Genomic DNA, 72089 nt, shown 5'->3' on the forward strand with positions numbered 1-72089 from the left:
AATACCACCACTGTTGTAATTTCTAACATGTTTTTATTGTGTGAGTTTTCTCCTGACTGTGGGTTATATTTTCCTGCTGCTTTGCATGGCTGATGTATTTTTTTCTCCTTAATAAACTTTATTTTTTAGAATACTTTTAGATTTATAGAAGAATTGAAAATATAGTAGAGAGTTTTCATATACCTCATCCCTAGTTTATATTATCTTATATTTAGTGTGATACATTATTTACAATTAATGAACCATTACAAATACATTACTAGTAGCTAAAATCAATAGTTCATTTGAATTTCCTTCAGTTCAGTTCAGTCGCTCAGTTGTGTCCGACTCTTTGCGACCCACGCCAGGCCCCCCATCCATCACCAACTCCCGGAGTGAATTTCCTTAGTTTTTACTTAATGTCATTTTCCCATTCCATGATCCCATTGAAGGTGCAACATTACATTGAGTTTTAAGCTCTTCTTGGCTGTGACAATTTCTCAGGCTTTCCTTGCTTTTTGATGATTTTGACAGTTTTGAGGACTGCTGGTTCTGTATGTTGTAGGATGCCACGTTAGTGCAATTTGTCTGATGTTTTTCTCACAATAATGCTAGGGTTGTGAGTTACTGTGAGGGAGACCATGGAGTTAAAGTGTCATTTTCATCATATCAAGCATACATTCTGTCAGCATAGTCTATGACTGTTGATGTTGGCTTTAATCACCTGGCTGAGGTAGTGTAAGTTATTTCCCTTCTCTTTTCCATACTTTGGAAAGCAATTTACTTTGTGCAGCTCACACTTAAGGAATGGATAGTTATGTAATTTGTCTCTTCTGGCTGTCAAACACGATCAGTTTTACATTGCTATTTGCTAACTTTGTTGTAATCCTTTAAGCTCTATTGATTTAAATTTGGCATTTAGTGAAGTTATTTGAAATAACTTTGCTCCTTTTGACACTTTAAGCTTTGTTGAGCCTTTAAGCTTTGTTAGTGTGTTTCAATAGAAGCCTTTAATTTTGGGCTAACTCTGCCAATTTTCTAAGATATTACCCTTCTGAGTACTCTGTCTGATGTTCCACATATTATAACATTTTTCCTGACTGGCAGGATTGAAAACTATTCCCAGTCTTGTGTGAGCTCTGCTTTCTGGAGATTCACTATCTAGATTTAATGAATTTCACTGTAGTCATGTGGCAATACTCAGTCACATCCTTGAGGGAATCCCTTTGTAGATGTTTTGATGTCTCTGTGCAGCTTCCTCCTCTGTTACTCCACCCTGAAAATTTTAGCTCTTTCAGGATCACAGTATTTTTCTTCTTGTACTCTTTGCCCCCAAACTTCACTTCTAGCATCATTTAAAGCACAAACTGACTTTTTCCTTACTTTTGGTATAATTTTACATTTAAGAAAATCAAATGGGATTTTTTTAATATATGGCTATTTTAATAATAATGTAACTATGGTCAAACCTTGGTAAAATATACTTTATACTTCTTATTTCTAGGCCTTTGCTTATTCTTATCCTGCAGATTCTTATTTTCTTCTTTCCTGCCTTATAAATGAGGCTGTTGCTTTAAGACAGGGGCTCATACTTTTTCTGTAAAGAGTTAGACAGTAAATATTTTAGGTTTTGGGGGTTGTTTGGTCTTGTCAAAACTACTTAACTATACCACTGTAGTGAAAAAGCAACCATGGACAATATGGCCATTCATGTATTTCAGTGCAGGGAACTGTTTTTATCTTAAAATATTTTAATATATTTTCTTTAGTTTTGTGTGTATCAATAAAATATCACCAAAATTCACTCCTTCATTTGACATACTCAGAGAGGGCATACTACATGCCGAGCATTAAGTTGGGCTCCAAGGATACAGAAATAAAAGACATAGTTTCCGCTCCCCAGGAGAGTCTCGAAGACCAAGTTAGAGTCTGCCGCAACCTTCTAGGTGAAAAATTATTAAGATGTAAGCCAGAGGCATGGTAATGGAACATAAAGAATAGATTCCAGAGACAGAATTCTGAGAGCTGAAATATACAGGACAGTAATTAGCGGTAAGGCATAGAGAAAGGTGATGTCAAGGATGGAAATACAGGGGATGCAGATTTTGGAGGGGGCTGATGAGTTCAATTTTGGCCATGTTGTGTTGACCTACAGAACAATTAAATGTATATATTCAAATGGATAATTATTCTAACTGGAGCTTAGGAAAGAGGCCAGAGCTGGAACAAATAATATTGAGTGAGGGTAGCTGAGCTATTGATATAAATGAGATTGCCTAAGGAGAATGAGAACATACAGTCAAGGAGAGAGCGTGTTATAGAGAATAACAACAGATGAAGGTCAATTAAGCCTCAGAAGGGACTGAGGAATTATCTGGCCAGAGAAATAAGAGAAAAAACAGGAAATAAAGTCCCCATGGAATCTAAAGCAAAGAGAGTGTCAAGGAGAAGGGAATGGTCACTCATACCAAATGCAAAGATAAATTTAGAAAATAACTGGAAGAGAGATGCTTTTAAAAATTGGTGGCTTTGATAGGGGTGATTTCAAAAGAGTGGAATGAGTATAAATTATTATATATTGTATAGGGTTCAGGAACAATTTGGAATGAGGCAGTAATGAAGTGAATAGATCACTCATTTGAGAAGTTTCAATAAGAAGGGAAGATGTATATGTAGAAGCAAAGACAAAAGAGGACTTCTAAAAACATACTGAAGGGAAGCAGCCTGTAGAAGGGCAGAAATCAATAGTATAAGAAAGGGAATAATTGGTGAATGTTGGGAAGACTGAGAGCTACAGAAAAGAGAGGTACTGACTTTACTTAGCTTTCTCCAAAACTGGAGAGGAGATAAAGACGGTAGAAGCAAATAATTTTGTAAGACAGGGTTTGCAGTGGGAGTAGGAAGAATTGAGGGATTCATCTCTTCATTCATCTATTCATTTATAAAATGTACTGTAGTTTCTCTGTGAAAGAGGAGATGAAACCTTCTGCCTGGAAGTAAGGACGAAGTGGTGGAACAGGGATTTGAGGAGGAGTTGAAGGTTTGAAATTGCTGTTGTGAGGAAGTGGAGAGGCTTTGATTTGGGAAATATAAGAGTTTGGGGCAGTGCTGATGGCCAAGCATAGAGTAGAAATAATGAATTTGTAGAAGTATCTGTATGCATGATTTTGTGATTTTCATCCTGCAATGGTGAGGAATTAGGATGTGAATTTGAATAGCTGAATAGATCCAAGGTTGGAGAGTTGCATGGCAGATGCTGCAGAAACAGAAACGTAAGAGGACAAAAGTGTTGAGGTTATTGGCAACGAAGCTATCAATGCTAAACTGTTTAGGGAAGAATTTTAAGCCAGGAAGCAAAGAGATTAGGATAATGAAGAGAAATAGGAGACTAGAGATGTTAATGAAGTCAAGTCATGGTTGTAGGAAGAGATGGGAGTGAGAAAGCTCAAAAAATAAAAGAGTATGGCATACCTAAATTGAAGATTTTAGAGAATGAACAGTTCCTGATGACTACAAGTTCCAGAATATAGTCATTGATATGGACACCTTAAATGTAAAGGAGTCAAAAGTCATTAGCAGTAAAGTCAAACACATGCAAGAAGAGAAGGGCAGCTATATCCAAAAGACAGTAAAATCCCTTGAAATGATGGGCTAGATTTGATGTAGGAAGGTAAGGCCAACCCAAAATGCAGGGGGTATAACCAGGAAAAGTTTGTAGATGATAGCATTAAATACAGCCAGAGGGAAATGTGAAAAGGAATGACAGGAGCCTCAAATGAAGAATGATTTTTTAACATGAGATTGAGGAATAGAGCACAGGTCTGGAAGTGGTGGTGGTGGCTACCTGATCTCTAGCATCTGAATTTAGAAAATGAACAGTCTCTTGAACTTCTGGAAGCTGTTATTCAGTTAGCTTCTTTTTTTTTTGGAAGAATCAGTCTGGATTATGTTAAATTAAGGAGGTGATAAGGGAATTTTGTAAACTGAAGATGTATGAGAGTTAAATGGGAAGGTAGATCCAAAGGGCAGAGTGGAAATGGTTGGGTGGGAACAGATGGAGGATGGGTGAAGGCAGAGGAAGTAAAGAACAGAATAATGAGGATAAAAGTACAGTAGACATTAAATCATTAGAGAGATCTACAATCTGGGTATTTATGCGAAGGATAACAGGAATACAAAGCGTGGTGAAATTAGTTGGTGTCAAAGATTCATATGGAACTCTAATTGCAGTTCATTTAATTGTTTAACAAACAGTTACTTGAATACCTAGGAACAGTTTCAAATTTTGAAGATAGATGAGGAAACAAAACAAAGTCCCTGCCTTTCCAGAGATTACACTCTAGTGAAAGAGACAATCAAGTAATTTCACATACTGATAACTACTGTGAAGAAAACAAAGCATGATATACTCAACAAATAATTATTTATGAGAGAAAAGAAAGCAGGATAAGAGTATAAACCATGATAGATGGATGAACATGCTACTTTAGATAGAATGCCCAGAGAAAATCTCTTTGAGCAGGGTCTCCCTGTGTTTTATTGTAGACATTTCTAAACATACTGAAAAGTTTAAAGAATTTTACAGTAAATACTTCTATACCTAGCTAGATTCTATCAATAACATTCTATTGCACTTGCACGAATAAAGGTCTGAATGATGTTAAGGAGTAAACAATGTGGTGAAATAGTGTCCAGGGACAGAAATAGAAAGTGTAAAGTCCCTGTAGTAGGAATGAACTTAGTATGTTCAAAGAATAGCCAAAAAGCGAGGGTGGTTGGACCAAACTGAATGGGGGGAGGGAGGTGGTAAGCGGCTGGAGATGAGGTCAGAGAAGTGGGTAAATCATGCAGGCCTTGTCTCTTCGGTAAGGACTCTGGATTTTACCTTGGATGACAGGAAGCATAAGAGTATTTTGAGTAGGAGAACTAGATGATCTCATTCTTCTTCTTGGCAGAATAGGCTGCAGACAGGCAAGAGTGGAAACAGAGCAATTAAAAAGCTACTGCAGTAGTTTCAGGACACTGGTATTTGTGGAAGTTATGTCTATACATTCTGAGTAGGCTCAGAATATATTCTGAAGGTGGAGCTGACAGAACTTACTGTTGGACTGACTATGGCATAAGAAGAAAAGCTGGGATGCAAAGCTGACTCCTAGGAATCCTCAAAGCAAGGGCAGGCTGAGCTAGCTGGAGATGTCAGAGGCTTGGTTGATGAGAGCAGACGGGGGTTCTAAAAAGGTTAGCAGGAATTCTTTATGATACCTTCAAAGAAATTATAGTCCTCATATCCTAAAAAATAACAACCCTACATGAATGAGGATCGATCTGTGAGAGTGAGAAGATTTGGCCTACATGGAAAATCTTCAGGATTCTTCAAAGTCTCTTTGTTAGAAAGAAAAAGTCTCTGGGATGATGGAAAAGACTCAAGCTTTTCTGAGAAGAGAGAGATAGGCTGGATTGTTCTTGCTTCGGAGGATAAATAAATCCACTAACAATAAATGTGTTACAAATACAAATGCATATTTGTATCTTTGTCCATGATTTGAATAGTTTTTGTGTTTCCTTTATCAAATTTTGTGCCAAGGCTCAATTATCTCACATTTAGAATTTGTGTCACCTTCTTGCTAATATGCTTCCAACCTCTCTTCATTTAGAAATTCCTTTTTTATACTGCTGTCCATTGATCTGTCTAAACCACTTGTCAAATTACCTGTGATGAAGGACCAGTTTTAAAAACTAATGTTTGTAGAATATAAACGTTATTTGAAAAAATGGAGTTAAAAAAATTACAAAGTGCAAGCCCAGTTTTTTAACTAAATTGATTGAGATAAAATTACTTTCAGATTTCTATGACAGTTTCTAAGAGCTTACTCTTAATTTCTCTACCATCCTGTCCCAGACTGGCAATTACACAGTTTGTGAGTCACAGTCAGATCATCAGTGGCATTAACCATTCCAGACCTCAAAAGTTCCAGTGTCTATTAAACCAAATGCAAACTTACCACCACTGTCCTCTAAATTCTGTATCAGTTAGTTCAGTCTCATCTGCTCCTAACAGGCAAGCCCTTATCTTCTCTATCATGCAAGCTACTGTTTTTAACCCATTCTGTTTTTGCCATTGTTTACCCAAACACCTCATACATGTTACATCAAACTAAAATACTTATTGCCTTAGAGATCTTTTTTGGGCACACTTACTAAATCTTTATCCTTTCAGCATTTCTTATTAGAGTATAAATTGCTTCAGAGTAAAGTCTGATTTTTTACCACAAATATAAAAAATGTCTAGAATGTAGCCACATGGATATCAGAACAATATATATATATATATATATATATATATATATATATATATATATATATATAGTATATAAGTTATTACCTGCCCATCTAAGCATATATGGCATGGGGAGATAAAGCACATAAATACTGTCCATGGGAACTTGCATTCATCCCTTTTTCCCCATGCCCTGCTTTCTCTTATTTTCTTACTAGGCCTATCTCCATTAACTCTGGACCCTAAAACTGCTCACCCAAATCTAGTGCTCTCCAAAAACCGAACCAGTGTGTGGCATGGTGACATTAAGCAGCTAATGCCTGATGATCCAGAGAGGTTTGACTCAAGTGTGGCTGTGCTGGGCTCAAAAGGCTTCACATCTGGAAAGTGGTACTGGGAAGTGGAAGTAGCAAAGAAGACAAAATGGACAGTTGGAGTTGTCAGAGAATCCATCCTTCGAAAGGGCAGCTGTCCTCTAACTCCTGAGCAAGGATTCTGGCTTTTAAGACTAAGGAACCAAACCGATCTAAAGGCTCTGGATTTTCCTTCTTGCAGTCTGAAACTGACTAACAACCTCAACAAGGTGGGCATATATCTAGATTACGAGGGCGGACAAGTGTCCTTCTACAATGCTAAAACTATGACCCACATTTACACCTTCAGCAGCGTGTTCATGGAGAAACTTTACCCCTACTTCTGCCCTTGCCTTAATGATGGCGGAGAGAATAAAGAACCATTGCATATCTTACATCCACAGTAATCTGTCATACTATTGTGTAAATTCATAAAGTTATTAAAGAGGTACTGAAACAGTTTACCAGTCTCACTGGTTTCTCTTCCCAATGTATGGGGAACTCTGGAAAATGTAAAGAGGATTCACAAATTGAATTCCATTCTCAGTATTCTAAATGGATTTCACTGGAGCTTTTTGAGATGTTATTCTAATTCTCTGGGGTCTACTATGACACAGGAGCCACTTTCATGAGCATGCTCATCCATCCTTTTTTACCAGAGCAAAATGCAACTGGAGTTTGTGATGTTCAGGAACCCTTTTCAAACATGATCAGAAATTCTATCATGCAGTCCTTATTCTCCAACACAATGACTCTTAACAGATTATTTTTAGACATGCACTCTTCTTCCTATTTAATTATGCTCTTATGTAAATTTTACAAAACATTTATTTCCTGGAACCTGTTACTTTAATTAAAAGAAAACTGTTCCTGAGATTTAGAAAATAAGATGGACTGGGCTAGTTTATAATCTGGTCTTGAATTCTCTCAAGATACTTTTTTAGTCCAGCTAATCTCTGACTCTTTCTCGGTCTCTTTTTCTTGCTTTACCTATCTGTGGAGCATTTGTTTTTCTGTATTCAAATATATTTAAGTATATCCATTTACTTTTGACTATGTCCTTGCAGACATTCCTGCCTATAATTTAAACAGCAGTGTATTTCATCTTGTACTCCCCAATATATTCATTCTCTAGCTTGTTGCTTCTTTCTAAGCATTACTAACCTCAGCAGTACCCTTGGGGAACCATCCCTGTCTCCTTTCCACGGAACTCCCATCTAACTGGGCTTCATTCTCTATATCTGACAGTTTTTTTGGGAGGGATGGAGGGCAAGGAAGCAGTGCTTAGGATCTGCAGCATGGCCCTCTCAAATTACAATCAGCACAGCTCTTTTGGCAAGGTAAAAGCCCCCTATCCTATCTGTCATAGTGGAAGGATACCTACACTACAGGTAATATTTATGTAGTGCTGGAATACACAATATACATACATTTGTAACTGCTGATTTGGGCAAACAGCCATGACATGTTATGGCTACATTTAAGAAATGTTTTTTTAAAAAAAATGAATTCATTTAAACCAGAATGTAATAAAGACCTATTCTGTACCTGGAACCTTGCTAGATGTTTTGAAGGATATAAAAGTATAAAAAGAAAAAAAAAAAAAAAAAGGTTCACCTAGGAGGACTTAAAAGAAGTTCAGGTACCTGGACCCCATTTAAGACCAATTAAATAAGAATCTCTAGCAGTTGGGGCCCAGGCATGTGTAGTTTCTAAAAGCTTACTAATGTGTCCAGGGCAGAGAACCACTGAACTAAAGGAACATGATTTCTCTCTTTTTTAAATCATAAAAAAAACCCAAAAACTTTAAACATAGAGAAAAATTACATACTTGTATGATAAACTCCCATATACTCTCCACCTACATTACCAATCATTAACATTTTGCCATATTTTCTTAGTCTCTCTTCCTGACATCCACCCCATATGATTTTGTGTGTGTCTATAATTATAACTAATGTAATTTTTGCTGAGCTACTTTAGAAGAACCTGAGGCATTAGGATTCTTATTCCTAAATACATCAGCAAATATCTTCTAAGAACCAAGATATTCTCTTACGTAATCACAGTACTAAATTATCAAATTCAGAAAACTTAACATCAACACAATACTACTTATTAGCTAATATACAGTCCATATAAATAAGTAAATATTTCTAATGGTGGGATTTTAGGCACTGTGGTTAAAAAAAACCCTCAAGTAATATGACAAAGAATTTGGGGGAAAGATGAGGGTCTAATTAAGTCATATACAGGCAAAGTTTTAGATAATTGACATGTAAAGTCTGTCCTTTGGGACAGACAAGTGCTACAGAGTTCAGAGAAAGGGGAGGTCAATATTCACCAGTAGAGGAGGAGAAAATTCAAAGGAAAAGATGTGATTAAGTTGGACAAAATGAAAGATAAGTAGGAATGAATGTAAATTCTAATCTAGACTTGGAAAATGTATTTCTTAAAAATCAATGTTTTGTGGTAATGGTTGCATAGCCACACAAATATACTATAAATAGTGTTAGTTGCTCAGTCATGTCTGACTCTTTACAACCCCATGGACTGTAGTCCGCTGGGCTCCTCTGAATTCTCCAGGCAAGAATATTGAAGTGGGTAGTCATTTCCTTCTCCAGGGAATCTTCCTGACCCCGGGAGCAAACCCACATCTCCCGTACTGCAGGCAGATTCTTTACCTGCTGAGCCATCAGGGAAGCCCATACTATAAATAAGCTAACTGTAAACATAATGGGGAATTTTTATGAGAAGTATATTATACCACAGTAAAGTGTTTTTTAAAAAGGGAAAGAAAATAGTGAATGTTTTATTCAGATCACCAGGGGAATTACAACAGGCCACAGGTGTATACATATTTTCCACTATCTATAGGAATCAACCTTTAATACTTTTTCAGATATGCTACTTCAGCTTTCCAGTATTTGTCTTAACATAGATGACACAAATTTTCCCCCAGTTTCCCTAGATAATTGGTTATTCTATATTGAATAATTTGAAGAACCCAGTTACTGAGAACTCAGATTACAATTAAAAGTAGGAATTTTTTTTAAGGAGTATGAATTATAAAACACCAATATAGGACTGCCCTGTTAGACTCTGAATGCATGCATGCTAAATCATTTCAGTTGTGTGCAACTCTTTTGTGACCCCATGGACTAAAACCTGCCAGGATGCTCTGTCCATGGGATTACCCAGGCAAGAATACTGGAGTGGTTGTCATTTCCTCCTCCAGGGGATATTCCTGGCCCAAGGATCAAACCTGCGTATCTTATGTCTCCTGCATTGGCAGGTGGGTTTTACCACTAGTGCCACCTGGGAAGCCCAGACTCAGAATAGTTTTCACTAAGAAGCATGACTGGGGCCATCTTATATACTGTTTTCTCTCATGCCACAGGAGATGAGGCCAATAATAACCAAAAAATGAAGTAGAGGATAAAGAGTCTCCAGTCAGTGTGTTGGGATTCACTGAGGTGAGAACCTCAAAAGGAAAATGCCTTGTAAAATACATTCTGAAGAGTACATGTAATGCAATGTACAGTCTGGAGAATAATACAAAAAATCCCACTCATTAATTCACTATCTAGCTTTGGAAATACAACAGTATTGAAAACTTTTGAGGGCCCCTGTGTATCTCTCCCAGCCCTGAGTTAATCACTATTCTATGTTTTGTGTCTGTTTTTTCATTTGTAAATAATTCATAAATACATTTTTCCAACAAACGTTATTGTTTAGTTTTCCCATTCTACATGTATGTTTAGTTTTCCCATGTATGTATTCCTAGAAAGTATAGTTTCATTATGCCTGTTCTTTGAACTTTAAATAAATGGAATCATGCTGCATGTCTTCCTTAGCTTTTTTAAATTCAAACTTTTGTTGTATTCCAGTGTATGAAAATTAAACAATTTAAATAATCCAAACTACTGTTAATAAGTAAGTAGTTGTTTTTAGTTGTTTTATTTTTTAAATGATCTCTGTTGCTATCCTTATTAGCAACAATGCTGCCATACACATTATTGGATATGTGTACCAGTAAGTGGGGGCAAGAATTTGTCTAGGTTTATACCTAATAAGCAGTGGCACATAGGGCATGCACATCTTCAAGTAAGTAATGCTCAACAGTTGGTCAAATTGTGCCAATTTACACCATCACTAGCAGTGGGAGTCCCCATTAATCTAGGGCTTCCCTTGTGGCTCAGCCGGTAAAGAATCCGCCTGTAAAGCGGCAGACCTGGGTTCCATCACTTGGTTGGGAAGATCCCCTGGAAAAGGGAAAGGCTACCTACTCCAGTATTCTGGCCTGGAGAACTCCGGGTCGCAAAGAGTTGGACACGACTGAGCAACTTTCACTTTCACTGTCATTTTTATTAGTAGGAGGGTACATATGTAAGGTGGATACATAATGGTATCTCACGGTTTTAGCTTGTATTTCCCTAATTACCACTATGGTTGAGCATCTTTTGAAAAGTTTATTATCCATTTAAGTTTCCTCTTCTGTGAAATGCCTATACAAATGTTTGTCCAATTTTTGCATAAGATTGTCTCTCATTGATTCACAAGATTACTTACATGTTCTGGATACCAATCCTGTTGGTTGTTTGCACTGCAAATACTTTCTCCGACAGCTTAATACTTTTGTCTCATTTTTAAAAATTTCTTCTCACAGGTCAGAGATAGTCTCCTGTGTTTTATTCTACATATTATAAAGTTTTGCCTTTTATATTTAAGTGCTTAATTAGTCAATCAGCTAGAAAGTAACAAGTATACATGTGCATGCACCTGAAAACATAATTTCAACATATAAAACAAAAATTAACAATATATTAATAAATCTGCAAATAATGGGAGACTTTAACATGTCTCTCTCAGTAACTGATAGAAGAATCAGACAATATGATTAACAAATTTGACTCAATGAACATAGGTTAGATAGAACACTGTACCCAACATCTGAGAACATCCAACAGCTGCAGGACATTCTTTGTAAATACACACAGGAGTCTGAACATATATTTCAGTCAGAAGGAAAGTTTCAAGAAATTTAAAATGATTATAATCACACCAGTTATATTCTTTGATCTTAAGTCATGTAAACTAGGTATCAATAACAAGATAACTAAACAGTCACATGAACTTGGAAGTTTTTAGTATTTTAAATAACCCATGGATCACAAAAATCCTATTGAAAATCTGAAAATATTTTTAATTGAATGATAATAAAAATAACATCTGAAAAACTGGCAAACTGTTTAAAGGAAATCAATAATCTTATATATGCATACTAGCAAAACAAAGTATGAAAAAAAGTCATCTCTTTCAAGAAATTAGAAAAAGAATAGCAATGTAAAGCCAAGAAAAGTAAGAAGGAAATTATAAGTGCAGGAATTAATGATATACAAATGAAACATATGAAAGTATCAAAAATGTCACAAGTTTGTTCTTTGAAAAGGCTAATAAGAACTGCAAACTTCTGGTAAGACTAAGAAATGAAAAGAAGGCACAAGTAACTAGTATCACAAATGAAAATGGAACCACTGCTACAGAGCCTGACATTACAAAACATCATTTAAGTTTTTATTGCATGCTGAGTCACTCAGTCATGTGTGAGTCTCTGTGAACCTATGAACTGTAATCCGCCTGGCTTCTTTGTTCATTGGATTTCGCAGGCAATGCTCAACTTTATATCAATATTTAAATTTTAGAATAAATTGACCCCATGCAGGAACAATGTGCTTATCAAAACTGATGTGGGGGAACGCTAAAGAATAACATAATTTAAACGTCGGTGATACATTAGTATATTAGGTTTTTTAAAAAAGGTTTTTGGGTTTTAGTTTTTTACTTTTTTTAGTCTTGCAATGGCAGCTTTTGAATCCTAACCACTGGACTACCAGGTAAGTCCCTTTTAAAATGGGATACTGATATTTTTGTTTAAGAATTCTTCTCTTTTAGAGACTCCAACTGAAACATTTATTTAAAAGAGATAAAATGGGTTTTGTTTCAAAATAATGACACAGCACAAAACCTTTGTTAATACTTAGGGCTTAAAACTCACAAGCAGGACACCTTCCTCCTCTGCCGAATCAGGGAAAGCTTAAACTGCTACTGCTAAGTCACTTCAGTCGTGTGCGACTCTGTGCGACCCCATAGACGGAAGCCCACCAGGCTCCCCCGTCTCTGGGATTCTCCAGGCAAGAACACTGGAGTGGGTTGCCATTTCCTTCTCCAATGCATGAAAGTGAAAAGTGAAAATGAAGTCGCTCAGTCGTGTCCGACTCCTAGTGACCCCATGGACTGCAGCCCACCAGGCTCCTCGGTCCATGGGATTTTCCAGGCAAGAGTACTGGAGTTGGGTGCCATTGCCTTCTCGGAAAGCTTAGACAACTCTTCACAATTTCACAAGCAGCTGCGCACAGCTGGTAGAGACCAGAACCTTCTCCGTCGTGCCTCAGGCTTTTCGGAGGCATTACTCTGACAACCAATCATGGAGCTTGGCTTCGGACCCAGGACCAATCAGTGGCCTCACCTCCCGCCCCGCCCTGCCCCGCCCTCCGAGTCCTGGCGTGAGGAGCGTGAGGCCTCGCCATGTTTCAAGGGCAGCGGGGTTGGTTCTGTGGCAGCGTCAGCCACGACCTGAGGCAGTTTTGGGGTAGGAGGTTGGGCAGCAGGGGTGGGTGAAGTGGTGAGGAGAGCACCGCCCCTCCCTCTGGTACCTTGGCCCCAGGGCACTTGCTGGGCTCACCCTGTGCTCTTGCCTCCACAGTGGCTGAAGGGGGGACTATCAGTGACCCGAGGGCCGCCGACTTCTTGTTCAGCTGCGATGCCTCACACCCAGACACGCTGAGGTACCTGAAGGTCACCTGGGGGTACCTTTGGGGACATGAGGAACTAGGAGTTGTCGCTGGCAGTTGCTGTCGGCTAGTAAATATTGATTATAGGAAGAGACTGGAAACGAACAAATTCAGTCCGGTGTGGATGTGTGGGGAGGGGGAGGGGCAGGCTCAGAAATAGCTCACAGTCCCTTTTTTCTGCCGCTAAGGCCTGGCCTCCTACCCACTCCTCAAGTCTTTTCCCGACTTCAGGTTGTGTTTTTCCAGCAGACTTTCCCACATCCGTGTGATGCCTTGTAGAACTCTCCTGTTCAGTATATTTAAGCCAGATCTGATTGCCTGTTACCTTAAACGTTGTGTTCTGAAAATGTTGGTAATTTTTTGAGTAATAACTCCTACTCCCATTAGTCTATTAATTAATCCAATTAATCCAAGGTCAAACACCGTGTTCCGTGCTCCTGTAAATGTTCTTTGTTCTTGCTGCCACTATTTTAGTACACACCGTAAACTGCCTCTTGCCCTGATATCACAGGAACTTTCTGGGAGGTTGCTCTGACTCTGTCCACCAGTGAGCCCCCTTAACCTTGCAGTGGGATTATGTTTACGGAACAGAGGTCTGATCACGGTTCTGGCTCCCTCCCTTTCTCACCCCTTCACCCCCCACCTTCCAGTCTCTTGATCACCTACAGATAATTCTGTTTCCATTCATTTATTCTTTCTTTTGAAATGTTGAATACATTCTTGTTTATTTCATAACCTAAATTATTTCCTTTCTCCTAGAATATATCAGAGTCTTGATTACATAGAAGATAATGCTACAGTTTTTCACGCCTACTATCTCTCTGCTGTAGCCAATGCTGAAATAAAAAACTCGGTGGCTTTAGGTCATTTCATTCTTCCTCCTGCAAGCCTGCAAAAAGGTTAGCAAAGATCTTTAATCGCTCCGAAACTCCGAAATCCAGCTATGTCATTCAGCTTTACTGATATTTGTTCTTCATCAGAGCTTTTTGTTTTATATCATTTAATATAAATAGAAAAGCATGTACTTTGGATCAGATTGCCTTGGGTGTGTATTCTCGATTTGTTTATCATTCAGTCTTATATTAACCGAGCTCCTACTGTGCCACGTTTCAACCAAGGCGCTGGGGATTCAGTGGTAAATAAGACTGATGCAAATATTGTCCTCACATTGTTCACTGGTGAGAATCCAGCACTTAACTAGTTTTTGTGGCCTCCAGCAATTTCTCCCCAGTTGTTTTGAGGATAATATATTAAGTAATCTGACCTGTGAGTATATAATAAACGCTCATTGCTAGTTTTGACTCTCACCGTTATTTTTTCTGTTTTTTTCCTCCACTGATATTTCAAGATTCATCGTGATAATAAATCCATGTGTTTGTATTGTTTTTATATTATTTAAAGTACTTGCACATTATTTCAGCAACTGTATGAAGTAAAGAGCAAATGAATAAATTGCTTCTGAGATTTGTTCTTTCAGTTTTCCCTGCTAGGAACACACATTCTTAGCCTGTTCTGTCCAAATCCTACTATCCCATTTTTTAGATCTTCTTATTACCCAGTTCTTGATGTATTTCTTGATGTGTAGGTGTCCATCCCTAGAAAGACAGACTGAAAATAGTACAAATTCCCAGCGAGCAGTATTTAAAAAAAGAAACAACTTGAAAAATATTTCTGTAGAATAGCTTTGGGAACTTCAAGGATTGGCTTTCTTCCATAGTTGATGTCCTGGCAAAACCTAGTTGTAACTTAAAAAAGAAATTGTTCTAAGTGGTTACGCAAATATATTAATAACTGGATAGGAGAATTGATTTACTTAAAATCAGTGAATACCTACCTTCAGGGAGCTTATATTATGGAATGACTATCTGATCTAAGTTATCACTCCTATTAAATCTTTGAGTTTAACAACTGACATTAAAATGTATTCGACTTAAAAAAAATCCATTTTAAATGAAAACATGCTCCTTTTAAAAAATTTAAAGTATGCATTATCATTCACCTAGACTGGGATTGTCTAGTAAAAGCAAGAAAGGCAAATGTAAGCAACATACTAATTTTAGGTTTCCTAACACCCACAAGTTAATAAAAAAAGATGAAATTCATATTAAGAATATGTTTTATTTAACATAGCTAGAATATTATTTCAATATATAATCAGTATAAAATTATTGATAAATTTTTGTGTTCTTTTTTTTTTGATTCCAGGGTTTATTTTAAACTTTCAGCACATCTCAAGTTGGACTGACTACACATTTCAAATATGTACCTACATTTATCTAGGTAGCTTAGGTCTAGAGGAATCTAGACAGCTTAGGTCTAGAGGAATGTTAACATTTTTATCCTTGAGTGGGCTACTGTGGAAACCTGAGATCATTAATTTAAGATGTCAGTCCTTTGACATGCTGAACATTGTAGAATTCCTGCACTATCATGCCCAATAGACATGTTGCTCACCCTACCTTCTTTTAACAAACTAAACTATTGAATTATTTAAAGTGAAAGTGAAGTCGCTCAGTCGTGTCTGACTCTTTGCGACCCGTGGACTGTAGCCCACAAAGCTCCTCCGTCCATGGGGTTCTCCAGGCAAGAATACTGGAGTGGGTTGCCATTTCCTTCTCCAAATTTGAATTATTTAAGCACTCCACAAATTCAGGAATTTTATGCCTTTTATTTTGACTGGACAGTTATCTTTATTAATGCTTGGCCTAAACACACTGACACCTTATGAAAATACCATAGCAGAAAAAGTTTAGAACAATGATTTACATAATGCATTGGAATCATCTGGAATTTGTTAGAAATGCAAGTTTCCAGCTTCTCCTCAACAATCTGGTTCAATAGGAGTCCTCATTTTAAACAAATATCTCAGGTACTTTTGATACAAGTGGAATAATGCCGACCTAAAAATTTGAAACCTAAACAAAATTCAGTGAATTCTACAAAGTTACTATTTGAAAAATAATATTGGATTTATTTTTATTACTACAGAAATAAGGAGAAAAATTGGTAGTTTTATTTGGGAACAAGACCAACATTTTCTGATAGAAAAGGTAAGAGTAAATTAAGGTATACAGTTTATACAGAATATACAGTTTAAACAAAAAATTTGAAAGTGTAATCTTTAAAATATGTACTAGTGATGTGTTTGGAGAAGGCAATGGCACCCCATTCCAGTACTCGTGCCTGGAAAATCCCATGGATGGAGGAGCCTGGTAGGCTGCAGTCCATGGGGTCGCTAGGAGTCGGACACGACTGAGCGACTTCCCTTTCAATTTTCACTTTTGTGCATTGGAGAAGGAAATGGCAACCCACTCCAGTGTTCTTGCCTGGAGAATCCCAGGGACGGGGGAGCCTGGTGGGCTGCGGTCTCTGAGGTCGCACAGAGTCGGACACAACTGAAGCGACTTAGCAGCAGCAGTGATGTGTTAGTTCCAGTGACCCAGAGTAAGAAATTTAGACGGCATGTTTTTATTGAACATTGTCTCATTTGGCATTGTTTTTACACTAGTAACATTAGTGAAATTGAGATTTTTGTATGAATAAAATAAAAAGCTTGAAAGTTTGCCTCAGTAATATTAAGGGAATAATAGGTACACAGTATTTACCAGTTCTTTGCTGCCAGTGTAGATGCTATCTGATTAATTTCTTGTTGTAGTATTTGTTAAATGTTATGAGTAATACCTCAATAAATGTATGCAATACTGTAAATTTTTTAACTTTTGCCATCCTGCCTCACATTTGCCATGTTTTTTATTCACTTCAGAATCTTTATGCAAAGGCAAAATTGGTATAAGAATTTATCCAAAAAGAATAATGATGGTGATGGATTATAATACTTAAATTTTTTTTTTAAATCCATGATTCCACAGTTATACTCCAAAGCATAAAGAAAGAAAAAAAAAGAACAGAGGAACAAAAGGAGGAAAAAAGGCAGAAAGTAAAGAGGGAAGGAGGGAAGTAAAAGATGGGGTAGGAAAAATTTCCTTTTAGAATAAAAGGTGATAAATGTAGAAAGGATGATAGGGTAGAAAATTTGCACTTTACCACTCCCAATAAAATAGTTGATTTAGGCAAGGGCCATAAATGGATGCTAAAATCATTATCTAAAATGATCACCTCACAGATTACTTATTAATTACAAAGGCAAGCATTGCTTATACTTTTACAATGGAGGGATCTGGCAGACAGCGTCTTAACCAACTGATCAAATTTAGCATCACCAATTTGAAACAACCTCTTGTTATGTTCAGCTCAATGTGATATAATAAAAAGGACACAGTATAGGGAATTCCGGAGAAGGCAATGGCACCCCACTCCAGTACTCTTGCCTGGAAAATCCCATGGACGGAGGAGCCTGGTAGGCTCTAGTCCATGGGATTGCTAAGAGTCGGGCATGACTGAGCGACTTCACTTTCACTTTTCGCTTTCATGCATTGGAGAAGGAAATGGCAACCCACTCCGGTGTTCTTGCCTGGAGAATCCCAGGGACAGAGGAGCCTGGTCGGCTGACGTCTATGGGGTTGCACAGAGTCAGACACGACTGAAGTGACTTAGCATAGCATAGCATAGGGAATTCCCTGGCAGTCCAGTAGGACGCAGCACTCTTATTGCTGAGGGCCCAGATTCAATCCTTGGTCGTAGAAATAAGATTCCAGGAGCTGCCAAAGCAACATTAAGAAAACACAGTATTATCTTGTGTTCTTGTTCAAGGTTCTGAATTTAATTATGAGCAAATACTCAAATCCTTGACTTGTTAGAGTGTTCCTGGGACATAAATGGTGGTAGAATGGTTATTATTTGATAATAATTATTGAGTATACCAAAAGACCCTTGAAGACCATTACTCTGTTTTAGAAATGAGAAGACTGAGATAAGAAGGTAAGACCTCTGACTTAGTTCACATAGCCAGATATTAGTAAAGTGGAACCAAATTTTCTCAGCTCCAGCCCAATCCAGTGTTTCTTTAATGTATTAGTAGCATATGCCTGTATTGACTGTTGACTCTAGAAATTGTATGATTATATGATAAGGGATTTTGTTCTTTCAAATACTGATTGATATTGAATATTAACTAATTATAATAACACAACCATGGAATTTGTAAGTAGAAGTTACCTCTTTTAATGGCAATAGCAAGGGTAAATCTGGAAAGTAATTTGGGAAACATTATTATTGTTTAGAGTGGGCTTGCAACCTATATATAGAAATTTCCTAATGGAATATTATGTAAATATGTTATAGATACCAGAATCTGAGGTCTGTCAACTTTAACATAATCTTTTGGAAAAGCTTTATATATGTTTATTTTGTAACTCTTTTGTAACTCCATAGCTAAATGTTTCACTTTAATTTTGAAGGGATAACAATTTGTTCAACTTACTTCATATTTTTGATTTGTAACTTGCAGGATGCCTAGGAATTTTCATGTTGAGGATTTTAAGAAAGTTTAAATCAATAACACTTTTTTTGGCTTTTTTTTTTTTTAAACCAAAGAGTTATATGACCACATTAGGGAAAATTTCAAAAATCAATAAGAATAAAATCAGTCAGTTTTACTATCTAATACAAGTATAGCTTATATTTTTAAAATCCAGGTCTCCTTTCTTTATGTATCTCTAAAAATAGATAATTCTGTGTGTGTATATACAAAATTTTGTGAGTTTTTCCTATGAAACGAAATGGAATGGGTCTGAATTTGTAGATACTTTTGTGACTGTTGGTATATATATATTGCCAATTTACTTTTAAAAAAAATGATATTGATTGCATGATTGGTATGGCTGATTTTTTTAAATGTGATTTTTTTTTGCTATCCACAGCATGATGAAGTAACATCAAATGAACTAAAGGTCTTTAGGGAAAGCAGTGTACTAGCAACAGATCACAAGAAAGACTTATCCAAAAGGTACTGAATTTGTATACTTCACTGATTTGTATACTTCATTCAGTATACACACCTTTGAACACTGTGTCTTAATCTCATTTAATCTTCAGTCTTCTTATGACATTGGTATCATTATCACCATTTTACAGAAATTGCCATTTTACAGAAAAAGAGATCAAGTATAGGTCAGTTCAGTTCAGTTGCTCAGTCGTGTCCAATTCTTTGCGACCTCATGGACTGCAGCACACCAGGCTTCCCTGTCCATCACCAACTCCCGGAGTTTACTCAAACTCATGTCCATAGAATCGGTGATGCCATCCAACCATCTCATCCTCTGCCGTCCCCTTCTCCTCCTGCCTTCAATCTTTCCCAGCATCAAGGTTCTTTTCTAGTGAGTCAGTTCTTTGCATCAGGTGGCCAAAGTATTGGAGGTTCAGCGTCAGCATCAGTCCTTCCAATGAATATTCAGGACTGATTTCCTTTAGGATTGACTGTTGGATCTCCTTGTAGCCTAAGGGACTCTCAAGAGTCTTATCCAACACCACAGTTCAAAAGCATAAGTTCTTCGGCACTCAGCCTTCTTTATAGTCCAGCTCTCACATCCATACATGGCTGCTGGAAAACCATAGCTTTGACTAGACAAACATTTGTCGGCAAAGTAATGTCTCTGCTTTTTAATATGGTGTCTAGGTTGGTCATAGTTTTTTTTCCAAGGAGCAAGAATCTTTTAATTTCATGGCCGCAGTCACCATCTGCAGTGATTTTGGAGCCCCCCAAAATAATGTCTGTCACTGTTTCCATTGTTTCCCCATCTATTTGCCATGAAGGATGGGCCTGGATGCCATGATCTTAGTTTTCTGAATGTTGAGTTTTAAGCCAACATTTTCACTCTCCTCTTTCACTTTCATCAAGAGACTCTTTAGTTCTTCACTTTTCTGCCATAAGGGTGGTGTCAACTGCGTATCTGAGGTTATTGGTATTTCTCCCAGTAATCTTGATTCCAGCTTGTGCTTCATCCAGCCCATCATTTCTCATGATGTACTCTGTATATAAGTTAACTAAACAGGGTGACAATATTCAGCCTTAACGTACTTTCCCAATTTGGAACCAGTCTGTTGTTCCATGTCCGGTTCTAGCTGTACTTCTGGACCTGCAGATACATTTTTCAGGAGGCAGGTCAGGTGGTCTGGTATTCCCATCTCTTGAAGAATTTTCCACAGATTTTTGTGATCCACACAGTCAAAGGCTTTGGTGTAGTCAATAAAGCAAATGTTTTTCTGGAACTCTCTTGCTTTTTTGATCCAGTGGATGTTGGCAATTTGATCTCTGGTTCGTCTGCCTTTTCTAAATCCAGCTTGAACATCTGGAAGTTCATGGTTCATGTACTGTTGGAGAATTTTGAGCATTACTTTGCTAGCATGTGAGATGAGTGCAATTGTGTGATAGTTTGAACATCCTTTGGCATTGCCTTTCTTTGGGACTGGAATGAAAACTGACCTTTTCCAGTCCTGTGGCCACTGCTGAGTTTTCCAGATTTGCTGGCATATTGAGCCCTCATAGATCAGTTTTTAAAGAATCTGCCTGCAATGCAGGAGACCCTGGTTCGATTCCTGGGTCTGGAAGATCCTCTGGAGAAGGGATAGGCTACCCATTCCAGTGTTCTTGGGCTTCCCTCGTGGCTCAGCTGGTAAAGAACTTGCCTGCAGTGTGGGAGACCTGGGTTCGATCCCTGGTTGGGAAGATCCCCTGGAGAAGGGAAAGGCTACCCACTCCAGTATTCTGGCCTGGAGAATTCGAGGGACAGTCCATGGAATCTCAAAGAGTTGGACATGACTGAGTGACTTTCACTCACACAGTCACTGAGTGCAGCACTTTCACTGCATCATCTTTTAGGATTTAAAATAGCACAACTGTAATTTCATCACCTCCACTGGCTTTGCTTGTAGTGATGTTTCCTAAGGCTCACTTGACTTCACGTTCCAGGATGTCTGGCTCTAGGTGAGTGATCACACCATCATGGTTATCTGGGTCACTAGATCTTTTTTATATACTTTTTCTGTGTATTGGTGCCACCTCTTCTTAATATCTTCTGCTTCTGTTAGGTCCATACCATTTCTGTCCTTTATTGTGCCCTTCTTTGCATGAAATGTTCCCTTGGGATCTCTAATTTTCTTGAAGAAATCTCTAGTCTTTTCCATTCTGTTGTTTTCCTCTAATTTATCATTGATCACTAAGGAAGGCTTTCTTATCTCTCCTTGCTATTCTTTGGAACTCTGCATTCAAATGGGTATATCTTTCCTTTTCTCCTTTGCCTTTTACTTCCTCAGACAACCATTTTGCCTTTTTTGCATTTCTTTTTATTGGGGATGATCTTGATCGCTGCCTCCTGTACAATGTCATGAACCTCTGTTCATCATTCTTCAGGCAGTCTGTCTATCAGATCTAATCCCTTAAATCTGTTGGTCACTTCCACTGTATAAGATTTAGGTCATACCTGAATGGTCTAGTGGTTTTCCCTGCTTTCTTCCATTTAGGTCTGAATTTTGCAATAAGGAGTTCATGATCTGAGCCACATTCAGCTCCTAGTCTTATTTTTGCTGACTATATAGAGCTTCTCCATTTTCACCTGCAAAGAATATAATCAGTCTGATTTTGGTGTTGACCATCTGGTGATGTCCATGTGTAGAGTCTTCTCTTGTGTTGTTGGAAGAGGGTGTTTGCTATGACAAGTATGTTGTCTTGGCACAACTGTTTTAGCCTTTGCCCTGCTTCATTTTGTACTCCAAGACCAAACTTGCCTGTTACTCCAGGTATCTCTTGATTTTCTACTTTTGCATTCCTGAAATGAAAAGGACATCTTTTTTGGGTGTTCATTCCAGAAGGTCTTGTAGGTTTCATAGAACCGTTCAACTTCAGCTTCTTCAGCATTAGTGGTTGGGGCATAGACTTGGATTACTGTGATATTGAATGGTTTGCCTTGGAAATGAAAAGAGATCATTCTGTTGTTTTTTGGATTGCATCCAAGTACTGCATTTTGGACTCTTTTATTGACTTTGATGGCTACTCCATTTCTTCTAAGGGATTCTTGCCCATAATAGTAGATATAATGGTCATCTGAGTTTAATTCACCCATTCCAGTCCATTTTAGTTCACTGATTCCTAAAATGTCAATATTCACTCGTATCATGTTTGACTACTTCCAATTTACCTTGAATCATGGACCTAACATTCCAGGTTCCTATGCAATATTGTTCTTTACAGCATTGGACTTTACTTTCATCACTAGTCACATTCACAACTGGGTGTTGTTTTTGGTTTGGCTCTGTCTCTTCATTCTTTCTGGAGTTATTTCTCCACTGTTCTCCAATAACATATTGGGCACCTACTGACCTGGGGAGTTCATCTTTCAGTGTCCTATCTTTTTGCCTTTTCATACTGTTCCTGGGTTCATGAGGCAAGAGTACTGAAGTGGTTTGCCATTCCCTTCTCCAGTGGACCACATTTTGTCAGAACTCTCCACCATGACCCATCTGTATAGGGTGGCCCTACACAGCATGGCTCATAGTTTTATTGAGTTAGACAGGGCTTTGGTCCATGTGGTCAGTTTGATTAGTTTTCTGTGATTATGGTTTTCATTCTATCTGCCCTCTGATGGATAAGGATAAGGGGCTTATGGGAGCTTCCTGATGGAAGAGACTGACTGAGGGGGAAACTGGGTCCTGTTCTGATGGGCACAGCTGTGTTCCCTCCTTGGGTATGGCTAAGCCCTCTTGGAGGAGGTCGCCATTAACCCTACCACAGAGTGGCCAGAACTTACACAGGACTGGGGAACTGACTCTTGGAGGGCACAAACAAAACTTTGAGCACACCAGGACCCAGGAGAAAGGAGCAGTGACCCCACAAGAGACTGACCCAGACTTGCCTGTGAGTGTCGTGGCATCTCTGGCGGAGGTGTGGGTCAGTGGTGGTGTGCAGCAGGGTCAGGGGCACTGAGTGCGGCAGTGTGTGCATGACCCTTCTGAAGGAGGTCACTGTTATCCTCATCACCTCCACCATAGACTGGCCTCAGGTCAAACAACAGGGAGGGAACACAAGTGTAGGTAGATGAAGTAATTTCCCCAAAGTCACACAAACTTTTAATAAGTGAGGAGAAGCAGGATTTTAACTGGGTCAGTCTAATTCCAGAACCCATGCATTTAACCATATTATGCTAGACTATCCTTACAGAAAAGAAACAGGATTTTTTTGATTACTGTGATATTATTTTAAAATGTATATAATATAATAAGGAAATAAACTAAATATTAGTAATTTTATTAGGATTGGAGGATTAGGAAGAGGATTTCCCTCTTTTCCAAATTGTGTATAATGTGGCTACTTTGGCTTAAGAAATAAAAGTTATATTTTAAAAGACAAACAAACATGGACTTGGCATTGTGTTAGGGCTAATCTGTGAGATGCACCTTTCTTTCAGGCTTATTCACTATCTAGTCCCAATACTATATTTTCCACTTCAGTGGTTTCTAGATGTTCATAGGGAGCATTAACTATTTAAAGTATGGGATTTAGCTGCTGAAATAAAATGATCTTTCTTCAATATAAAAATTAATGAGTTTAATTTATATAGTGTAGTTTTTTTACCTTCAAGTTTTTTCCCATAATATTTTCTTGTTCCTTTTGTACCTCCTATATAGTTTTCCTTAATTTGATATACATTGTTATCTGATGTAGCACAAAGTTGTGTATTTAATTTTAGTGAACTATTGCTTCATGGTCCCGTGACTTATAGATAATCCACCACTTAAGTTTGAATATCCATATTCTAGGTCTTTGTATTAAAAAGCAGAGACATGACTTTGCCAACAGAGGTCCGTCTAGTCAAGGCTATGATTTTTCCAGTAGTCATGTATGGATGTGAGAGTTGGACTATAAAGAAAGCTGAGCACCGAAGAACTGATGCTTTTGAACTGTGATGTTGGAGAAGACTCTTGAGAGTCCTTGGACTGCAAGGAGATCCAACCAGTGCATCCTAAAGGAAATCGGTCCTGAATACTCATTGGAAGGACTGATGCTGAAGCTGAATCTCCAATACTTTGGCCACCTGATGCAAAGAGCTGACTCATTTGAAAAGACCCTGATGCTGGGAAAGATTGAGGGCAGGAGGAGAAGGGGATGACAGAGGATGAAGTGGTTGGATGGCATTACCGACTCGATGGACATGGGTTTGGGTAGACTCCGGGAGTTGGTGATGGACAGGGAGGCCTGGCATGCTGTGGTTCATGGGATCGCAAAGAGTTGAACATGACTGAGCGACTGAACTGAACTGAACTGAATCTCTATTCATAGAACTCCTTTGAACTTGTTATCCTTTTTGAGATAAGAAACTGGTAAGGTTAGGAAGAAAAATGAAATTGAAAAGTTGAGACCATGAAGATATTAAGGAATTAGTAAAGGAGAGAAGAGTTATCCTAAGTGACCTTGTAAGAGAAGAATCGGAAAAGGAAATTTTTTCTTACTTTATTTTTTTCAGTTTTATATATTTATTTTCTTTACAATATTGTATTGGTTTTGCCGAGTCTGCCATGGGTGTACATGTGTTCCCCATCCTGAACCCTCCTCCCACCTCCCTCCCCATCCCATCCCTCTGGTTCATCCCCTGCACCATCCGCGAGCACCCTGTATCATGCATCGAACCTTGACTGGCGATTCATTTCACATATGATAATTTACATGTTTCAATGCCATTCTCCCATATCATCCTGCCCTCGCCCTCTCCCACAGAGTCCAAAAGACTGTTCTATACATCTGTGTCTCTTTTGCTGTCTCGCATACAAGGTTATTGTTACCATCTTTCTAAATTCCATATATATGCGTTAGTATACTGTATTGGTGTTTTTCTTTCTGGCTTACTTCAGTCTGTATAATAGGCTCCAGTTTCATCCACCTCATTAGAACTGATTCAAGTGTATTCTTTTTAATGGCTGAGTAATATTCCATCGTGTATATGTACCACAGCTTTCTTATCCATCTGCTGATGGACATCTAGGTTGCTTCCATGTCCTGGCTATTATAAACAGTGCTACGATGAACATTGGGGTACACGTGTCTCTTTAAATTCTGGTTTCCTCAGTGTGTATGCCCACAGTGGGATTTCTGGGTCATAAGGCAGTTCTGTTTCTAGTTTTTTAAGGAATCTCCACACTGTTCTCCATAGTGGCTGCACTAGTTTGCATTCCCACCAACAGTGTAAGAGGGTTCCCTTTTCTCCACACCCTCTCCAGCGTTTATTGCTTGTTGACTTGATTCGCAGCCATTGTGACTGGCATGAAATGGTACCTCATTGTGGTTTTGATTTGCATTTCTCTGATAATGAGTGATGTTGAGCATCTTTTCATGTGTTTGTTAGCCATCTGTATGTCTTTGGAGAAATGTGTGTTTAGTTCTTTGGCCCACGTTTTGATTGGGTCATTTATTTTTTCTGGAATTGAGCTGCAGGAGTTGCTTATGTATTTTTTAGATTAATTTGTCTGTTGCTTAATTTGCTATTATTTTCTCCCATTCTGAAGGCTGTCTTTTCACCTTGCTTATAGTTTTCTTTGTTGTGCAGAAGGTTTTAAGTTTAATTAGGTCCCATTTGTTTATTTTTGCTTTTATTTCCAATATTCTGGGAGGTGGGTCATAGAGGATCCTGCTGTGATTTATGTCGGAGAGTGTTTTGCCTATGTTCTCCTCTAGGAGTTTTATAGTTTCTGGTCTTACATTGAGATCTTTAATCCATTTTGAGTTTATTTTTGTGTATGGTGTTAGAAAGTGTTCTAGTTTCATTCTTTTACAAGTTGTTGACCAGTTTTCCCAGCACCACTTGTTAAAGAGATTGTCTTTTCTCCATTATATATTCTTGCCTCCTTTGTTGAAGATACGGTGTCCATAGGTGCATGGATTTATCTTTGGGCTTTCTATTTTGTTCCATTGATCTATATTTCTGTCTTTGTGCCAGTACCATACTGTCTTGATGACTGTGGCTTTGTAGTAGAGACTGAAGTCAGGCAGGTTGATTCCTCCAGTTCCATTCTTCTTTCTCAAGACTGCTTTGGCTATTTGTGGTTTTTTGTATTTCCATACAAATTTTGAAATTATTTGTTCTAGTTCTTTGAAAAATACTGTTGGTAGCTTGATAGGGATTGCATTGAATCTATAGATTGCTTTGGGTAGTACACTCATTTTCACTATATTGATTCTTCTGAACAAGGTATATTTCTCCCTCTATGTGTGTCATCTTTGGTTTCTTGCACCAGTGTTTTATAGTTTTCTATATATAGGTCTTTTGTTTCTTTAGGTAGATATATTCCTAAGTATTTTATTCTTTTTGTTGCAATGGTGAATGGAATTGTTTCCTTAATTTCTCTTTCTGTTTTCTCATTGTTAGTGTATAGGAATGCAAGGGATTTCTGTGTGTTGATTTTATATCCTGACTTTACTATATTCATTGATTAGCTCTAGTAATTTTCTGGTGGAGTCTTTCGGGTTTTCTATGTAGAGGATCATGTCATCTGCAAACAGTGAGAGTTTTACTTCTTCTTTTCCAATCTGGATTCCTTTTATTTCTTTCTCTGCTCTGATTGCTGTGGGCAAAACTTCCAAAACTATGTTGAATAGTAGTGATGAGAGTGGGCACCCTTGTCTTTTTCTTAACTTTAGGAGAAATGCTTTCAATTTTTCACCATTGAGGATAATGTTTGCTGTGGGTTTATCATATATAGCTTTTATTATGTTGAGGTATGTTCCTTCTATTCCTGCTTTCTGAGGGGTCTTTTATCATAAATAGATGTTGAATTTTATCAAAGGCTTTCTCTGCATCTATTGAGATAATCATATGGTTTTTATTTTTCAATTTGTTAATGTAGTGTATTACATTGATTGGTTTGTGGATATTGAAGAATCCTTGCATCCCTGGGATAAAGCCCATTTGGTCATGATGTATGATCTTTTTAATATGTTGTTGGATTCTGTTTGCTAGAATTTTGTTAAGAATTTTTGCATCTATGTTCATCAGTGATATTGGCCTGTAGTTTTCTTTTTTGTGTCATCTTTGTCAGGTTTTGGTATTAGGGTGATGGTGGCCTCATAGAATGAGTTTGGCAATTTACCTTCCTCTGGAATTTTCTGGAAGAGTTTGAGTAGGATAGGTGATGGCTCTTTAAATTTTTGGTAGACTTCAGCTGTGAAGCTGTCTGGACCTGGGCTTTTTTTTGTTGGAAGATTTCTGATTACAGTTTCAATTTCCGTGGTTGTGATGAGTCTGTTAAGATTTTCTGTTTATTCCTGGTTCAGTTTTGGAAAGTTGTACTTTTCTAAGAATTTGTCCATTTCTTCCAAGTTGTCCATTTTATTGGCAAATAGTTGCTGATAATAGTCTCTTATGATCCTTTGTATTTCTGTGTTGTCTATTGTGAGCCCTTCATTTTCATTTCTAATTTTGTTGATTTGATTTTTCTCCCTTTTTTTCTTGATGAGTCTGGCTAATGGTTTGTCAATTTTATTTATCTTCTCAAAGAACCAGCTTTTGGCTCTGTTGATTTTTGCTACGGTCCCCTTTGTTTCTTTTCATTTACTTCTGCCCTAATTTTTAAGATTTCTTTCCTTCTACTAACCCTGGGGTTCTTCATTTCTTCCTTTTCTAGTTGCTTTAGGTGTAGAGTTAGGTTATTTATTTGACTTTTTTCTTGTTTCTTGAGGTAAGCCTGTATTGCTCTGAATCTTCCCTTTGCTGCTGCTACTGCTAAGTCACTTCAGTCGTGTCTGACTCTGTGCGACCCCACAGATGGCAGCCCACCAGGCTCCCCCGTCCCTGGCATTCTCCAGGCAAGAACACTGGAGTGGGTTGCCATTTCCTTCTCCAATGAATGAAAGTGAAAAAATAAAGTGAAGTTGCTCAGTCGTGTCCGACTCCTAGTGACCCCATGGACTGCAGCCCACCAGGACCCTCGGTCCATGGGATTTTCCAGGCAAGAGTACTGGAGTGGGTTGCCATTGCCTTCTCCGGAATCTTCCCCTTAGCACTGCTTTTACAGTGTCCCATAGGTTTTGGGTTGTTGTGTTTTCATTTCTATGCATATTTTGATTTATTTTTTGACTTCTTCTATGATTTGTTGGTTATTCAGCAGCGTGTTGTTCAGCCTCCATATGTTGGAATTTTTAATAGTTTTTCTTTTGTAATTGACATCTAATCTTACTGCATTGTTGTCAGAAAAGATGATTGGAATGATTTCATTTTTTTGAATTCACCAAGGCTAGATTTATGGCCTAGGATGTGATCTATCCTGGAGAAGGTTCTGGTATGCTTGAGAAAAAGGTGAAATTCATTGTTTTGGGGTGAAATGTCCTATAGATATCAATTAGGTCTAACTGGTCTATTGTATCATTTAAAGTTTGTGTTTCCTTGTTAATTTTCTGCTTAGTTGATCTATCCATAGGTGTGAGTGGGGTATTAAAGTCTCCCACTATTATTGTGTTATTGTTAATTTCCCCTTTCATACTTGTTAGCATTTGTCTTAGATATTGCGGTGCTCCTATGTTGGGTGCATATATATTTATAATTGTTATATATTCTTCTTGGGTTGATCCTTTGATCATTATGCAGTGTCCATCTTTGTCTGTTTTTACAGCCTTTGTTTTAAAGTCTATTTTGTCTGATATGAGTATTGCTACTCCTGTTTTCTTTTGGTCTCTATTTGCATGGAATATCTTTTTCCAGCCCTTTACTTTCAGTCTGTATGTGTCCTTGTTTTGAGGTGGGTCTCTTGTACACAACATATATAGGGGTCTTGTTTTTGTATCCATTCAGCCAGTCTTTGTCTTTTGGTTGGGGCATTCAACCCATTTACATTTAAGGTAATTATTGATAAGTATGATCCCATTGCCATTTACTTTATTGTTTTGGGTTCAAGTTTATACACCTTTTCTGTGTTTCCTGTGTAGAGAAAATCCTTTGGCATTTGTTGGAGAGCTGGTTTGATGCTGCTGAATTCTCTCAGCTTTTGCTTGTCTATAAAGCTTTTGATTTCTTTTTCATATTTGGATGGAATCCTTGCTGGGTACAGTAATATGGGCTTTAGGTTATTTTCTTTCATCACTTTAAGTATGTCTTGCCATTCCCTTCTGGCCTGAAGAGTTTCTATAGAAAAATCAGCTGTTATCCTTATGGGAATCCCCTTGTGTGTTATTTGTTGTTTTTCCCTTGCTGCTTTTAATATTTGTTCTTGTGTTTGATCTTTGTTAATTTGATTAATATGTGTCTTTGGGTGTTTTGCCTTGGATTTATCCTGTTTGGAACTCTCTGGCTTTCTTGGACTTGGGTGATTATTTCCTTCCCCATTTTAGGGAAATTTTCAACTATTATCTCCTCAAGTATTTTCTCATGGTCTTTCTTTTTGTCTTCTTCTTCTGGGACTCCTATGATTCAAATGTTGGGGCATTTAACATTGTCCCAGAGGTCTCTGAGACTGTCCTCATTTCTTTTAATGCTTTTTTCTTTTTTCCTTTCTGTTTCATTTATTTCTACCCTTCTATCTTCTACCTCTTATTTTCACAGCTATTTGTAAGGCCTCCCCAGACAGCCATTTTGCTTTTTTGCATTTCTTTTCCATGGGGATGGTCTTGATCCCTGTCTCCTGTACAATGTCACAAACCTCTGTCCATAGTTCATCAGGCACTCTATCTATCAGATCAAGTCCCTGAAATCTATTTCTCACTTCCACTGTATAATCATAAGGAATTTGATTTAGGTCATACCTGAATGGTCTAGTAGTTTTCCCTATTTTCTTCAATTTAAGTCTGAATTTGGCAATAAGGAGTTCATGATCTGAGCCACAGTCAGCTCCCAGTCTTGTTTCTGCTGACTATATAGAGCTTCTCCATCTTTGGCTGCAAAGAATATAATCAATCTGATTTTGGTGTTGACCATCTGGTGATGTCCATGTGTAGAGTTTTCTCTTGCGTTGTTGGAAGAGGGTGCTTGCTATGACCAGTGCATTTTCTTGGCAGAACGCTATTAGTCTTTGCCCTGCTTCATTCTGTATTCGAAGGCAAAATTTGCCTGGTACCCCAGGTGTTTCTTGACTGCCTACTTTTGCATTCCAGTCCCCTATAATGAAAAGGACATCTTTTTTGGGTGTTAGTTCTAAAAGGTCTTGTAGGTCTTCATAGAACCGTTCAACTTCAGCTTCTTCAGTGTTACTGGTTGCGGCATAAACTTGGATTACTGTGATATTGAATGGTTTGCCTTGGAAATGAAAGAGATCATTCTATCATTTTTGAGATTGCATCCAAGTACTGCATTTTGGACTCTCTTGTTTACCATGATGGCTACTCCATTTCTTCTAAGGGATTCCTGCCCACAGTAGTGGATATAATGGTCATCTGAGTTGAATTTACCCTTTCCAGTCCATTTTAGTTCACTGATTCCTAGAATGTCGAGGTTCACTCTTGCCATCTCCTGTTTGACCACTTCCAATTTGCCTTGATTCATGGACCTAACATTCCAGGTTCCTATGCAATATTGCCCTTCACTGCATCGGACCTTGCTTCTATTACCAGTCACACCCACAACTGGGTATTGTTTTTGCTTTGACTCCATCCCTTCATTCTTTCAGGAGTTATTTCTCCACTGATCTCCAGTAGCATATTGGGCACCTTTGACCTGGGAAGTTCATCTTTCAGTGTCCTATCATTTTGCCTTTTCATACTGTTCATGGGGTTCTCAAGGCAAGAATACTGAAGTGGTTTGCCATTCCCTTCACCAGTAGACCACATTCTGTCAGGAAAAGAAATGCAAAAAAGCAAAATGGCTTCTGGGGAGGCCTTACAAATAGCTGTGAAAACAGGAGAATCAAAAAGCAAAGGAGAAAAGGAAAGATATAAGCATGTGAATGCAGAGTTCCAAAGAATAGCAAGGAGAGATAAGAAAGCCTTCCTCAGCCATCAATGCAAAGAAACAGAGGAAAACAACAGAATGGGAAAGACTAGAGATCTCTTCAACAAAATTAGAGATACCAAGGGAACATTTCATGCAAAGATGGGCTCGATAAAGGACAGAAATGGTATGGACCTAACAGAAGCAGAAGATATTAAGAAGAGATGGCAAGAATACACAGAAGAACTGTACAAAAAAAATCTTCACGACCCAGATAGTCACGATGGTGTGATCACTGACCTAGAGCCAGACATCCTGGAATGTGAAGTCAAGTGGGCCTTAGAAAGCATCACTATGAACAAAGCTAGTGGAGGTGATGGAATTCCAGTTGAGCTATTTCAAATCCTGAAAGATGATGCTGTGAAAGTGCTGCACTCAATATGTCAGCAAATGTGGAAAACTCAGCAGAGGCCACAAGACTGGAAAAAGTCAGTTTTCATTCCAATCCCAAAGAAAGGCAATGCCAAAGAATGCTCAAACTACCGCACAGTTGCACTCATCTCACACGCTAGTAAAGTAATGCTCAAAATTCTCCAAGCCAGGCTTCAGCAATATGTGAACCGTGAACTTCTGGATGTTCAAGCTGGTTTTAGAAAAAGCAGAGGAACCAGAGATCAAGTTGCCAACATCTGCTGGATCATGGAAAAAGCAAGAGAATTCCAGGAAAACATCTATGTCTGCTTTATTGACTATGCCAAAGCCTTTGACTGTGTGGATCACAATAAACTGTGGAAAAGTCTGAAAGAGATGGGAGTACCAGACCACCTGACCTGCCTCTTGAGAAACCTATATGCAGGTCAGGAAGCAACGGTTAGAAGTGGACATGGAACAACAGACTGGTTCGAAATAGGAAAAAGAGTACGTCAAGACTGTATATTGTCACCCTGATTATTTAACTTCTCAGCAGAGTACATCATGAGAAACGCTGGGCTTGGAATAAGCACAAGCTGGAATCAAGATTACCGGGAGAAATATCATTAACCTCAGATATGCAGATGACACCACCCTTAGGGCAGAAAGTGAAGAGGAACTCAAAAGCCTCTAGATTAAAGTGAAAGAGGAGACTGAAAAAGTTGGCTTAAAACTCAATATTCAGAAAACGAAGATCATGGCATCTGGTCCCATCATCACTTCATGGGAAATAGATGGGGAAACAGTGGAAACAGTGTCAGACTTTATTTTTTGGGGCTCCAAAATCAGCGCAGATTGTGATAGTAGCCATGAAATTAAAAGACGCTTACTCCTTGGAAGAAAAGCTATGACCACCCTAGATAGCATATTGAAAAGCAGAGACATTACTTTGCCAACAAGGGTCCATCTAGTCAAGGCTATGGTTTTCCAGTGGTCATGTATGGATGTGAAAGTTGAACTGTGAAGAAAGCTAAGTGCCGAAGAATTGATGCTTTTGAACTGTGGTGTTGGAGAAGACTCTTGAGAGTCCCTTGGACTGCAAGGATATCCAAACCAGTCCATTTAAAGGAGATCAGTCCTGGGTGTTCATTGGAAGGACTGATGCTAAAGCTGAAACTCCATTACTTTGGACACCTCATGCGCAGAGTGACTCATTGGAAAAGACTCTGATGCTTGGAGGGATTGGGGGCAGTAGGAGAAGGGGACAACAGAGGATGAGATGGTTGGATGGCATCACTGACTCGATGGACATGAGTTTGTGTGAACTCTGGGAGTTGGTGACGGACAGGGAGGCCTGGCATGCTGCAGTTCATGAGGTTGCAGAGTCAGACACGACTGAGCGACTGAACTGAACTGATCTTCTACCTCATTTATCCTATCTTCTGCCTCTGTTATTCTACCGTTGCTTCCCTGCAGAGTACTTTTGATCTCATTTATTGAATTATTCATTATATATTGACTCTTTTTTTTTTCTTCTAGGTCCTTGTTAAACCTTTCTTGCATCTTCTCTATCCTTGTCTCCAGGTTATTTATCTGTAACTCCATTTGTTTTCAAGATTTTTGGATCATTTTCACTATAATTAATCAGAATTCTTTATCAGGTAGATTCCCTATCTCTTCCTCTTTTGTTTGGTTTGGTGGGCATTTATCCTGTTCCTTTACCTGCTGGGTATTTCTCTGCCTTTTCATCTTGTGTATATTGCTGTGTTTGTGGGTGGCCTTTCTGTATTCTGGCAATTTGTGGTTCCTCTTTATTGTGGAGGTTCCTTGCTGTGGGTTGGGCTGGATGGGTGGGTTGTCAAGGTTTCCTGGTCAGGGAAGCTTGTGTTGGTGTTCTGGTGGGTGGAGCTGGATTTCTTCTCTCTGAAGTGCAATTAAGTGTCCAGTAATGAGTTTTGAGATATCAACGGCTTTGGTGTGACTTTGGGCAGCCTGTATATTGAAGCTCAGGGCTATGTTCCTGTGTTGCTGGAGAATTTGAGTGGTATGTCTTGCTCTGGAACTTTTTGGCTCTTGGGTGGTGCTTGGTTTCAGTGTAGGTATGGAGGCATTTGATGAGCTCCTATCGATTAATGTTCCCTGGATTCAGGAGTTCTCTGGTGTTCTCAAGATTTGGACTTAAGCCTCCTGCCTCTGGTTTTCAGTCTTATTCTTACAGTAGCCTCAAGACTTCTCCATCTATACAGCACCAGTGATAAAACATCTAGGTTAATGATGAAAAGTTTCTCCACAGTGAGGGACACCTGGAGAGGTACACAGAGTTACACAGAGAAGAGAAGAGGGAGGAAGGAGATAGAGGTGACCAGGAGGAGAAGAGGGGGAATCAAAAGAGGAGAGAGCGAGCTAGCCAGTAATCACTTCCCTATGTGCTCTCCTGATGTTCAAACTGGTTTTAGAAAAGGCAGAGGAACCAGAGATCAAATTGCCAACATCTGCTGGATCATAGAAAAGGCAAGAGAGTCCCAGAAAAACATCTCTTTCTGCTTTATCGACTATGCCAAAGCCTTTGACTGTGTGGATCACAATAAACTGTGGAAAATTCTGAAAGAGATGGGACTACCAGACCACCTGACCTGCCTCTTGAGAAATCTGTATGCAGGTCAGGAAGCAACAGTTAGAACTGGACATGGAACAACAGACTGGTTCCAAGTAGGAAAAGGTGTTTGTCAAGGCTGTATATTGTCACTCTGTTTATTTAACTTATATGCAGAGTACATCATGAGAAACGCTGGACTGGAAGAAACACAAACTGGAATCAAGATTGCTGGGAGAAATATCAATAACCTCAGATATGCAGATGACACCACCCTTAGGGCAGGAAGTGAAGAGGAACTCAAAAGCCTCTTGATGAAAGTGAAAGTGGAGAGTGAAAAAGTTGGCTTAAAGCTCAACATTCAGAAAACGAAGATCATGGCATCCGGTCCCATCACTTCATGGGAAATAGATGGGGAAACAGTGGAAACAGTGTCAGACTTTATTTTTCTGGGCTCCAAAATCACTGCAGATGGTGACTGCAGCCATGAATTAAAAGACGCTTACTCCTTGGAAGGAAAGTTATGACCAACCTAGATAGCATATTCAAAAGCAGAGACATTACTTTGCCAACAAAGGTTCATCTAGTCAAGGCTATGGTTTTTCCTGTGGTCATGTATGGATGTGAGAGTTGGACTGTGAAGGAGGCTGAGCACCAAAGAATTGATGCTTTTGAACTGTGGTGTTGGAGAAGACTCTTGAGAGTCCCTTGGACTGCAAGGAGATCCAATCAGTCCATTCTGAAGGAGATCAGCCCTGGGATTTCTTTGGAAGGAATGATGCTAAAGCTGAAACTCCAGTACTTTGGCCACCTCATGTGAAGAGTTGACTCATTGGAAAAGACTCTGATGCTGGGAGGGATTGGGGGCAGGAGGAGAAGGGGACGACAGAGGATGAGATGGCTGGATGGCATCACGGACTCGATGGACATGAGTCTGAGTGAACTCCGGGAGTTGGTGATGGGACAGGGAAGCCTGGCGTGCTGCAATTCATGGGATCGCAAAGAGTCGGACACGACTGAGCGACTGATCTGATCTGATCTGATCTGATGTGCTCTCCACAGTCTGGACCACTTAGAGATGTTCACGGAGTTACACAAAGAAGAGAAGAGGGAGGAAGGAGACAGGGGTGATCAGGAGGATAAAAGGGGGAATCAACAGGAAAGAGACAGATCCAGCCAGTAATCTGTTCCCTAAGTGTTCTCCACAGCCTGGAACACACAAAGAGATTCACTGAGTTGGGTAGAGAAGAAAAGGGGGAGGGGGGAGATAGAGGCAACCTGGTGGAGAAAAAGGAGTTTAAAACGGGAGAGAACAGTCAGGCCAGTGATCTCACTCTCACGTAAAAATGGGTACCGAAGATCGTGTTCTTAAAGGTAGAAAGTTGATAACAAATACCAAAAAGCAAAGATTAAAAATCTAGAGTAGAGATTAGATTCTCAAAAATACAGTATTAACAGAAAACAAAACAACAAAGTCACAAAAGTTATGAAATATATATGTGAAGTTTGCTTTAAAAATATGGTCTTTTTTTTTGCAAGGTAATAGGTTATAAAAGTGAAAATTAAAGGAGTAATAGGGGACTTAAAAGAAAAATTTTTAATTTAAAAATTGATAATAAAAATATATCTAGGACTTTCTCTGGAGCTGTTCCAGACAGTGTGGGGTCACTTCATTTTCTGATAGTTCCATGGTCCAGCTTGTACTTCTCAAGGTCTATAGGCCCCTTCCTATGTGGTCAGTGCTAACCTACAGGGTTTTAATCTATGGCACCTGTCACTTCCAAAGCGGTTCCCTCTGTTTATTTTAGCTTCTTCTGTTAGCTGGTCTCCTCAGTGTCTAATTTCTGTCTTGACACAAGGTGGGGCAGTGGTGGTCACTTTTTTTAGGCTCACTTGTTCAGTCGTGCTGTGGGGAGGTAGGAACACTGCAAACAAATATCACTGGCATGTGCTCACAGTGATTCAGTCACGCTGGGTTTGACCCTGCTCACAGCGTGTGTGCTTTCCCAGTCTACACTGCTCAGGCTCTAGGTTGCTCTGCTGGGAACTGTCTGATGCTGGCCCTGGATTGCATGGCACAACCCAGGTCTAAGCTGCTCAGGTTCAGGTTCTCGGGTACTCCACAAAGGTGCAGACTCGGTTGGGCCTGCGTTATGTGCCCGTCCCAGTTCCGAGTGGCTTAAGTGACCAGGTGCTTGGCGAGCACAGTTGCCCCCAGTTGAAGGCTATGACTTATCCCCTCCCCCGTCCCAGCCGCTTGGTTTTCTGGGTGTACAATGGGCGTGCCTTCTCAGGTGTGCCCTGTGTCTCTTCTGGGGAGCTGATCTCTGCTGTGACCCTCCTGGCGAATGTTGACCATCCAGAATCCCAAGAAGTCTTGGTTAGCAACAAAGTCTGCTTGCAGTTTGGTATGGGATGCCTCTCTGGGGCTGCGATTGCCCCCTTCCGGCTCTGGCTGCCCTCACCTGTCTGTCTCCGGTGGGGGATGGGCCGGTCCACAGCCGGCTAGCTCTGCTCAGTCCTTTGTTCTGTGAGTGGGCCTTTGTTCTGGCGGTGTCTTAGATTAAGGCTTTTATAGTTATCCCGCAGTCTGGGTTACTATCTCAAGCTAGTTCCCTCAGATTGCTCTCGGGGCATTCAGGCCCAGTCCTTGCCCAAAGCAATGCAGCCTGCGCCTCTCTGTGCAGCCCACGCTTGCTAGTGGGGTTGCCAACATCTGGGCTGCTGCTCTGTTGGGAGTTGCTGTAATCTGTGGGTTTTAATTATTTATTTTTCCTCCCGGTTATTTTGACTTCTGAGATTCCAAGGCTCACCACAGACCCGCCGGAGAGAGTGTTTCCTGGTGTTTGGAAACTTTTTTTTTTTTTTTAAGTATACATTTATTTATTTTAATTGGAGGTTAATTACTTTACAATATTGTATTGGTTTTGCCATACATCAACATGAATCCGCCACAGGTATACACGTGTTCCCCATCCTGAAGCCCCCTCCCTTCTCCCTCCCCGTACCATCCCTCTGGGTGGGATGATTTGGGAGAATGGCATTGGAACTTCTCTCTTTTTTAAGACTCCCTTCCCGGGAGGGATCTCCTTCCCTACCTCTTTTGTCTCTCTTTTTATCTTTTGTCCTACCTCCTTTTGAAGACAATGGGCTGCCTTTCTGGGTGCCTGATGTCCTCTGCCAGCATTCAGAAGTTGTTTTGTGGAATTTACTCAGCATTCAAATGTTCTTTCGATGAATTTGTGGGAGAGAAAGTGGGCTCCCTGTCCTATTCCTCCACCATCTTAGGACCGCCTCCAGGAAATAGAGATTAAAAAGTAACTCCCAGTGATTCACTTGACTAGAGAAGATAACAGATGTGTTTTTTTTTTTTTTCCTTCAAGAAATGGTTGTCCTGCAAAATGCAGAACCATAAGGAAAAGATTGATAATATGACTACCAAAACTATTTTAAACTTGTACCTGGAAATAGAAATATAAACCAAGTTAAAAGAAAAATATATACTTGAAAAAACATTTGACAAAAGCTGTTTTCCTTAATATACAAAGAGAGCTTACAAATCTGGGGGAAATATGTCTAATATTTTCCAGTAACAACAAAATAACAACAAAAATAAAGGTAGATGTCTTTCTTTGTGGAACCACCAGAGCGTGTAATATTGAACACTGAATGGTGAATTAGTTATTGAACACGTGCCAAATGAAAGACATTTATGAGCTAAGCCATTCACAGTATTTCATTTGATTCTCACAACTCTATAAGATAGATAAATAGTATTAGCCTTGTTTTACAATTGAGGAAACAGGTTCAGAGAGTTAAATAATTCGCCCGGTATTATGTAAGTAGTGAAGGTAATTCGAAACCAATTCTAGAGTCCAAACTCTTAATCATTGTGCTGTTTTTCTTTCCCAGTATGTTCCCAAATCTTCTGAAAATGGCATGAATTTTTGCTTATTTTTCTTGTTCTTGTTTTATAATAAATGTAATGCATCTAGTTTGACAAAATGGAAAATACTAACAACAACAACAACAAGAATAAAGAAAATTTAAATTGTAAGCAAACCCACCACTCAGATAACCACCATCAACATTAGTACATTTCTTGCTAGTTTTATACAGATACTCACATTAAATGGGCTTACCAGGTGGCACTAGTGGTAAAGAATCCACCTGGCAATGCAGGAGATGTAAGAGACATGGGTTCCATCCCTAGGTCAGGAAGATCCCCTGGAGGAGGGCATGGCAACCCACTCTAGTATTCTTGCCTGGAGAATCTCATGGACAGAGGAGGCTGGTGGTTGAGAAACCAGACACATGAGCATAGACGTCCATAGGATTGCAAAGAGTTGGACATGACTGAAGCGAGTTCCATGTACACATTAAGTAGAGTTGAGGTCGGACAGCAGAGAGTCTGTGTCTTGATTTTCTGTTTATTATTGTATGGGCAGTTCCCCATTTTGAAAAACCTTATTTGATATTATGTCTGTAATGGCTGTATTGGCATTTAATCTTATTGTCTGTTTAACCACCTCCCTTTAAATTAAAAAAAATTTATAGTTTGCTATTCTCATAGCACCTTCATAAATATCTTTTTAAAAATAAATCTTTCTCCACTTTTTAGATAATTTTCTTTTTGTTTTTTTTGGCTGCACCATGTTGCTTCCAGGATCTTCGTTTCTTGACCAGCTACTTGGCAGTGAAAGTACAGAGTCCTAACCACTGGACAGCCATGAAATTCCCTAGATAATTTTCTTAATGTAAATTCTCAGATGTGGATTTTATGATATTAATGAAACATGAATGTTTTTAAAGGCCATGATGCCTATTGTTAGTTGCTTCCCATAAAAGTAAAAATTTAAAAATCCCACCAGTGTTTGTCTCACTGCATCCTCATCAGTATATTAATAAGTCTTGTGCTAACTTAATAGATGAAAAATAGGTTCTTGGTTTAATTTGCATTTTTATTAGATTACTAGTAGGTTTGAATCTTTTTTATTAGCATTTTACATGTCCTTTTCTATGACTTATTTTTACCCTTTCCTCATTTTCTACTGGGAGTCTTACTGTTTTTCTTATCAACTTGTCTGATACCTTTATATAATAGCTATATTATACTTTTTGTCACATTGCCACATATCCAGTTTGTCACATTGTTTCCTCAGATGTTTATCTGTCTTATATTTTTTGGAGACATAAGTTTTGAATTTTTACATTGTTAAACTAATCACTTTTCTTTTTCTTTTACTGCTTTTATGTCCAGAAAAGTCCTTTCCCATTTAGATATCAAATAGGTTTTTTATTCTGCAGATATTCATTTTGTATATGGTATATGTTAACAGTTGAAGATCAAAATTTATTTCTGTCTTACAAATAAGTTTCCACCAGTTTTTTTAAAGTCATAAACACCTCTGTTTATTGAACACAAACTTGGTGAGCAATGGTGCCAATAGTTTTTATCCATACCTCAAATAACTGTCACAGAAAATGTAAAATTCACTGCTCTTTCCCCATTTTTAGACTTCTACCAGTTTTTTAGAATAAATCTATCTCCAGCTGATGTGTGATTTTCTTTGTCGTATGTTGTTTTTAATATGTCTGGAGATCTGTTTTTAGGCTATGCTCTATTTCATAAATCTGTGGATTTGTTTTGATATTCTTCTAAGTTATATAACTTAAATACAATATTCTTTTAAGTTATTTAACTTTATGTATTTTAATGCCTGACAAGGCATGTAAATACTAAACTCATTGCTGTCCTTTTAAAAATCTTTTCCTTAGTTCTTCATGCCTACTTATTATTTTCTATTGTCAAATTTTATTTTTAATAGATAATATATTCATATGGTTCAAAATTCAAGATACACAAAAGGGGAAACTATGAAATATACTCTTACCTCTGATGCAGGGTAGCTCCTCTCGGCCACTGCCCCTGCCCTTGGGCACGGGGTAGCTTGTCTCGGCCACTGCCTCTGCCAACCTAGATAGCATATTAAAAAGCAGAGACATTACTTTGCCAACAAAGGTCCGTCTAGTCAAGGCTATGGTTTTTCCAGTGGTCATGTATGGATGTGAGAGTTGGACTATAAAGAAAGCTGAGTGCAGAAGAATTGATGCTTTTTAACTGTGGAGAAGTTCACAGTTGATGCTTTTGTTGGAGAAGACTCTTGAGAGTCCCTTGGACTGCAAGGAGATCCAACCAGTCCATCCTAAAGGAGATCAGTCCTGGGTGTTCATTGGAAGGACTGATGTTGAAGCTGAAACTCCAATACTTAGGCCACCTGATGCGAAAAGCTGACTCATTTGAAAAGATCTTGATGCTGGGAAAGATTGAGGGCAGGAGGAGAAGGGGACAACAGAGGATGAGATGGTTGGTTGGTGTCACCGACTCAATGGATGTGGGTTTGGGTAGACTCCAGGAGTTGGTGATGGACAGGGAGGCCTGGTGTGCTGCGGTTCATGGGGTCGCAAAGAGTCGGACATGACTGAGCAACTGAACTGAACTGAACTGATGAAATATAGTGGCTTCTAGATAGCCCGTTTCCCTCCCAGAGCAACCAGTATTATCAGGTTCTTGTATATGTGTATACTGGCAAATTCAAGTAAATATTCTTCCTTTTCTTCATAGATAGTAATATTCTATAAACGTTGTTCAGCACCTTTCCTCTTTTCGCTTAATAATTTACCTTTTAGATCATTCCATGTTAACTACATAAAGAATGCTTTCATTTTTATGCTATGTAGTATTTTATTATATGGATTTATCATAATTTATTTAACTTTTCCTCTTTTACTGGACTTTAGGTAATTTCTCATTTGCTGTTAAAATCAGTGCTTCAGTGATTGATCAAGTAATGTCATTTTGTATGTGTGCAAGTGTCTGTAGAGTAATTCTTAGAAGGGGGATTGCTGAGTCAGGAGTGTATACATTTTGTATCCTTGATAGGCCTTGTCAAATTGCCCTCTAAGAGGTTAAACCAACTTACATTCCAATTGATTTTGTATTTACATGGCTAGGGTAACCAGACATCCAGATTTGCTTGGGACGGTCTTGGTTTTAGCACTGAAAAGCCCATGTCTGAGAAATCCCTCAATCCAGGGTAAACTGGGATAGTCACCATTCTTCTATACTTTCTCTGACACAGTGTGATAACATATTTCTACCTTCACATTAGCCTTTTGCTAATATATGTTACCCCTTCCCTCTTCTTTACCTCAGCAGATTCTGGCTTTTCTTTATTTTCCTCTACAGTGCCTGGTAGACCCATGCTACTTTGGAAATATAGACCTTGTTAAGACTTATCCTGTAGTGTGGCATTCCAGATGTGCTATGGGTAAAATAAGGTGAAGACTGTTTGCCAAAGAAATACATAATTTATATAAAAAATAAATTTCATAAATAAAAAATGGGTTTTGCATGCAGAAATTTTGTACTATATGTATTCATTCTTTTTTTAAAAGAAATTATTTTTGTCTGCACTGGGTCTTTGCTGCTGTGCACAGGCTTTCTCTAGTTGCAGCGAGTGGACTTCTCATTGCAGTGGCTTCTCTTGTTGTGGGGCATGGGCTTGGCATGAGGGCTCAGTATTTTCAGCACAAGGGGCTTAGTTGCCCCATGGCATGTGAAATCTTCCCAGACCAGGGATCGAACCCGTGTCCCCTGCTTTGGCAGGTGGATTCCTAACCACTGGACAAAGTCCTGTATTCATTCTTTCTTACTAATATTTTCTTTAACGGCTCCTTGCGTTTTGTGTCATTTTTAAAGAAAGCCTTCTATGAGATTATTATTATTTTGCTATGGTTTTTCTTAATGATATTTTTAAATTGAAATCTTTGACACATTTCAAATATATCTTGGTGTAAGATGTGAGGTATGGATCTCACCTTCTTTTTTTTCTTCAGATAATTACTTACTTTTGTCTGTTGGTTTGAATGAATAATTTATCTCCCCCCTGCCACTGTATTGAAATGCCACCTTTATCCTAGGTTAAATCCCTTTAAGTATTTGGGTCTATTTCTGGACTTTATTATTAATATATTCTATTACATTCATCTGTCATACAACAGTACCACTGTTTTAATTATTTATAATATTATTTAATATCTAGAGCTAGTTCCTCCTCCTCACTCTTTTCCAAATTTTCTTAGTTAACTATTCTTCCTGGTTTATTTTTCCATCTGAATTTTGATAGAATTTGAACCAGCCTGTTCATACTAAAAATTCCTGTTGTTATTTTTAGTAACATTACAAAAATTATAGGTTAATTTAGGGAAACTTTGACGCTGAACCTTCCTATCTGATAAAATGGTATATTTTTCCTCACTTGTTCAAGTTTTCTTTTGTGGACCTTAAAATTTTTTTTTCAGGGGACTTCCCTGGTGGTCTAGTGACTAAAAATCCGTGCTCCCAATGCAGGGGGCCCTAGTTAGATCCCTGGTCAGGGAGCTAGATCCTACATGCTGCAACTAAAGATCCCACATGCTGCAACTAAGATCTGGTGTAGCCAAATAACTAGATAAATATTAATTTTTTTCATATTTTCTTCATATAAATCTTATATTTCTTTTAAGATTATTCCTAGGTATTTTTTCATGTTATTATAAATTTAATCTTACCTCCTGTTAGATCTTCTAACGTGATTGTTCCTGTGAATTTTAGAATTATTTCTTCTTGAGCACTAAAATCCCTTTGAAAATAATTGATAATTTTCAGTATTCCTATCCAAGACAATGCCTTTTTTGTTTTTATTTTTTGATATCTCAGTAAGGTTTCCTAATTTTTCTACACATAGAATCAGAAACTGCTTATTATGTTATTCCTAGATTTTTATGAACTTTGTTGCTATAGTGGATTGGATCATTTTTTCCATTTTATTTTCATTAGTCATCGCTGATACATAGAAAATTTATTTATTTTTGAGTATTTGTCTTACATTTACCCAATTGGAATCTTTAAGACCCTAAAAATATTTCAGTTTTTCCTCTTGGCTTTTCAGGGTACACATTTATATCATTTGTTAATAATGAAAGTATTTTTTCTTCCTTTTCTCTATATAGCTCTTCTATTTTAGTAGCTATCTCTTCCATTTCTTGCTTTTCCCTCCCATATCTCTTTCTGCTTGGCTAGAAATTTTAGAGCCATGGTAAATAATAACAATGATAATGGGTATCCTTGTTTAGTCCCTGACTTTTCTGGGAACATTGTTTTGCTTTATTTGTGGGACTCTTCCTAAATGAGCTATGGTTTCTCTATTTTCATTTCTTTTCTTTTAATTTATTGGCCATGCCTCATGGCATGCACGATCTTAGTTGCCCAACCAGAAATCAAATCCATGACCCCTGCAGTGGAAGCACAGAGTCCTAACCATTGGACCGCCAGGGAAGTCTCCAAGCTATAGTTTCTTTTAGATGGACTTTTAAACAAATTGAAAATAAAGTCTTTGTTATAACTCAATATAATTTTAGATATTTTTTAGGAAAATAAATTTAAGGATGACCTCAATGTTTTATTATTGAAGTTTTTATTCTCATACAGTTGTATTATCTATGGATTATATATAGTCTAAATATAGTAAACATTGCTATTGGGAGTTAGAAAACAAGATAGTTCAGTTGAAAACTGCTTAGCTCTGTAAAAATTAGAATATAATTAATTATACTATATAACCACACTCAGAATAATTTAACTTTTTCTCTTTTTAACTCAGAGTCACTTAGTTTACCTCATGTTTTTTCCCAGACATCATTTTTTGCTTAAAATGTGCAAATACTAATTAATAGAGTTCCAGTTATTTGAACACAATAGAAGTAAATGTTACGATTATTTAAAATGGAGCCTTTTCTTTTAGAGTATTTAAAATTATATGTGTATTTATGTTTTTTATCTAATTATAAGGTATTATTGAATTATTATGCTTTAAAGAATATTGGGGAAAAGACCAGGTCTCTATTACTCAATAAATACTTGTTTTGTGAAGCAGTCAAGAAAACCAAAAATATCTGTTCAGTTCAGTTCAGTCAGTCAGTCATGTCTGACTCTTTGCGACCCCATGAATCACAGCATGCCAGGCCTCTCTGTCCATCACCAGCTCCCAGAGTTTACTCAAACTCTTGTCCATTGAGTCAGTGATGCCATCCAACCATCTCATCCTCTGTTGTCCCCTTCTCCTCCCTCCTTCAGTCTTTCCCAGCATCAGGGTTTTTTTTTTTCTCACATCAGTCAGTTCTTTGCATCAGGTGGCCAGAGTATTGGAGTTTCAGCTTCAGCATCAGTCCTTCCAGTGAACATTCAGGATTTATTTCCTTTAGGATGGACTGATTGGATCTCCTTGTTGTCCAAGGGACTCAAAAGAATGTTGTCCAACACCACAGTTCAAAGGTATCAATTCTTTGGTGCTCAGCTTTCTTTACAGTCCAACTCTCACATCCATACATGACTACTGGATAAACCATAGCTTTGACTAGCTGGACCTTTGCTGGCAAAGTAATGTCTCTGCTTTTTAATATGCTGTCTGGGTTTGTCATAACTTCCAAGGAGCAAGCATCTTTTAATTTTATGGCTGCAGTCACCATCTGCAGTGATTTTGAAGCCCCCCAAAATATAGTCTGTCACTGTTTCCACTGTTTCCCCGTCTGTTTGGAAGCACAAAAGAAGTTCATAGTTAATGTTTCACCTAATAAGACTGAAGTCTTATCACAGAGCAATACATTGCTATACATATTGCCTGGAATAATTTCTAATTTGTATAACAAGTCCAAAAAACAAATATAAATATGACTTTCTATATGTTTCATTTTATAGCACAGAAAAGCATTTTATAAGGACTCCAGTTGTAGAAAAGCAGATGTACTTTCCTCTTCAGCACTATCCAGTGAACAACATGGTAACAGGTAATTTAAAATATAATTTAGAGTCAACTCAAGTAGGAAAGAAACAAGGGAATATCTTGTACAAAGTCTGACTTCCCTGTCATACACACTAATAGGAGAACCTCATCACACATTAAATAAATTAATCTGCAGAACTGACCCAAAATAGGCCCTGTATTTCCTGTGTTAAAATGCTGGTCTATTGGTAAGGTGGAAACACATCTGTGTTTACATAAGACAGTTCCAGTTTATGCCTGTTGTCCTGGCATCAACTTTTGCTCTTAAGTGTCCCAATTTGGAAAATTAATTGTATAAAATGTTAGTGTTAGTTGCTCAGTCATGCCCAACTCTTTGCGGCCCCCTGGACTGTAGGCCCCCAGTTTCCTTTGTCCATGGAATTCTCCAGTCAAGAATACTGGAGTGGGTAGCCATTCCTTTCTCCAGGGGATCTTCCCGACTCATGGATCAGGTCTCCTGCATAGTAGGCAGATTCTTACCATCTGAGCCACCAGGGAAGCCCTATTAATTGCTTGAACAATCCTAATTATATAGTTTCCTTTGAGAATCTGATGAAACATAGGTCCCTTCCCCTAAGCATACATACATACAAACATAACACATAAACATTACATATAATTTAAAGAGGCTCACATGTGCCCAGAAGCCCTTTCATGGGTCACCCAGATGTTGAAAGACTTCATATTTATAGGTTTTCTAGTGCCCAGCATAAAAAGAAGACAGTTAATTGAGGCTGACATTGAGAGGGTACAAACAAAAGAGCTAGTTGAAAAGTGGCCTTTGAAATTTGAATAGTGTTAAGTGAGGCAAAGTAGGAAATATTATTTGGATAATTTGATGTGGGTAGTATTTAGTAGGGTCATTGTTAATTTTAAAAATAGAGGATTTAAAAAATTTGTTTTTAAAACACTACAATTAAAATGTGTGGACTTTTGGATGTTTCATTATAAAATCATTTGTATATTTATCATTTTATCTTTTTTAGCAGTGTCATAATTACCTCTTGCAACTAGTTTACAAATTCCTAATGTCTTCTATCATATTACTATTCATCTAACTAAGTTTATCTATCCAATTGTTTATTAGTTTTTTCCTTCTATTCATTTGAGTAATATAAATGGCCTTCAGAAAAGCAATTAAGAACTTTGAATGTATAGTTTGGGGCTGAGTGTTGGAGATATCAAAGAAAACTTCTATTCCAACTATGATAGTAGAAAAGTCAGTTCTGGAACTCTTAGGAGCATTTTTTTTTTTTTTTTTAACAGATTCAACAGGTTTTATTGCTTCATATGGTACATTCTTTTTTTTTAAATATAAATTTATTTATTTTAATTGGAGGTTAATTACTTTACAATATTGTATTGGTTTTGCCGTACATCAACATGAATTCACCACAGGTATACACGTGTTCCCCATCCTGAACCCCCCTCTTTCCTCCTTCCCCATACAATCCCTCTGGGTCATCCCAGTGCACCACCCCCAAGCATCCAGTATCATGCATCAAACCTGGACTGGCGATTCGTTTCATATATGATATTAAAAATGTTTCAATGCCATTCTCCCTAATCATCCCATCCTTGCCCTCTCCCACAGAGTCCAAAAGACTATTGTATACATCTGTGTCTCTTTTGCTGTCTCGCTTACAGGGTTATCATTACCATCTTTCTAAATTCCATATATATGTGTTAGTATACTGTATTGGTGTTTTTCTTTCTGGCTTACTTCACTCTGTATAATAGGCTCCAGTTTTATCCACCTCATTAGAACTGATTCAAATGTATTCTTTTTAATGGCTGAGTAATACTCCATTGTGTATATGTACCACAGCTTTCTTATCCATTCATCTGCTGATGGACATCTAGGTTGCTTCCATGTCCTGGCTATTATAAACAGTGCTGCGATGAACATTGGGGTACATGTGTCTCTTTAAATTCTGGTTTCCTCAGTGTATATGCCCACAGTGGGATTTCTGGGTCATAAGGCAGTTCTATTTCCAGTTTTTTAAGGAATCTCCACACTGTTCTCCATAGTGGCTGCACTAGTTTGCATTCCCACCAACAGTGTAAGAGGGTTCCCTTTTCTCCACACCCTCTCCAGAATTTATTGCTTGTTGACTTTTGGATCACAGCCATTGTGACTGGCGTGAAATGGTACCTCATTGTGGTTTTGATTTGCATTTCTCTGATAATGAGTGATGTTGAGCATCTTTTCATGTGTTTGTTAGCCATCTGTAATGTATGTCTTCTTTGGAGAAATGTCTATTTAGTTCTCTGGCCCATTTTTTGATTGGGTCGTTTATTTTTCTGGAATTGAGCTGCAGGAGTTGCTTGTATATTTTTGAGATTAGTTGTTTGTCAGTTGCTTCATTTGCTATTATTTTCTCCCATTCTGAAGACTGTCTTTTCACCTTGCTTATAGTTTCCTTTGTTGTGCAGAAGCTTTTAAGTTTAATTAGATCCCATTTGTTTATTTTTGCTTTTATTTCCAATATTCTGGGAGGTGGGTCATAGAGGATCCTGCTGTGATTTACGTCAGAGAGTGTTTTGCCTATGTTCTCCTCTAGGGTTTTTATAGTTTCTGGTCTTACGTTTAGATCTTTAATCCATTTTGAGTTTATTTTTGTGTATGGTGTTAGAAAGTGTTCTAGTTTCATTCTTTTATAAGTTGTTGACCAGTTTTCCCAGCACCACTTGTTAAAGAGATTGTCTTTAATCCATTGTATATTCTTGCCTCCTTTGTCAAAGATAAGGTGTCCATAGGAGCAATTGTTGACTGCAAAGGACAGTGAACTAAGAAGAAGTACAGTTGCCCTTTGGATAGCAAGCGTTTGAACTTCCAGGGTCCACATATATGAGGGTTTTTAAAATAAATGCTACAGTTCTACATAATCTGCAGCTGGTTGAGTTTGCAGATGTAGAACCACAGATAAAGAGGAACATTGGATCTCCAGGGCCATACATTGTAAGTGGATTTTTGACTGCTGGAAGAGTTGGCACCCTTAACCCCCCCATTATTTGGAAGGTCAACTGTACTTAAGTACTACGATTGGGAGTAGCTGATTGCTGCCTAGATTTTTCCCTAGATCTAAATATTCAGATAAGATGTAGGTACCTTAAACCATGGATGGTTATGGTATAGTATTGGTATTGATTTTGCTTCAGGCAGCTCCATCACCACTAAATGTCTTTTGCTCATTTGGATTTACTGACTGCTTGATAACATAAAGACCAATAATATTAAAATCAGCCATGCAATAAAGACAAACGCTTAGATTTGGACAAGTAACAGTGCTGTTCTATATCTCATTGCCATCTTACTGTTTAAAAAGACATGGAAGTGTTATATAAAACAAACTAAAAAAGAACTATAGGGATGTCTCTGGTGGACCAGTGGTTAAGACTCAGGGCTTCCAATACAAGGGGCCTGGGTTTGATCCCTGGCTTCCCAGGTGGCACTAGTGATAAAGAACCCACCTGCCAGTGCAGGAGATGTAAGAGACATGGGTTTGATCCCTCAGTCAGGAAGATCTCCTGGAGGAGGAAATGGCACCCCACTCTAGCACTCTTGCCTAGAGAATCCCATGGACAGAGGAGCCTGGAAGTTACAGTCCATAGGGTCACAAAGAGTCCGATGCAATTTAGCACACAGGCAGAGAGCTAGATCCCATGCGCCACCACTAAGATCCAGTGCAGCCAAATAAAATTATTAAAAACTGTAGAAATAATCCTTAGTCATCTTTAAAGTATAATTTTAACCTGTGATAAGCTGGTATTGATTTTATTGGTAGAACTAAAGTAAAATCTTCTAATTTTTTAATTTGTGAAGTTGAATAATTATTTTTTTCTTTCTAATACTGCATTAAATTTAAAAATAGTACTTTCTTGGAAGAAAGCTTTATTTAAAAAATAATTTAATTGTTTTTAATTTTGACATAAAGTGACAGTCTTTCCTTTTTTATCATGCCCATTTACCTGTACAGGAAGAAATAACTTCCTGTTGAGAAAATCAGCATGTGTTAATTGAAAATGTAGGGAAGTGGTAATCTGATTGAAAATGTAAGGCTGCAGTATTCTAATTTAGCAGTTTTATCAACATTTGTGAGTATAACTTTACTGTCTCTTCCTCAAAATGGGTTGAGTTCAACTCAGTGAATGTTAAATCTCTTAAAATAAATCTAATTATATGTCTGGTTTTAGAAAATACAAGTTGGAGCTATACCCTAGAACAGGGTTTCTCAGTCCTGGAACTGTCATATATGGCATTTTCAGTTCAGTTCAGTCACTCAGTCGTGTCCGACTCTTTGCAACCCCATGGACTGCAGCACGCCAGGCTTCCTTGTCCATCACCAAGTCCTGGGGCCTACTCAAACTTGTGTCCATTGAGTCGGTGATGCCATCCAACCATCTCATCCTCTGTCATCCCCTTCTCCTCCTGCCTTCAATCTTTCCCAGCATCAGGGTCTTTTCAAATCAGTCAGTTCTTTGCATCATGTGGCCAAAATATTGGAGTTTCAGCTTTAGCATCAGTCTTTCCAGTGAATATTCATGATTGATTTCCTTTAGGATGGACTGGTTGGATCTTCTTGCTGTCCAAGGGACTCTCAAGAGTCTTCTCTAACACCACAGTTCAAAAGCATCAGTTCTTTGGTGCTCAGCTTTCTTTATAGTCCAACTCTCACATCCATACATGACTACTGGAAAAACCATAGCTTTGAAATTGACGGACCTTTGTTGGCATTTTAGGCCAGATGATTCTTTGTTGTAGAGAGCAACCCTGGCCAGTGCCCATTAGATGCCAGTAGCACCCCATCCAGAAACATGCCCCTCTCCACCACATGACCCGCATGTTGTGACAACCAGACATATATCCAGGTGTTACCAGTGTCCCATAAAATATCAAAGTTTTTTTGGTCTGTTTTTTGTTTATTTTTTGCTTATGATGGGAATTAAGTTCTCTCAGTCTGCTGTCACTGGTTATAACCATAATAAAAAATTCTGATTAATAGCTCCATATGTGGCTTCCCAGTGGCTCAGTGGTAAAGAATCTGCATGCAATGCAGGAGATGCAGGAGACACCAGTTTGATCTCTGGGTCAGGAAGATCCCCTGGAGGAGGGCATGGCAACCCACTCCAGTATTCATGGTGGGAAAAGCCTATGGACAAAGGAGCCTGGAGGGCTATGGTCCACAGGGTTGTAGAATCAGACATGACTGAAGCAACTGAGCACATATAGTTAATAAAAAGGAAAAGAATAACTAATAGTGATAAATTTCTTGCAGGCAAAAAATTTCAATCCTAGACCCCCATGCATTAAAGTGTGAAGTCTTAACTCCTGTCTACCAGGGAAGTCCCCAAACCAAAAAGTTCTGATAATTAAAAGTTTGGGAACTTATAAGAGATACTTTATTAGTTACATATTCAGTTCAATTCAGTTCAGTTGCTCAGTCGTGTCTGACTCTTTGTGATCCCATGGACTGCAGCATGCCAGGCCTCCCTGTCCATCGCCAACTCCCGGAGTTTACTCAAACTCATGTCCATTGAGTTGATGATGCCATCCAACCATCTCATCCTCTGTTGTCCCCTTCTCCTCCTGCCTTCAGCCTTTCCCAGCATCAGGGTCTTTTCAAATGAGTCAACTCTTCTCATCAGGTGACCAAAGTATTGGAGTTTCAGCTTCAACATTAGTCCTTCCAATGAACATTCAGGACTGATCTCCTTTAGGATGGACTGGTTGGATCTCCTTGCAGTCCAAGGGACTCTCAAGAGTCTTCTCCAACACCACAGTTCAAAAGCATCAATTCTTCGGTGCTCAGCTTTCTTTATAGTCCAACTCTCACATCTATACGTGACTACTGGAAAAACCATAGCCTTGACTAGACAGAACTTTGTTGGCAAAGTAATGTCTCTGCTTTTGAATATGTTGTCTATGTTGGTCATAACTTTTCTTCCGAGGAGTAAGCATCTTTTTATTTCATGGCTGCAGTCACTGTCTGCAGTGATTTTGGAGCCCCCCAAAATAAAGTCTGCCACTGTTTCCTCTGTTTCCCCATCTATTTGCCATGAAGTGATGGGACTGAATGCCATGATCTTTGTTTTCTGAATGTTGAGTTTTAAGCCAACTTTTTCATTCTCCTCTTTCACTTTCATCAAGAGGATCTTTAGTTCTTCTTTGCTTTCTGCCATAAGGATGGTGTCATCTGAATATCTGAGATTATTGATATTTCTTCCAGCAATCTTAATTCCAGCTTGTGCTTCATCCAGCCCAGCATTTCTCATGATATACTCTGCATTTAAATTAAATAAGCACGGTGCCAATATGTAGCCTTGATGTACTCCTTTTCCTATTTGGAACCAGTCTGTTGTTCCATGTCCACTTCTAACTGTTGCTTCCTGACCTGCATAAAAGTTTTTCAAGAGGCAGGTCAGGTGGTCTGGTACTCCCATCTCTTTCAGACTTTTCCACAGTTTATTGTGATCCACACAGTCAAAGGCTTTGGCATAGTCAACAAAGCAGAAATAGGTGTTTTTCTGGAACTCTCTTGCTTTTTCGATGATCCAGCGGATGTTTTCAATTTGGTCTCTGGTTCCTCTGCCTTTTCTAAAACCAGCTTGAACATCTGGATGTTTATGGGTCACGTACTGCTGAAGCCTGGCTTGGAGAATTGTGAGCATTACTTTATTAGCGTGTGAGATGAGTGCAATTGTGCAGTAGTTTGAGCATTCTTTGGCATTGCCTTTCTTTGGGATTGGAATGAAAACTGACCTTTTCCAGTCCTGTGGCCACTGCTGAGTTATTGAGTGCAGCACTTTCACAGCATCATCTTTCAGGATTTGAAATAGCTCAACGGGAATTCCATCACCTCCACTAGCTTTTTTCGTAGTGATGCTTTCTAAGGCCCACTTGACTTCACATTCCAGGATGTCTGGCTCTAGGCCAGTGATCACACCATCACGATTATATTGGTTGTGAAGATCTTTTTTGTACAGTTCTTCTGTGTATTCTTGCCATCTCTTCTTAATATCTTCTGCTTCTGTTAGGTCCGTACCATTTCTGTCCTTTATCGAGTCCATCTTTGCATGAAATGTTCCCTTGGTATCTCTAATTTTGTTGAAGAGATCTCTAGTCTTTCCCATTCTATTGTTTTCCTCTATTTCTTTGCATTCATCACTGAGGAAGGCTTTCTTATCTCTTCTTGCTATTCTTTTGAACTCTGAATTCAGATGCTTATATCTTCCCTTTTTTCCTTTGCTTTTTGATTCTCTTCTTTTCACAGATATTTGTAAGGCCTCCCTGACAGCCATTTTGCTTTTTTGCATTTCTTTTCCATGGGGATGGTCCTGATCCCTGTCTCCTGTACAATGTCACGAACCTCTGTCCGTAGTTCATCAGGCACTCTATCTATCAGATCTAGTCCCTTAAATCTATTTCTCACTTCCACTGTATAATCATAAGAGATTTGATTTAGGTCATACCTGAATGGTCTATTGGTTTTCCCCACTTTCTTCAATTTAAGTCTGAATTTGGCAATAAGGAGTTCATGATCAGAGCCAGTCAGTTCCCGGTCTTGTCTTTGCTGGCTGTGTAGAGCTTCTCCATCTTTGGCTGCAAAGAATATAATCAATCTGATTTCGGTGTTGACCATCTGGTGATGTCCATGTGTAGGGTCTTCACTTGTGTTGTTGGAAAAGGGTGTTTGCTATGACCAGTGCATTCTCTTGGGAGAACTCTATTACCCTTTTCTCTGCTTCATTCTGTACTCCAAGGCCAAATTTGCCTGTTACTCCAGGTGTTTCTTGACTCCCTACTTTTGCATTCCAGTAGCTTGTAATGAAAAGAACATCTTTTTTGGGTGTTCATTCTACAAGGTCTTGTAGGTCTTCATAGAACTGTTTAACTTCAGCTTCTTCAGCATTACTGGTCGGGGCATAGACTTGGATTACTGTGATATTCCAAGGTTTGCCTTGGAAATGAACAGAGATCATTCTGTCCTTTTTGAGATTGCATCCAAGTACTGCTTTTCGGACTCTTGTTTACTCTGATGGCTACTCCATTTCTTCTAAGGGATTCTTGCCCACAGTAGTAGATATAATGGTCACCTGACGTAAATTCACCCATTGCAGTCCATTTTATATCGCTGATTCCTAAAATATCGACATTCACTCTTGCCATCTCCTGTTTGATCACTTCCGATTTGCCTTGATTCATGGACCTAACATCCCAGGTTCCTATGCAATATTGCTCTTTACAGCATTGGAGTTTGCTTCCATCATCAGTCACATCTATAACTGGGTGTTGTTTTTGCTTTGGGTCCATCTCTTCATTTTTTCTGGAGTTATTTCTCCACTGATCTCCAGTAGCATATTGGGCACCTACAGACCTGAGGAGTGCATCTTTCAATGTCCTATCTTTTTGCCTTTTCATACTGTTCATGGAGTTCTCAAGGCAAGAATACTGAAATGGTTTGCCATTCCCTTCTCCATTTATATATTGCTGTGTAACAAATTGCTTCAAAACTTAGCAGCTTAAGACAGTGAATACTTATTATTTTATAGTTTCTGAGGACTAGGAATCCAGGAGCATCTTAGTTGGATGGTGGTAGTTTAGTTGCTAAGTTGTGTCCAACTCTTGTGACCCCATGGACTATAGCCTGCTATGGTCCTCTGTCCATGGGATTTCCCAGGCAAACATACTGGAGTGGGTTGCTGTTTCCTCCTCTAGGGGATCTTCCCGACCCAGGAATAGAACCCAGGTGTCTTGCATTGCAGGCAGATTCTTTACTGAGTGAGCTACGAGAGAAGCCTTAGTTGGATACTTATGTCTAATAATCTCTAGTAAGGTTGTAGTCGGAGAAGGCAATGGCACCCCACTCCAGTACTCTTGTCTGGAAAATCCCATGGACGGAGGAGCCTGGTAGGCTGCAGTCCATGGGGTCGCTAAAAGTTGAACATGACTGAGCGACTTCCCTTTCACTTTTCACTTTCATGCATTGGAGAAAGAAATGGCAACCCACTCCAGTATTCTTGCCTGGAGAATCCCAGGGACGGCGAAGCCTGGTGGTCTGCCGTCTATGGGGTCGCACAGAGTCGGACATGACTGAAGTGACTTAGCAGTAGCAGTAGCAAGGTTGTAGTCAGTTTGTCAGCTAGTTTGCAGTCATCTTCAGTTCAGTTCAGTTGCTCAGTCGTGTCCGACTCTTTGTGACCCCATGAATCGCAGCATGCCAGGCCTTCCTGTCCATCACCAACTCCCAGAGTTCACTCAGACTCACATCCATCGAGTCAGTGATGCCATCCAGCCATCTCATCCTCTGTCGTCCCCTTCTCCTCCTGCCCCCAGTCCCTCCCAGCATCAGAGTCTTTTCCAATGAGTCAACTCTTCGCATGAGGTGGCCAAAGTACTGGAGTTTCAGCTTTAGCATCATTCCTTCCAAAGAAATCCCAGCACTGATTTCCTTCAGAATGGACTGGTTGGATCTCCTTGCAGTCCAGAGGACTGCAAGAGTCTTCTCCAACACCACAGTTCAAAAGCATCAATTCTTCGGCACTCAGCTTTCTTCACAGTCCAACTGTCACATCCATACCTGACCACTGGAAAAACCATAGACATTTTAGGGACAGGAAAATCCATTTCAAAGCTTATGCATATGGTTGTTGGCAGGCTTTGGGTTCTTGTTGGGTTTTGGCAAAAGGCTTAGCTCTCACCAAGTGGACTTCCATAAGGGCTGTTCACAACGTGGTAGCTTGCTTTCCTCAGAATGAGAAATGCAAGTGCGAGAAAGAGTGTGTCGAAGACAGAAGCCAGTGTCTTTTCTATATCCTATTCTCAGAAGGGACATATCATTACTTCTGCCAAGTGCTGTCAGTCATACAGAACAACCCAATTACAAAGTGGGAGGAGCCTATACAAATTTATGAATACCAGGAGATAGGGATCCTTCAGGGCCATCTGAGGGGCTGGCTACCACAGACTCATATAGAATTGTCCACCAAGAATGTCTTTCCTAGGAACTCTCTTTTCTTCTCAATTATTTTGGGTTACATTTTCTAAAACATGAGCTAGTTCCTACCCCAAACAGTTGCTTTGGGAATGAATACCTGACTTGAGCTGGACCAATCACAGTTCTTTGGATTTCTAGACATGGAGTGCAGCAAGTAATGTCCTTCTTATTCAAGTGACCATAGCTCTAAGATATAAAACTTGAGAGCTATTGGTGGCCATATTTTCTACCCTGTAAAGAAAGTCAGCTTGTGTTGAGAAGAAAATTAATTTAAATTAATATGTATAGGAAAAAACTGGAGATCAGTGAGACAGCCATGAGAGCTAGTTATTTCTGAGGCTTAGCAATATGTATGCCTTCCTCATAGTTTGGTTGATATTGCAGTGTCTCTCCAGTAAACTCACCTTCATCTAGTTTATTAATTTTTTTAATTTTTTAAAATAGGTTTTTTTTGGAGTATAGTCATTTTACAATGTTGTTTTCATTTCTGCTGTATAGCAAAGTGAATAAACTGTGTGTATATGTATATCCCCACTTCTTTGGATTTCCTTCCAGTTAGGTCACCACAGAACACTGAGTAGTTTTCTGTGCTATGCATGCAGTAGGTTCTTATTAGTTTCTGTTTAAGCTAGTTTAAATTGGGTGTCTGTCAATTTCAGCCTGAAGTCCTAACTACTTCAAAACTGCTACAGTAATCCAGTTTTAAATCGTAAATGTCCTATCCTTATTTAACTTGCAGGAATAATTTTATTAATATAGTAAATATTTAAAAAATTTTTATCCTCCCACATATCTTTAGAAACTTCACACAGTATGTATGTGCAGTTAATTAAATGTTACTATTTTAATGCACTAGTTTATTTTACACATAAATCTAGCCATTAGACAAGGACCATGAACAATATGGAGTATAGTAATAGTGCTTTAAGAGATGTTCTAAAGTAAATGGTTATGTTTAAAATATCTTTAAAGATGCTAATGAATTTTATGTTATTGGCCTCATAGTTAATTTATTAACTGAATTTATTACCTGTTATTATAAACAATCAAACCGTATAGATATACTGTTGATGGTGGTGGTCTAAATTCAGTCATCTCTGAGCTTTAGCAGAATTTTTTTTCATATGGTATTTACTTTTAAATTAGATTTCAATATTAGTATAAGCCACAGACATTTATATTACACATAAAACATTATCACTCAGATAAGCAACTGCTATCAAGGTAATATTACTCAAAATCATTGAGTCTGTAAGCTCTTTCCATTCAGGTTTTCTTTTTGATTCTTGTATCTATTTCAGATTATTAATGACATTGGAATTACTCACACCTACAACCTTTGTTGACTAAGTTGTGATATCAGTTTTCCTCTTAATTTTTTATTAAAGACTGTTATCTCAGTGTTAGCAATGCAGGAAGGTGTCGCTTGCCCTACTAGGGAAGATGAGCTAGCTGTTTGTGTTGTTAGTAACAACACAACCCTAGCTGGATAGGGAGTTCTAAGTGATTATATTTTAAGCCAGAAACACGTCCCAGTTATTTTGGTCTAGGTACTTTTAAGTTCCAGCCCTAACTGGTACATCACACTCTCTGTAGTCAAAGTGGCTAATGAAGTATCTCGTGTTTTAAAAAAAGTATAAGGCTAGGGGTAGTGGTGAAGAGGGGAGGAAGGTGTTCCCTGATAGTTACCACATTTTATGGAGAATATTCTCACTGGTATTTCTTCTTTTTACTTCTTTTCTAAAAACATTCTTTGGAAATCTTAGCTCTAATAAATCAAAGACCTTGAAAAGGAGATAGTATGATAGAATTTCCAATATATATATTCTATTCTGTAGGTTATATATCAATTGATGCCATGAAGAAATTTCTTGGGGAGCTACACGACTTCATTCCTGGAAGTTCAGGTTATTTGGCATACCATGTTCAAAATGAAATTAACATGTCTGCTATAAAAAACAAATTAAAGAATAAGTATTAAATATTGTCCTTCTATCTGGGCATTTATTTTCTGTAAGCTATTACCAACGATGTGCATATTTTAAAATTCTTCTCTTTGGGACAGGAGGTTGGGGGAATGGGGAAGAATTCTTTCTTCCTCAAAATGTACCTTTAGGAAATTCAGAATCATTTTGGCTCTCTGTTTTGACCTTTGGGATGGCCTTTCCCCCCAGCTTGTAAGGTTATGTCCACAAATTCTGAGTGCACAATTGTTATGGAGTAATTGTCAATGAAACATACTTCATGAATTCTCAATCTCTCTCCCTCTGTCAGATATTCTTTTGACTTTTAATGTTCTATTAACTATATATATATATATATAGATATATATATAGATATATATAGATATATATTTTAAGTTTAATGCTGTAAATGCTAAGTTGTATGATTCTGGTCATCTTATTTTGATTAAAATCTCAGAATGTGATAGTTGAATTACTGTTTCTGGCTTGAAAAAATATGTTAAGAAATAATTCACAGTTCATTATATGGACAGTTTCTGATAATCAATGTATCAGAAGTGATTTAATGTAAACAAATGTTAAGTCTTCTGAAATGAATCCACAAGATACCATACAATCACAGTGCTAGAAAGGATCTTAGAGAATATTGGGTCCAACTTGTTTGTTTTTAATGAGGAAATGAAGGCCTTGACAAAGTGTCTTGCTTAGAGTGACTAACTGGAGGCTAAACGGGGACTGGAACATGGTCCTCTTTTAGCTACTGTTTGAACCATAAAACCATACTCAAACTGGCAAAGCAGTAGACTAAAAGGAGCCTGGGGTCCTGAGGACATTGTGGAGATACCTGCCACCCCAGCCCTGGGTTGCCTACCTCTAGACTTTCATGTGACCGAGAAAATGTCTTCTTTGTTTAAGGCACTTTATTTTTGTGTTTCTTTCTGCCAGACTAACCATAAATGAGGCATAAGAACTGGCTACTGACCTTGTTTTATGGGAGATAATTGTATGGAAGATAACTAGTTCTTTACATCTGTAAAGTATTAATCTTGAAGTTATAAAGGTGACCTTAATAACATAGCATGTCTTTTACATTTATAGCAGCTTTAGTTAAAAAAAAAATAGTTCTTTCAAATGGAATGTTTACACTATTACTCAGCAGTGTGGAAAACTGAAAATAAACTCAGTATTTAATAATTAAGTAATAGAATGTACCTTAAAATCATATTTCACTGATTTAATGGAATAGCCATTTTTTCTCTTTAACATCTTTATTAAGATACAATCACATACCACATAATTCACCCATTTAATGGGTACAACTTAGTGGTTTTAGTATAGTGACCGAGTTGTGCAACCATTACCACAGTCTATTTAGAACTTTTTCATCACCCTAGAAAGAAACCCCTTGCCTATTAGGTCAACAGCCATGCTGCTCTCCCATACCCAAACCCTTGACTGAAGGCAGCCACTAGGTCTACTTTCCATCTTTATAGATTTGCCCATTCTGGACATTTTTTGTAAGTGGAGTCAAGGAACACATGCTCTTCTGTGACAGACGTCTTTCACTTAGCATGATGTGGAGTTTATTCATGTTACACTTTGAGGTACCAGTACTTTATTTTTTTTTATCATGAAGTAGTATTCTATTGTATGGACATTTAAGTAGAAAGAGATAGCTATTTTGCTTTGCCAGGCAAAGGGAGACACATTGGGCTTCTGCCTCAAAAAACTGTGTCTTCAGGAAGTTATATAGTCTTAAATACATACTTTAGACTAGAACAAGGGCTAAAAATCAATGATCTAATAAGCATCCATATCAGGAAACTAGAAAAAAATCACCAGCAACTCCCAAGGAAAATAGAAGGAAGAAATAATATAGATAAGAGGGGAAATTAATGAAATAAGAAACAAATCTATAATAGAAAGGGACAACAAACCAAGAAAGTTTTTGCTTTGAAAAGACTAATTAAATTGATACATTTCTAGCAAGACTAGGTAAGAAAAAGAGAAAGAAGCACATAAAACCAGTATCAGAAATGAAGCTGAATTTTGAAAATTTTGAGAGAAATTTGACCAAATTTATGCCAGTAAGTTCAAATATTTAAATGAGCTATCTAAATTCCTAGGAAATCTGCTTTACTAAATCTGACATGCAAAAAATAGGAAATATAATTAGTCCTATAACTATAAAAATTATGAATTTACAAGATAAAAAGCTTCCTATAGCCCCATGAGTTACTAGTGTTGTGGTGTTGGCAAGCTATGTACCTATTTCCCCATCTCAGAAATGAAGATAATAACATAATGTCAGGGCTTCCTTGGTGGCTCAGTGGTAAAAGAACCCACCTGTCAATGCAGAAGACATAGATTCCATCTCTGATCTAGAAAGACCCCACATGCCTTGGAGCAGTGAAGCTTGTGTGCCACGACTATGGAGCCTGTGCCCTACAGCCTGGGAACCACAGCTACTGAGCCCACGTACTAGAGCCTAGAGCCTAGAGCCTGTGCTCCGCAACAAGAGAAACCAGCACAATGAGCAACTACAGAACAGCTCCTGCTTGCTCCAACTAGAGGAAAGCCCTCACAGCAATGAAGATCCAGCACAGCCAAAAGTTAAATAATTAAAATTTAAAAGGTAGCGTAATGTCATAGGTAGTACTTTGAGGATTAAATTCTGTTAGGAGTACTTTGCATATGGCCTGGTAGTTGACACATACTCTGTATGCTGGCCATACGGTCTGGGTGTGTACCACTAAATGCAAAAACACGTTCTGTGGGCACCCTGCTGTGCCTGTTCTGAAAGGTACAAGGGCCTGGTTTCTCTTTTTCTGAAGTAAAAGTGCTCAGGGGCAATAGATGAATCTTAAATTTTAAAATAAGTTAGATGGTAAATCAGTCTTGTCCTTAAACCAGATTCTCTCTGCTCTCCTTTTGTACACCTGCCTTAGAGCCACTCTTCGACTATTTTCTGTTGCTCTGTGTGCAGTTGCCTACACACCTCCAGGCATGAATCTCAACTCTAGTGGCTTGGAGAAGGCTATCACAAGTTGTAATTTATACGTCAACTCAGTGAATCACTGTTTCTATTCTTCTGTTTCCCAGGCTATTATTGTCTGATTCCTGTTCTGACTGCTCCTGTAATCTCAGGGCATGAAGTACTTTCTGGCCAGAATATCACCTATGTCTCCTGTGCTACATAAAGTTCTTTTTGGCTTATCTGATCTCTTCTCATACTTTGTCACTCTGGGGCTTTGCTCAGATATGGTTGTTTAACATTCTTTAGGAGATTTGCTCTTCCTTGGTTGGAGGGCTCTTCATTCCTCTAGTCCCTGCCTCTGCCGCTTTGAGCTTGTGACACGGACTTACCCACCTCCCAGAATTCCCAGGTTTGTTTTTCCTCCAGTCGAGTTGTTCTTTGCAGCATTGCCTTCTTAAATAAGAGCTTAAGAAGGAATGGTGGGATGAATTGGGAGATTGAGATTGACATATATACTCTGTGCATGCTCAGTCACTAAGTTGTGTCCGATTCTTTGCAACTACATGGACTATAGCCTGCCAGGCTCCTCTGTCCATGGGATTTTCCAGGCAAGAATACTGGCCATTTCCTCCTCCAGGGTATCTTCCCAACCCAAGGATCGAACCCTCCTCTCTCGCATTTCCTACACTGGCAGGCAGATTCTTTACCACTGCCCTACCTGGGAAGCCCATATATACAGTACTATATATAAAATAGATGATTAATGAGAACCTACTGTGTATCACAGGGAACTCTACTCAATGCTCTGTGGTCACAAAGAGAGGGTATATGTATCTGCATAGCTGATTCACTTTGCTGTACAGCAGAAACTAACAGCACTGGAATGCAACTGAACTCTTGATTTTTATTTTTTTTAAAGAAAGAAATGCAAAAAGAAGGAGCTTTGGGGCCCTTGCCCCTCTGGTGGGTTTTTTTTTCCTCTGCCACACTGTAATTTCTTCCACGCTGCTCTTTGGAGTCCATTTAATTTCTTTGTCCTAATTGGTCTCTTCACTGTACCTCCTCTGTATTGTGTTTCTTCCTCATCTGTTAGATTTTTAAAGCTGTTTCTTTCCTTTCCTCCATTCCAATTGTTCAAATCCTGTCTTACCTTGAAGTATCATCTCAAAGGATAAGTCTGAATAAAGCCTCTTTTGCAAGTGCCCTCTCCCTACAGGACTTAAAGTGCTTTGTTTACTCAATCTAAAATTATAAATATTTGTGTATGATTAATGTGTAATTCTTTGTGCCCTCTACTAAATACTTAGGGTCTGGAGGACAGGGATATTTCTTACTTCTCTTTGCAGCTCCCAGAGCACCCAGCATGGTGCCTGGAATATGGAGGTTGTTCAGGAACTATTTGTTATATTGAATTCATGAACATGAGACCCCAGAGGATAAAGCAAGTGCTTCCCTTGCTTTCCAGCCTGAGACCAGCAGTGCTCTGAGTGGCTTCATTGCTTAATCAGGAAATGGGTTATAGGAACCTGGATATCCCAGATGAAACAAAGTCTTTCATAAAGCATGTTCATCAGTCTTGTAAGAATTGTCTCATTCATTTATCAAGAAACATCTATTGAAACTAAGTGCTAAACCTAGTGAAGAGAGAAGATGGGGAATAGGACAAATGCCATTAAGGCACTAGTAATCTTGTTTAGGAATTTGAAACATAAACGTCTGACTGTAAGACAAAGTGAAATGGGTACTCTAATAAAGTATAAACCAGATTCTCTGAGAACACTAGTCCTTGATTTCAGGAGGGAGAAGGAAGAGGGACACTGGCATAGATGATGATGGCTCAGAAGAAGAGCAACTTTGTTTTTACCAGTGGACTCATAGCATTGGCAAGTAGCCACCAGCCAGATGTAGCTCTTGAAATGTGGCTGGTCTAAACTGAGATGTACATAAGTATAAAATATGTAGTGGATTGTTGAAAATGTAGTACAAAAAATTAATTAATATTGATTACATGTTGAAAATAATATTTTGAATATTTCACTTGTTTCTTTCTACTTTTAATGTGAGTTCTTGATGATTTATAATTAGATACAAAGTTTTAAGCCCACGTGGTTTTGGTTTTCCCCATGATTAGAAACTATACATCCCCAAGATACATTCCTGTCACTATCTGAAGGCTGAGAAAAATGAAAGACAGGGTAAATCTCAGTCAGTCAGTCCAGTCACTCAGTCATGTCCGACTTTTTGTGACCCCATGGAGTGCAGCACGCCAAGTTTCCCTGTCCATCACCAAGTCCCAGAGCTTACTCAAACTCATGTCCATAGAGTTGGTGATGCCATTCAACCATCTCATCCTCTGTAATCCCCTTGTCCTCCTGCCTTCAATCTTTTCCAGCATCAGAGTCTTTTCCAATGAGTCAGTTCTTCGCATCAGGTGGCCAAAGTATTGGAGGTTCAGCTTCAGCATCAGTTCACCTTCCAATGAACATTCAGGACTGATTTCCTTTAGGATGGACTGGTTGGATCTCCTTGCAGTCCACAGGACTCTCAAGAGTCTTCTCCAGTGTCACAGTTCAAAAGCATCAATTCTTTAGCACTCAGCTTTCTTTATAGTCCAACTCTCACATCCATACATGACTACTGGAAAAACCATAGCTTTGACTAGATGGACCTTTGTTAGCAAAGTAATGTCTCTGCTTTTGAATAGTTTTGTCATAGCTTTTCTTCCAAGGAGCAAGCATCTTTTAATTTCATGGCTGCAGCCACCACCTGCAGTGATTTTGGAGCCTCCCAAAAATAAAGTCTGCCACTGTTTCCACTGTTTGCCCATCTGTTTGCCATGAAGTGATGGGACCGAATGCCATGATCTTAGTTTTCTGAATGTTGAGTTTTAAGCCAACTAGTTTTTCACTTTCTGCCATAATGGTGGTATCATTTGCATATCTGAGGTTATTGATATTTCTCCCAGCAATCTTGATTCCAGCTTGTGTTTCATCCAGCCTGGCATTTCTCATGATGTACTCTGCATATAAGTTAAATAAACAGGGTGACAATATACAGGCTCAACGTACTCCTTTTCCTATTGGAACCGGTCTGTTTTTCCATGTCCAGTTCTAACTGTTGCTTCTTGACCTGCATACACATTTCTTAGGAGGCAGGTCAGGTGGTCTGGTATTCCCATCTTTTAAAGAATTTTCCAGTTTGTTGTGATCCACACAGGCAAAGGCTTTGGCATAGTCAATAAAGCAAAAGTAGATATTTTTCTATAACTTTCTTGGTTTTTTGATGATCCAGTGGATATTGGCAATTTGATCTCTGGTTCCTCTGCCTTTTCTAAATCCAGCTTGAACATCTGGAAGTTCATGGTTCACATACTGTTGAAGCCTCTCTGGGAGAATTTGGAGCATTATTTTGCTAATGTGTGGGATGAGTGCAATTGTGAACATTCTTTGGCACCGCCTTTCTTTGGGATTGGAATGAAAACTGACCTTTTCCAGTCCTGTGGCCACTGCTGAGTTTTCCAAATTTACTGGCATATTGACTACAGCACTTTAGCAGCATCATCTTTTAGGATGATGCCTACCCCTAATCCTAGAAGGGTAAGTCTGGCTCTGGGAGATACTTAGCCCTGAATATCAACTGTAAATCAGCAAAAACACCTGAATTATCAAGACTCGGCTCAGAACTTGGTCTTGTATGTGCCTGCGTATAAAGCTATTGTATCTCACAGGCTGCCGGATCCCAAGGAGTTCCCGACCTCACAAGACTCGTCTGAGAATCTGTCACCCAGCCAGGGTGTTTTCCTTTCTTATTCAGCAAATCCAGTGAAGTAAGCCTTGTCTGCTCAGTGGGGTTTTTGACGGTGTTTTGCTAAAGCCTAAAGTTGACAGAAGCTATAAACACAAAAATCAATAATTTATCTGTAGGATAGCAAGGCATGCCTAGAAATAGAATTGGGAAACAATCCTTCCACGGTACGTCAAGTAATAATAAAATGCTTAGAAACAATGTCCACAAGAAAGGCACAGGATCTGTATAAATAAAGCAGTAGAGTCATTCTGAAAGAAGTAATGACAAATGCCAACAAAATGGAAAACTGCGAGAAGAATTAACGTATCAATTTCTCCCAATTTATCATGGAATTCATACAATCTTTAAGGACCACAATACTTTACAAGCATTTTACCATGTTAAACAATTAGCACCATTCTCAAATTGGTAGCTTTAGATGAAATATGAGTGGAGTGTTATGTCCATAATTTATTTTGGCAGGTAAATAATATTAAACTATATAAGCATTAGTCTTATCTCTTATAAAAATAAATAAGACTTAATTGCATCTTCAAAAGCATTTACATTCAGCTTGATTTAAGTCATTCTGATTTCTTTATATTTTTCATTCTAATGTATCTTTTAATTTTAAAGATAATGTTGAAGTAATTTAATTTTCATTGAACAAATCGAGGTGATCTGTTGAAGGGAAAGTAATGTTTAGATGGAAAAAAATTGAGTCATATTTTGTAAGCTTTTATTACCTTCATTTTAGCAAAATCACTGTTTTCAATTATTTATATAAATACCCTTCCGTTCAACAGAACATGAAAGCTGTGCAGTGATAGCATTCTTGGATATTTTGTCAAATTTTAGTCTCATGGCACTCATAATTTCACACATTTTAAAGTCTTGTCTTGAAGATTTACATATTATTTGATAGTTTATTGGCATTTATAATTTTATCTTTAAAAAAGTAAATGCATCACATACTCACCTCACTTGCACTGTTGCCATGACTGTTAGGAGGAGCTTCCAGAGGGTTCCTGAATTCATCTGAAAAGCTGGTGTCGGGGGGTGAGGACCGGGGGTGTCCCTAGGAGCTGGAGTGGGGGCCGGGCACCTGTAGGAGTTCCAGGTCCAGAGAAACTATGGAGGGACTTTGACCATGGTTTCTTGACCATAGTACTTAATTTTACTGTGGTATCTTTATGCTTTTATTTGTACTTTTTACTACTGTAATACAGACAAAATGGAAGACCAGTATTGGACTGTGGTATATTCAGCAATGTCATATCACTTCAGATTTATCTGGTCTTTGGTGAGGATTATTCTCAATGTCACGCTCTATGAAGCTATAGCATTGATTATTGTAAAACCTGTTTTATATACATACGAAAATGCAGTGTCATGGGTCTGAAACGTTTCTGAAACAATCTCATAAGAAATAGAAACTGTTATTTATTTTTTAAATATTTATTTTTCTGCACCTGGTCTTGTTTGTGACATGTGGGATCTAGTTCCATGACCAGGGATTGAACCTGGGCCCCATGCATTGGGAGAAAAAATATTTTTTTCCCTAGTTTTTATTTAGTTGTTAGCTCTAAATATGGCAGCTAAAGTTCTATATAAGAAGACTAGGTCTGGATATGATGAAGAATTTAAGAATAGAAGTCTTAGGAGTTTTGTTGTGGTAAATAAAGCAAAACAGGGAAAAGCACAAGTAACACTTTGCTTTAAATGTGAGATAAGTGCAAGTTCAAAAATAAGAAACGTGGTGAAAAAGGCCACTCCAGTATTTATTGAGGAAATATTGTGTGATGGGCCAGGTAGGTTCCCATCCCATGAACTGTATCTTCTAGTGGGCAGATGAGACATCTCATTTTCTGAACTCCAAGCATGCCCTTGATGTGTTTTTACTAGAGAGTGTGGTTGGACCTATTTGAATTGTTGTGTGTAGCAGCATAATCTGGTGAGTCAAAAATGCTCTAGTTCTGATGTTCTACAGGTTATGAGGAAGGCCTTACAAACAGGTTTTGGTGAACAGATTTCACTCGTGTTGCTTCCATTGAAATTCCAGTACTTTGGTCACCTGATGTAAAGAACTGACTCATTGGAAAAGACCCTGATGCTGGGAAAGATGGAAGGTAGGTGGAGAAGGGGACGACAGAGGATGAGATGGTTGGATGGTATCACCGACTCAATGGACATGAATGAGTCTGAGCAAGCTCTGGGAGTTGGTAACGGACAGGGAAGCCTGGCAAGCTGCAGTCCATGGGGTCACAAAGAGTCAGACATGACTGAGTGACTGAATTGAACTGAACTATTGATTCCATTAAATATTAACAGTTCTGTGATGAGGCAGAACCAAACAGGGTCAAAATCATACATGGATCATTGGAGTTAGACTTTTAAAAAATGTTTATTTATATATTTATTTATTTATGGCTGTGCTGCGTCTTTGTTGCTGTGTGGGCTTTTCTCTAGTTACAGAGAAGGGGGGCTACTCTCCAGTTGCAGTGCAGGGGCTTCTCATTGCAGTGGCTTCTCTTGTTGTGGTGCGCAGGTTTCTGTACTTGCCGCATGTGGGCTCAGAAGTTGCGGCTCCCGGGCTCTGTGGTGTGCGCGCTCAGTAGTTGTAGCCCAGGGGCTTAGTTGCCCAACAGCATGTGGGATCTTCCTGGACTAGGGATGGAACGTGTGTTTCCTGCACTGGCAGGTGGATTCTTTACCCCTGAGCCACCAGGGAAGCCTTGGAGTTAGTCTTTTAATAAGTGAGCCACAAAAAGGAATAACTGAGCCTCATGGATGACAATGGGCATCTTACTTGCATTCATCTCTTTAATAATAATAATTGGTATTTGTTGAGTGCTTGCTGTATACCATGCACTTTAAATGCGTTTTCCAATTTGTTATGTAATTGTACCAAAGATATGTTGGATATTGATATTTAATGTCTCATTGTCAAGTAAAGGGCACTCACCACCATCTATTAATACTCTCTCTGTTTCCATGAGCTCAGCTTCTATGGCTTAATCCTGCTATGGAAGGCTTGCAAGACACACATCTCAGCAGATTATAGTTGAGGATTTACATTCCTTACCTAAAAATAATAGAAAGTATTTTACATGCCACCTGGATGATGTGATTTTTTTAAAAAATCAAGTTAAGTTGTAAGAAACAGATAAAAAGCACAGACAGCTAGGAAAGGATAAAGTGATGATCAGAAGAAAACTTTGCATAAAAAATAACATGATTACAAAATTAAAAAAAAATTAATTCATGCCAAATTATCATCTATAATTTAAGCTACAATTATGGAATTTACAAATAATATGTTGACATCCTGAGATGTACTTAAGTAGAAATTGACTAATTTTAGTAAGAAACAACACCAGTAGACATAACACAAAAATAATAAAAAATGATAAAAAATCACATCATCCAGGTGGCATGTATTCTTTTATCATTCACTTTTATTATGCCACCAGGCAACTAAGCCCACGAGCCACAACCCGAGAAGAGCCATGTGCTGCAAGGAAGACCCAGCATAGGGAAAATGAAAAATAAAAATGTTTCCCCCCTCCTGCACCCCACCACATCCCATCTCTCTAGGCTGATACATATGTGTACTCATGGCTGATTCACATTGTTGTCCGGCAGAAACTAACAAAACACTGTAAAGCAATTATTCTCCAAATGAAAAAAAAATTTTTAAAGTAATATCAGGCCCCCCCAAAAATATCACTGGAATATATAATGAAGGTATATGGTTCAAAATTCAATTATCTGAAAAAAAATACATAAATTTAAATGAGAAAGAAATTGAAAAGTCATGAACTTTGCTTATCTTTCTGGCTTATACGTTAGCCCTTTCCCTTCTCAATTGTTCGGGGTGGAAATCTCATGCACTAAAACAGAATATATTTGAGAAAGACAAATATTTGAGAAGAATTGGATCACATTTACAAATATTTATTGGCTTGTGCAGATTCAATAGCGAAATCACTTTATAAATTTTTGCTTTTTCTCTCATGAACACTTTCTAAATGACTCAAGATGCTGTCATTGGTAACTCACATGGAGCCTGGCTATTTTTTTAAGTATTGTATCAAACTTCAGAAAGGCAAGTAAATACATATACAAGTGTTTGTATATTCATTAAAGCTTTCATTTAAAGTCAATAGCAAATGAATACATTAATTCTTTTGCTCTAGGGAGTATTCAATATTGGTGGTGGTTAATTAGTTGCTAAGTCATGTCCAACTCTTGTGACTCCATGGATTGTAGACCACCAGGCTTCTCTGTCCATGGGATTCTCCAGGCAAGAATATTGGACTGGGTTGCCATGCCCTCCACCAGGGGATCTTCCCGACCCAGGGATTGAACCTGTATCTCCTGCATTGGCAGGCAGATTCTTTACCATTAAGCTACCAGGAAAGTCCATTTTCAATAATAAATGACTGCAATTAGTGTCAATTTTGAGCTGAACAAGGTAACACAATCAAATTTTGTTATTTTTCTATTAATTAAACAGTAGTTAATGTGATGAACTAAGGGTAAAATCATCTCTGAAACCGTGTATCAGAGAAGAAATATCTGATTAAATTAACTTTCAACACAAGAAGTTCCTGAAGTGGTGATCTGACATTTATTAAAGTATTAAAACCACAAAGTGTTTGCACAAACTGTTTCAGAAGAGAGAAAAAGTTGTAACTGTGCATCTAGGTATATCTTCCCTTCCTGAATTGCAGTGCCTTTCAGAAATGCATGTCTTTACCCCTGTCCAGAATTGATTTTCAAGTGTGCACAGTTTTAATCATTAATCAGTATGGAATCATGGGAAATAAATCCTTTCTTATATGACTTTAGTACATCCAAACATGAACCTTTCACCTCATTGTCATCTACCTTTGGATCCACATACATTTCTGGTATTTTTTGATGCCAAAAAAGCCTAAGGAAAAAGAAAGCCTAGCAAATCAGTAAATACGTTGTTTTCTTGGTGTGTACTTGTGAATTGGCAGAGATTTCTCATTTTTCCCATGACCTGAGTTTAGTTTTCCCTTAGTGACTTTTTCTTTACACCTTTAATATGTGCTGAGTTTTATCACAGAATATATCGTCACCCTGTTTATTTAACTTATATGCAGAGTACATCACGAGAAACGCTGGACTGGAATAAACACAAGCTGGAACCAAGATTGCCGGGAGAAATATCAATAACCTCAGATATGCAGATGATACCACCCTTATGGCAGAAAGCGAAGAAGAACTAAAAAGCCTCTTGATGAAGGTGAAAGTGGAGAGTGAAAAAGTTGGCTTAAAGCTCAACATTCAGAAAACAAAGATCATGGCATCTGGTCCCATCACTTCATGGGAAATAGATGGGGAAATAGTGGAAACAGTGTCAGACTTTATTTTTCTGGGCTCCAAAATCACTGCAGATGGTGACTGCAGCCATGAAATTAAAAGACGCTTACTCCTTGGAAGGAAAGTTATGATCAACCTAGATAGCATATTCAAAAGCAGAGACATTATTTTGCCAATAAAGGTCCGTCTAGTCAAGGCTATGGTTTTTCCTGTGGTCATGTATGGATGTGAGAGTTGGACTGTGAAGAAGGCTGAGCGCCGAAGAATTGATGCTTTTGAACTGTGGTGTCGGAGAAGACTCTTGAGAGTCCTCTGGACTGCAAGGAGATCCAACCATTCCATTCTAAAGGAGATCAGCCCTGGGATTTCTTTGGAAGGAATGATGCTAAAGCTGAAACTCCAGTACTTTGGCCACCTCATGCGAAGAGTTGACTCATTGGAAAAGACTGATGCTGGGAGGGATTGGGGGCAGGAGGAGAAGGGTTAAGATCAGCCCTGGGATTTCTTTGGAAGGAATGATGCTAAAGCTGAAACTCCAGTACTTTGGCCACCTCATGCGAAGAGTTGACTCATTGGAAAAGACTCTGATGCTGGGAGGGACTGGGGGCAGGAGGAGAAGGGGACGACAGAGGATGAGATGGCTGGATGGCATCACTGACTCAATGGATGTGAGTTTGAGTGAACTCTGGGAGTTGGTGATGGACAGGGAGGCCTGGCGTGCTGCTAATCATGGGGTTGCAAAGAGTCGGACACGACTGAGCAACTGAACTGAACTGAACGAAACAATATCATGTTTATTCATGCAAACCAAATGCCATAGTCAAACAATTTAAACTGATTTTTATTTTAAAACAGTTTGTGCTCTGTTCTTCAGCTGATTCACCTGACTTTGCTTCTTACGCATCAACACCACTGACATTTTGGACAAATTTAGTTGTCATTTTGGGTTTCCAGTGAAACTTTTTATGTAAATATACAAACCCAGATTTATTCAAACTATGGAGATGATATCATTATAGTGCATACATAATGTGACTTTCAGATATCTTCCACTGCTATTTGGCATCAAAATGTCTCTCTAGATAAAAAGAAGTATCTTTAAACAAAACAATCTGTATTTCACCCTTAAAGTGCACTAATTAATTTATTTGAGCACAGACATTGGATTATCTACAACTTATGTTTACTTTCAGTAGCTAAATAGTATCTTCTAACTTCATTGTTTGATTCCTCTGTGACTCCCAATCTTATTTTTATTATATTACCATTTTCTTGTTCTACAACACTTGTTTATTTCTTTGTGGAGAACAGCATTCAGGTGTTACAGTTTCAGATTTGTTCTAGGTGCTTTCTGTTCTTTTGTTCACACAAGGCCAAACATTTCTGAGAGTTTTCAGAGAATGGAGTTCATTGAAAAGCAGCATCAGATCAGATCAGTCGCTCAGTCGTGTCCGACTCTTTTCGACCCCATGAATCGCAGCACGCCAGGCCTCCCTGTCCATCACCAACTCCCAGAGTTCACTCAGACTCACGTCCATCGAGTCAGTGATGCCATCCAGCCATCTCATCCTCTGTTGTCCCCTTCTCCTCCTGCCCCCAATCCCTCCCAGCATCAGAGTCTTTTCCAATGAGTCAACTCTTCGCATGAGGTGGCCAAAGTACTAGAGTTTCAGCTTTAGCATCATTCCTTCCAAAGAAATCCCAGGGCTGATCTCCTTAACCCTTCTCCTCCTGCCCCCAATCCCTCCCAGCATCAGTCTTTTCCAATGAGTCAACTCTTCACATGAGGTGGCCAAAGTACTGGAGTTTCAGCTTTAGCATCATTCCTTCCAAAGAAATCCCAGGGCTGATCTCCTTTAGAATGGACTGGTTGGATCTCCTTGCAGTCCAAGGGACTCTCAAGAGTCTTCTCCGACACCACAGTTCAAAAGCATCAATTCTTCAGCACTCAGCTTTCTTCACAGTCCATCTCTCACATCCATACATGACCACAAGAAAAACCATAGCCTTGACTAGATGGACCTTCGTTGGCAAAGTAATGTCTCTGCTTTTGAATATGCTATCTAGGTTGGTCATAACTTTCCTTCCAAGGAGTAAGCTTCTTTTAATTTCATGGCTGCAATCATCATCTGCAGTGATTTTGGAGCCCAAAAAAGTCTGACACTGTTTCCCCATCTATTTCCCATGAAGTGATGGGACCAGATACCATGATCTTCGTTTTCTGAACGTTGAGCTTTTAGCCAACTTTTCACTCTCCTCTTTCACTTTCATCAAGAAGCTTTTAGTTCCTCTTCACTTTCTGCCATAAGGGTGGTGTCATCTGCATATCTGAGGTTTTTGATATTTCTCCTGGCAATCTTGATTCCAGCTTGTGCTTCTTCCAGCCCAGCGTTTCTCATGATGTACTCTGCATATAAGTTAAATAAGCAGGGTGACAATATACAGCCTTGAGGTACTCCTTTTCCTATTTGGAACCAGCCTGTTGTTCCATGTCTAGTTCTAACTGTTGCTTCCTGACTTGCATATAGGTTTTTCAAGAGGCAGGTCAGGTGGTCTGGTATTCCCATCTCTTTCAGAATTTTCCACAGTTTATTGTGATCCACACAGTCAAAGGCTTTGGCATAGTCAATAAAGCAGACATAGATGTTTTTCTGGAACTCTCTTGCTTTTTTGATGATCCAGCAGATGTTTGCAATTTGATCTCTGGTTCCTCTGCCTTTTGTAAAATCAGTTTGAACATCTGGATGTTTATGGGTCACATACTGTTGAAGCAAATGGCAGCCCACTCCATTACTCTTGCCTGGAGAATCCCATGGAGGAATGAGACTGGTAGGCTACAGTCCATGGGGTCGCAAAGAGTTGGT

General features: G+C 38.6%; 2 protein-coding genes across 2 annotated transcripts in view; both read left to right on the forward strand.

Annotated features, from left to right (window-relative positions):
- Positions 1-7016, forward strand: part of TRIM69 (tripartite motif containing 69) — an 18969-nt gene extending 11953 nt beyond the window's left edge. The window contains exon 7 of the mRNA XM_027552890.1: positions 6475-7016. Within this exon, the coding sequence (XP_027408691.1) occupies positions 6475-7016 (542 nt within the window). The remainder of the gene's footprint in view (positions 1-6474) is intronic.
- A 6159-nt stretch (positions 7017-13175) lies between these two features.
- TERB2 (telomere repeat binding bouquet formation protein 2) lies at positions 13176-57124 on the forward strand. Its single transcript, XM_027552839.1, has 7 exons — positions 13176-13261; positions 13376-13457; positions 14223-14362; positions 16452-16513; positions 19283-19368; positions 45061-45149; positions 56982-57124. The coding sequence occupies exons 1-7, from the start codon at positions 13198-13200 to the stop codon at positions 57122-57124; spliced, it is 666 nt and encodes a 221-aa protein (XP_027408640.1). The 5' UTR covers positions 13176-13197.
- Positions 57125-72089: the final 14965 nt, after the last annotated feature.

The sequence above is a fragment of the Bos indicus x Bos taurus genome, chromosome 10 (genome assembly GCF_003369695.1).
Source record: "Bos indicus x Bos taurus breed Angus x Brahman F1 hybrid chromosome 10, Bos_hybrid_MaternalHap_v2.0, whole genome shotgun sequence".
Lineage (NCBI taxonomy): Eukaryota > Metazoa > Chordata > Mammalia > Artiodactyla > Bovidae > Bos > Bos indicus x Bos taurus.

Bases quoted from the DNA above. Each gene is read 5' to 3' on its own strand.
- TERB2 (XM_027552839.1), top strand. From the start codon at position 13,198: ATGTTTCAAGGGCAGCGGGGTTGGTTCTGTGGCAGCGTCAGCCACGAC. The intron at 13,458-14,222 runs GTACCTGAAGGT...CCTTTCTCCTAG, and splicing joins TCACACCCAGACACGCTGAG to AATATATCAGAGTCTTGATT. The intron at 16,514-19,282 runs GTAAGAGTAAAT...TGCTATCCACAG, and splicing joins AACATTTTCTGATAGAAAAG to CATGATGAAGTAACATCAAA.